The sequence below is a fragment of the Malus domestica genome, chromosome 10 (genome assembly GCF_042453785.1).
Source record: "Malus domestica chromosome 10, GDT2T_hap1".
NCBI lineage: Eukaryota > Viridiplantae > Streptophyta > Magnoliopsida > Rosales > Rosaceae > Malus > Malus domestica.
In genome coordinates, this window is record NC_091670.1 from 29,900,866 (window position 1) to 29,972,467 (window position 71,602).

The following is a 71,602-nucleotide window of genomic DNA, read 5'->3' on the forward strand; positions in this document are numbered from 1 at the left end:
GGGGTGTTGAGTATCATAGTTTATTGAAAAGCAATTGGAAATCGATTCATGTACAAGTGTGTCATGTGCGAAGAACGGACCTCTAACTAATCCATCCATCATCTCATTTCTTAAATTCGCTTTACAATCTGTCTAATTTTATAAGTTGTTTGTTCGTTTCGAATTCGTCAAAACCAAAATCCCCCTTTTACTTTGTTGTTTCAAAGTGTTAAATTTATATTTCGTTAGTGTTTTTGAGTGTTTTGATTCAAGTCAAAATCCAAATTTCGTCCAAAGTTGTGTTAGAGTCAAATCTGCCCAGTAAGTATTTTTTAGGCAATTTTGAGTGTTTTTTAAGTTGTTTTGCGTCTTTAGAATCTATTTTGAGTCATTTAAGTCTATTCAAATGTTTTTAACTTTGTTTTTATGTCTTTGAGTTAGTTTAGAGGTTTTAGCAAACCCTCATAATCTTCGGTTTAAGAACGATCCATACTTGCATTTATACTACAATTTGACAACAAAATGGTTTAATTTGAGTGCTTAACTTTCATCGCATCAAGATGCCTTCCTCCATTCCTCCTGCTTCGGGTCGAAGCAGCTGGGTTGAGAGAAGTCTCATGTTGGTCGCCATTTCAATGAGTAGCTCGTTCTTCAACAGGAATACCCATGTCGATGGCAAATGACCCTCCGTGTTGGGGGGCACCCAGTTGATGGTTGACTTCCACAGGGGTGATGAGCTCGTGTGTTTTAGTATATCTAGCGTCGTGGAGCATCTCGAAGATCTTTTCATACTACTTTTAGAGGATCTCATTCTTCATCGCTATCTTGTTGTTTTGAGGCTCCAACTCATCGTCTTTAGCCTGAAAAGCAAACTTCTTTTGTTCCTTCTTTTGTTGCTTCGCACCAGGTGCGATGGGGTGTCGTTTTGTGTGTTGTGGCTTCTTTCGCTCCCCATGTTGGAGAGGGATGCTTGGTCAAAAGAGAGTGTACGAATGGTGGAAACCAGCTTGACAAAGCTGAAGAGAGTGGGAATAAGTGTCGTTCCCACATACGGTGCCAAATGTTGATGCATAAAATCAGTAAGGACTTTGGTACAACAGAAAGTGTCAAGTTTGTGACATTAGCTAGATTGCTCCGGTCACTAGTGTAGGTAAGTATGTAAATGGGTAGAGACAGGGAAGCAAACACAAGATGTACGTGGTTCACCTAGATTGGCTATGTCCACGGAGTCGAGGAGTTCTCATTAAGAGTGAAGGGCTTACACAAATACATAGGTTCAATCTTTCCTTTTGTGAGTACTAGTGAATGATTTAGTACAAATGACATTATGGATTATTGTGGGAGAATGATCTCCTTTTATAGAAGAGAGTTTCTAGCTTTGTTCTAGCCTTGACATGTGTCATACTGTGATTGGCCTTTGATGTTGACACGTGTTGCCCTGTGATTAGCCTCTTGGTGTTGACACGTGTTGCGCTGTGATTGGCCTCCTGGTTAGAGGGAAACTTTTATGGGTCCTTGACGGTAAAACGTTGACCGGTGTTTGGTAGTTTTGGGATTGGTCAAGTATGGTACAAACACATTTTTTTTTTATCTCACGTCTTAGGGATTCATCTTAAGATTTCTAAGGTTTGATATTGGGATGGGTTTATAGATAAATTTAAGTTGTATTGTTAATTTCATCTTGTACTTAATGACAATTTTATAATAGAGTAAAAAAGACAATTCATATTTAAAGTTTAAGTTGGGTGTAAAGATAGGCTATATGGGTTCGAATAAAACTTCTCTTCTTGAAATTGATCTTCACCATCAAAATGATTCTTAAAATTGAAAATCAATCAATGTAGTCCCTGAAAATAGGTATCGCAAATTAATGTGGTTTTTCCGTCACAACTATGTTAAAAATTCTGTTAAGTGCTGATGTGGCTTATAAATGAGCCCTACAAGATTTACGGGTTTTTATTACAAATGGTCCCTGAAATTGACCTATACCATCAAGATGGTCCCTGAAATTGACCCACACTATCAAGATGGTCTCTGAAATTGAAAAATCGATCAATATAATCCTTGAAAATAGATTACGCAAATCAATATGATCATTCTGTCACAATTCTATAAAAAAATTTGTTATGTGCTGATGTGGGTTTAATAACTAATTAAAATAGTTGTCTAAATACCTTTTTGCACAATGAATTTTTTTTTTCTTATAGTAGGGTCTACTTCGAAGAGAGATCCATTTCATAAATTTTCAAAGGTACAAGGCTTAATCAAGGCCTAAGAGAGGGTGTGGAAATAGTTTTTAACCAACAATAGACCCACCTCGGGTATAACCCCATTATCTCAAGGCAAACCTCATTGTTCTTTGCATCACCAGACCATTAGGGAAACACTGAACAAGCTCTCTAAAATTAAGGTTGTGAGGATGTTGATCGCCTAAATGTTAACGGTGATGTCCCATAAGTCATTGCCAATCGGCCAAGCCTTCAGCAAGGGTGGTATCGATTCAGGTTCAATTCGGTGAAGAGTGTCGAAGTGTGTAAAGATGCGTATATTGAGTAGTGTATAAAGATGCGTATATTGAGTTTTTTTATTTTATTTATTTATAAGAATAGAGAACGAAGGATGTAGATAAATGTGGACTGAGATCGGAGGTGATTGCAGGACTATGTTTTTTGGTTGACAACTTTTTTATTAACTATTAAATTATTAAGCCTATTTGTATTTTTGTTTAAATTTAATTAGACTTGTATGACCTATTTATGTGTCACATCAGCATATACAGAATTTTTGGCCAAATTGTGACAGAAGGACTATATTGTTCAATTTTCAATTTTAGGGACCATTTTGATGTTGTGGGTCAATTCTAGGAACCATTTTGATGTCCCGGGTCAATTTCAGGAACCATTTGTAAGAAAAAAATGACTTATGGGGCCCATTTATGTGCCACATCAATACTTAACAAAATTATGACGGAAGACCATATTGATTTGCGACACCTATTTTCAGGAACTACATTGATTGATTTTCAATTTCAATGACCATCTTGATGGTGAAAGTCAATTTTAAAGACCATTTGTGATAAAAACCAAATAATAATAATAACAAATAAGATTAGGAAAGTTAAATAAAATTAAGAGTCTGTTTGATAACCTTTTTTTTACTTTTTATTTTTTATCATTTTTGTATCTGTGATATGAGAAAAGTGTGAAGAAGGGTGACGAGAATGTATTTAAACATGAGAAAAGCGGCCATAAAAAAAGTTTAGGGAGCAAATCAATAGTAAGGTACAGAGGGAAATAGGCAAAAAAACTATTATGATGATCCTAAATAAGGAAAGAGATCCTCGTCGGATCTCTTCCACCAAAGGCCATAGATTAAATGATCCGGTCCCTTGAAATTTGATCAAATGGCTAAAATTATAATAACTTTTAATGAGAACTTCTGTTTTGAACTGTTAGATCACATTTCAAGAGTCATGATCACTTGATTCGTCGGATTTGGTAGAAGAGATCCGGAGATGATCTCTTTCCCTAAATACAACTGAGGGCGTGTTTACAAATGGGAAATGAGATGTGGGAAATGGGAATTGCACACAATTCGAGGAATTCAAGTGTTACTACCACCAGTGGAATGAAAATCGGGGGGAAAATGGGGTGAGACCTAGCTCATTTATGGAATCAGACTCCGGTGTTACCGGAGTCAGATTCTCTAATAATACTTGGTATTTGGATTCCTTGAAGGGCAGTCCTCCAGGAATCAAAGTTTTGTTCCAAAATTACCCTAATTTATTTTCTTAATTTCAAAACAGCCTTACAAATTTCATCGCCAAATCCAACAAAGGTACCCATATCACTCTCTTCTCCAGTCTAACCAATTTTCCGAGGAGGAGCATTGGCTCCGGCCACACCCGAACCCCACTTCTCCTCGTCGCTTGCGTAATTTAAGAACGAGAGAGACATATAAGGATGCATGCGAATCTGCGAATTTGGGAGGTGGTGGGATGGTTGTGGGGGCTAGGGAAGAAGAGGATATGGATGGAAGGGAGGAGTGGAGGACCTGTGAATATGGGAGGTCGTGGGAAGGCTGTGGGGGTTGGGGAAAGACAGGATTGAAGAAAGGGAAGAGATGATGATGCTGGGACATCGAGAGGAAGGGGATAAGGTGCTGATTTTTTTATTTTTTATTTACAAAAATATTACCTTAAGAAAGCTTCATCAATTATTTTATGAATTAATATGATATGATATATAAATCAATTCCAATAACTTTATATGAAAAATAATTATTTAGAATAAGGGGTAGTTTGGTAATGATACTAGTTTTAATTCCGATTCAACTGAATAAGTAAACAAGTTTTATGGAATTGACACTAATTTTATTCCGATTCCAGATATTTTAGTAAACAACTTCAACATGAATCTGATTCTGATTCCAGCTTAATCCAATTAACCTCAATTCAATTCCTCCTTAATTCAATTACCCTTAATCTGATTATGAATTAGTAAACGCCCCTAAAGGTTATGGTGTGTGAGTACAATTCCCAAGTAACAGTATTTCCCTACTTCTATAAACTTTTTGTATCACAAAGTCCCTGTTTGTCCGATCCTATCCGTACCAAAGAACTTCAATATCTTTGAGAATAATTATCAGTACCTAGATTCGACCCCCACGCAAAACGGCTTCCTGTTCCATCGAGAAATCGATCGGTATGCCACCCCTTGGCCTGCAGTTCCAATACAAATGGACCAAATACGTCATTCATCTTCTCGTAAGCCTCTTCCAGTGCGCTCGGACTCGGCACACGAAAAGACTTCTCTATATCCGCAGTGTATCCAGCAACAAGCCACCCCCTCAATGCGTCTTCGCCGGTAGCATTTTGCTCCAATAACATGTCAACCCCTTTGTTTCCACGACTTAAAAGAAACTTCTCTTCAGGGAACATTCCTTTCAATTCACCAAGTTTTGAAGGCTTAATGACCTCGTGGAATGACCTTCCCACTCTCACATTTCCGGCATCCTTTATGAGTCGCCCAGGGAATAGGAGGTCTTCCCGATACCTCAGGTCAGCAGGGCTTGATACTTTTCCCGTCTTCAGAAAATCAGCCACAATCATTGCAGTCCTCTGTGGATTCAACGTGTTGATAGGAGTTGCCCGCATTTCTTCAATGACACAGTATACATGTACCATTGAAAGAAGAGGCCCAACAACCATCTGCAACAAGTTAAAGATCATTCGAATCTATTTCCTTCAAAAGGAATATTAGAAATTCACAACTACCGTACGAAATGAATTCAGAATAACACACTACGCAATATTCACTGCTGTCATAGCACACGAGTGATGCAAACCTGTTTTTACCTCAGTTTGTAAATGGACTTTTGGTGCAATTACGAACACAATAGAATTAATAGATGAGGCTGAATGGTAAAAATTGAGAGTTAGACAGTGAATCATATCCACTACCTTTCCTTGCATAGACGAACAGACAGTAGATGCTAATTGGATCCCTGCTCCCATTCCAATGACATTGAACACAGTTGAGATTGCCTCCCCTTTGGCAAACAGATCACTAAGATTGCCCTCTTTTGCAAAGGCTGAATAAATTGGTAATCTTGTTGCTCTCGCTGCAACAACTGCCATCCCCTGTTAACTTCAAAGGTAAAACTCTTAAAGAACAAGCAACAAAATTATATTTTAGGACTGGAGAAGGGACTCAAAACTTTACACGGATGTGGTATTAAATACAAAGAAAATAAATTTCAACGACAAGTTTACCTATTACTTTAAATAAAACATTAAATCAGAAAAAGGAAATAAAAAAAAACCTAATGTTTACCTTCAGTAAAAAAATTATAATAAAAATGAAAAAAGTGAGGAGAACTTGAGAAGAAATTAATATACACATGTATGCATCTCTATGAAAACTATACCTTTGCAAAATTGCCAAAACCTGCAACTTGAAGAAAAAGCTGTGGACACAAAGGAGAAAGAACTTCCAAGCCAGTGCCAAAGTCATAGAGCACATCAGCTGCAAGGCGAAAAGCTTAATCTAATTAAAAATCTTCTAAAAGCATTAAAGTCACTTCCCACCAAAAACATATAGTTAGATAAGAATTAAAGCTCCCAAACAGACCCAAAATTCTCCAACATTTAGGCTCGGAATCCATTCTTGCGCCCAGATTACTACATATAAGCTTTCCCATGTGCTGCATCCCATCCTTTAGAACCTGCATGTCAACAATATGGAATTGATAATATTCGAAATGAAAGCAATCAGAGTCGTGATTTGGTCGCAAGTGATCTTATACTCTTAAAAATTGAGAACTTACCCAACTTACAACAGTTGCTTGTGCAGGGGTTGGTCGCAAGCCTGCAGCAAATAGGAGTGACTGTAAAGGAGTAAGAATGCAGACATCTGTAGCTTATGTGATGAATCGTCACTCAAGAATTGTAGCAAATAAATAGATAGTATATACTATATAAGCATATATATAAAAGTAAGCACAAAAAGCAACATATAAAAGGTACAAGGTGCAATATCGACCAGAATTCATAGGGTTAAATTTCCATGCAAGAAATATAAATAATGATTTTAAATGCATTGAAGGTATCAGAAAAAAGACCTGAGTTGAAAGCACTGACAGGGCTGCACTGGTTAAGTGCTGCAGTGCCCGGAATTGGGTGTATCTGAGATATCCTTCATTTACACTGCACAGGTAAAAGGTACATGAGTAATTGAACCAATTTATGGGCCCTCAAAAGGAATAAACCAATACTTTACCTATATGGATATCCCGAGGGGAAAAATTTATTGACGAACGAGTCAGCGACCTTAAGGAACACTGGTCTCGAGTCATCAAGAATCTTCACCTGCAGAAAACTCAATGCAGTTAAAGTAGTTCAACAAAAGCAAGAACAAAATCAACCCGGCACGCAAAAAACACACCGGACCGCAGCTACTTCAACTCATCCTCTTTCCATTCCCCAAAACCCGAATTCCCACCGGGTCCCCAGTTCCCGTTTTTGCAATGGCTATGTATTTTATTTTGCCGAAAATTCTTAAGACATTGTTGAACCAAAAGCATCCTCATTTCATTTCCCAGAAAAAAAAAAAAAAAAAAAAAACTACACCTTAGTGTACAATTAACCTTTTCAAATCCCCTTCTTTGATTTCCACACCATTTTTATTTCAAAACAACTCTCTCTCACTCTCTACCCATACATTAAAATCAAACCCAGCAACCCGACACTCAGTGACCGGCTTGCACTGCCATTGGACCACAAAGTCCCCAACTTTTCACCAAATCAACAAGAACCCATAGCTCAAATCAGACCCAAATTGGGAATTTCAGTCAAGGGTGCATCAGCAGCTCAAACTACTGCTTACCCAGCAGAACCCAGAAGTGAATACGCAATTTAAACATGGGGAAGTAGATGAAGAACTTACAGAGAGTTGACCGCTGGGGTCAAACTCGCAGCGGTAGGAGACCGACTCGGAGGTTTCGATCCAGTACGCCGGAACCTCAGGAGGGGCTGGAGCTTTATCTGGCTCCTTCTTCCGCATCATTATCTTCTCCTATTGAATCACGAACGAAAACAAATGTAAGATAATATATATATATATATGTATGTATGTATGTATGTATATGTGTATGTATAGGTGTAGGGACATACCAACAATTTCATCGGAGGGGGAAGGTGGTGGAGTGAAATGGGTGACTGTACAAAGGGGATAAGAATTCCGGCGGCAGAATAGGGAGGGCCAAACCGCCCGGAAATAAATTCAAGGAACAAGTGAAACGACATCGTGCTATGTAATGACAATTTGAGGCCCACAAGCGAAAAGGACGTCATTCAATTACTCAAGTAAGTCTATCGTGAGGCACCATGTTGTAACTTGAAAATATACCGGCATTAATCATGTGTCATTACGTGTTTTAACTTGAAAATATACCAGCATTAATCACAAGTTAACGATACCAGTTGCATGTACGTCCGTACGCTCAGCTTCATTTAATTATTTTGTCAAATCACTTCAGTGAGATGTTAGTTTGTAGTGAGAAAATGACACATTGAGGTAAGAAGCCAAATTTTATGTGGAAACAAGCATTTTTTGCTTAATGAATCACAATTCTCTCGTATCTTTAACCACTTGAGCTACAAACCTTTTATTATTGCTTTCTCGTGTCCAATATTTATTTTAACGAATTTGATAGCAACCCAATTTCGCAAGTAAATACTTGATGGCACGATGCAACCTTGTGAGATGGAAAACAAATCAAACAACGTTGCAAGATTGACAACTATGTTTCTCATGAAAGTTGTTTCCCAACCGAAGTTTCACATTTGGTCGAGTAACAAGATCTATGCATAGATAACCAAATCTTAAATACTATCAGGACTCGGGAGTAATACTTACAGCCTGAGATAAGTTAATTACACAAGTGAAAAAGGGGGCTTTGCTCGCCTGAGGGGCATGGCTTTTGACAGTCGCAAGATTTCTTAAACGAAAAGCTCTCGGTCCCAGCTCTTGCTTGCGCAGACCTCATATGGAAAGGTAAAACCATAATTTCCCCATTTCACTATGACATCTCGGCATCATCTTCATAGTCGTAATCTTGTTCGCTTGGCCTGATTCTCTTCACGTCCCTCGGTGCAGGTCTTCCCTTCTTCGGTTTTCCTCTGTGACATAAATTATATATTTCAGACAGTGATGCCAGGAGATAGAGCCTCAAAGATAAATGGCGGCAATTGATAGAAACTGTTTTCCATCAAAGAAAAATAGTGGAGTGCTTACTGCCCATTTGCATATATACCGCCTTTGGACCGACCTGGACCAAAGTCTGACCTCCCATCTACAATAAACACAAGGGGACAAAACAATGAATAAGAATTGCGCAGGCTGTTGTTGTATATTTGGCAACATAAGCTTTACCATCTCGTGCAGCCGCAAGTTCCTCTGCCTGAGAAAAGGGAAGAGAACCTATGAACATCGGTTTCATGTTTCAAACAATTATTTATCAATGTAAACCTATACATGCAAATAAAAGTGGTTTGAAATTTTAAGTCCACATTCACTTGCATGAATGTACTGATAATGCGAAAATGACATTAAATTAGAACAATAAAAGATGACAACGACAGGTACGGCCACCCTAACAGGACTTCTAATGTCTGGAATACTTACTGCTGGTGATGTAACAGAAGATAATGAAAACATTCTATCTTCAGGCTGAAATTTCCTAGATCGCTTCAAGCTGCAGTCAAAAGGTATGAAGAATTCCTTTCCATTAATCTGTATACAGCAGACTCCAAAATCCAAATATGAAAGTTTTGTGCATATGATGCAGAAAATATCAGCACTGTGTGTTTGATTTAATATAACTTGCATGTGCCATGTGGAATCTTTTGTATGGAAAAATATATTATTCAGGGGAAATGTGCTGTATGAACATTCAATTCGGATGCCATCAGAGCAATGAGTAACGGCCAATCATCGCCCAGCTAAAGCATGTCTCCGACATAAAAAAGGCTTGCCCGAGTAATAATTCAAGAATATAATTTATTCAAAACCGCCAAATATCATATATAGAGATAATCATTCCATGAATATAGACTCAACCTGCGAAACCAAAGGTCATTTCATGAGTTTTTGTCTATAGTTAATGGGGATCACTAGATGAGCTAATACTACCGGTTTTAGTTAGCTGCAAAAGTGGTCAGTGAAAGAACCCTGCTAGCAAAGAAAAAGATTGCTTGGAGGAATAACACAACAGGTTAGATCAGAAAGGAAGAGAACCAGAGGGAAAATTGAATAATCAGAGCATTCGATCTAAGTAGCCAAAATACTAAAGAACCAGTTCTTCATGGGAAAAAGAGTAAATTGTTTAAGACTATCACGCAAACACAGAAGCCTCATGGGCAAGAGTTAACTAAGGAGGATAACCCTACAAAGGAGTAAAAAGAAAAAAAAATGAAGCCAAAGGATATCTTAGCTAGTTCTCACAGGTTAGTGTTCTTGGATGATGATAGAAACCCTTCAAAACCTTTTAGTACATTTCCACATTGAGTTGGATCCTGCAGATAACTAGTCTCCAAATCATACACCTGCATTGTAAGAAAACATTAGTTTCAGTAAAGAGGCGTATCAAATACGCAGCTCAGCTGCAACTACAACAAGACATGAAAAAACTTTTCCATCCCATAGCTTGTGCTGCATTTCAATTCTAAACGGTGGACCAAACCAAAACAACAAAGAAAACAATTACAACCAAATATCCGTGGCAACATAACCAAGAAAAACTTACCTATCACGGGCGTATACACTCTTTCTCTCTATCTCTCTCATTGTGTGCTTATGTACTCATTTTCATGTAAGTTTGTCTCCATCAAGACACGAAAGAAAAATGCTTTATTCTTTAAACATACTATACAAAACCAATTAATTTTTTCTCCACTAACTTGCATACATTTCCATTCATAGCTTCTGCTGCATTTCGGTTCTAAATTGCGGACCGAACCAAAATGAGAAAGAACGAATTTCCATAGAAACATCATTAAGACGAGAAACGCTTACCTATGGCGGGCTAACTTACATGTTACGTGATAAGAGAGATAGACACAAAAAAGGGTTATACACCCATTTCATGTAAGTTTTTCTCCATTATGATTAATAACACGAGAAAGAAAAAACACTCAATTCTTTTTTACATACATTTCTGATTTTCTATACATGACCAATTAAAATCATTTGTGTAACCAAAAAAAAAAAAAAGCACAAAAGAAAAAGGTCTTCCATTTCAGCTATATCCCCAGAAATGAACCTTAACTAAGAAACCCAGTAGCCAAAAAAAAATCACTCTCCAACCCTAAATGAAAGAACAACAAAAAATTTAATTAAATTATTTAAGAAATAAATAAAAATTGAACCTGTTTTTCAATGCCTCGGAGTTCATCTTGAAGCTTGGCTCTCCTACTCAGAAGAGAAGCGAGCATTACCGACGGATTATTGCTCGACGCCTTTTGCGCTGCTAAATATTTAACACGAATAAAAAGAAATCAATTTTTCATTGATAATAAAATTAAGATGGATTTTTTTTTCAATTATTTCGTGAAAGAACACAATCCCGACGCGTACCTTCTGAATCCATTTTCATCAGGCAATCGTTTAGCAGCTGCCCAGGAACCAAATTTCGCAAAACCCAAAAACCCCAAATTTTTAGGGCACAAAATTTCGATCCAGGAAAGCAGTCGATGTTTCGGGCTTGGGTTGCGGATGCTCCGGCTCTTTGTTGGTGGAGAGCTCGTGACAATCACGTGACCTTTTCACCTAAAATATCATTAAATATTAATACTAAGTGGCGTGGCATTTTCACATTTGAGTGCAATAGAAACATAGTCAAAATAAGATTACTTTTATTTTCTTTAATAATTTCTGATTACATCATATGTAATAATAAAATTAATAAATCTTCGAAATCCTCATAAAAAAAATCCGACAAAATTCGGATTCTGATAACGTATTTGTCTTGAAAGTAACGAAAGTAGAGTCTGTATGCTGTACGTGGCGAGTGGATAAAGATTAATTTATAGCGCGTCAGCGCGGACGGTGGTGGAGAGTGGTCCCTCCCCGAAGCTCTGGTCCCCGAAGTCAACGTCGGCCATTGCAATTTGCTTGCAAGCAAAGCGTTAGTCCCACGCAGCATCATCGCCATGTGTACGTATCTTTCATCACCAGAGAGCCTCACAGCAAAAGGGTAATACCAGAAAGCATAGGCACACTGCAGACTGCACTCCTCTCCTTTAGAATCCGAATCTTTCCACCTTTCTATTTTTCTTTCCATTTCCTTATCTTTTTCTAAACCTTAGAAAAAAGGAAGAGAATATTATATAGTTTGATAAGTTTGATTTTCCCTTTTGTGGTTTTGATTGGTATAGTTCGATTCGTTTCAGATTTCCCATTTCTTCATCTTTTCTTCTGCATGCCTCATTTGTTCAAATCTCTCTTTAGCTGCTAGCCTTCTCTGAAAAATCTGTTCTTTCTCGTTCTTGATCAAACTTTCTCTTGGGATATTTGAGATTTTCATGGCTGCAATGTCTTTCAGAGGGCTCAGTCGGGTACTCTCTCTCTCTATATACATGTGTGTGTTGGTTTTTGAAGCTTCTATATGGTTTGGTTTAAATCCCATGTTTCTGTAAAGATAATTCAGTCTGATGTAGCTCTGGATGAACCCAATAGATTGTATTTAGTATCCAGTTGGTTCTCGAGGAATTTTTTGCATACGTGAGTTGAGCTAGTTAATCAGTGCAGTGTTTCCCGCACCATATTCGGAATCCCTCCTTATATATTAGAGTAGTTTGAAATATCGCCGTGTGATCGTTGTATTAGACTTCCAAATTTTTCATGGTCCTGATGGCCAAACAGAGGGTAGATGTCTAGGCAAAGTAGTGGCTAAGTTTTCCTTTGTATTGGGTTAAATTATATAACAGAATTGGACTTTTTTTGTTGATTTTCCAGCCAAATGCTTCATGTGCCATGGGGGTTTCTGATGAGAGCAAGAACACTTTCATGGAGCTGCAGAGAAAGAAGGTTCACCGCTATGTGATATTCAAGGTTGAGGAGAAGAAGAGGGAGGTCGTAGTTGAAAAGATTGGTGGTCCGGCGGAGAGCTATGATGATTTTGTGGCAGCTTTGCCTGATAATGATTGTCGATATGCCGTATATGACTTTGATTTCGTAACTTCTGAGAACTGTCAAAAGAGCAAGATCTTCTTCATCGCATGGTTAGTTTTTCCCTTTTATCTCTTCACCATATGATTTATCACCATGGACTCACTGTTAGTCCTGTTAAACTATCATTATCAAATCCAGACGCAGATTAGGCTAGTTGGCCAGATCATTATGTCTCCTCCTTGCACTCGAGTTCGGAATCCCGCTCCCCATAGATTAGTCGCATTGTCGAGAAAAGAAAAACAATCACTACCAGGCTGTTTTTCTTTTGGTGATCCACACATGTATGAATTGAAAGGTCCGAATGATCACTCTACAATCAGTTGTTAGAATCAATAGGCCTTCAAATCGTTCATTTGAAAAAATTGAAACTCTTCTTCGTTAGATGATCATTATACTTATCAAAAATATAAATTCTTGATCAATGAAGGAACAATCACAAATTTCGATCCCAATTCCGAAGTAGCAATATTTCAATCCCGTGCAGTTATTTGCACGTACAAACTTTTTTTTACAACAAATCATCCATAAAGTTGCACTTGCACCCTTGATTTGGTATCCAGTGTTATGATCCTTTCATATAAACTCAGTGGTGCAGAATACCATTGACGCAATGCAAGTTTTGGTCCTAATAAACCAGAACTTTATGTACGCTTGGAAATTCAAATACTTGTTCTATCTTGTGCTAATTCATGATTATTTACATAATAATGCTCAGGTCCCCTTCGACCTCTCGAATCCGTGCGAAGATGCTCTACGCCACATCTAAAGACAGGTTTAGGAGGGAGCTGGACGGTATCCACTACGAGATTCAGGCTACTGACCCAACAGAGATGGATCTTGAGGTGCTCAGAGACCGTGCCCATTGAACCGTTTGTGCAGTACTAAAACACATCTTCCTCAGTCAATCAAAATTTCTAGGGTTCTGTAAGTTTGTTCTGCCGGCTTCACTATGTTAGAACCCGTTACCGGCACAAAACTGCATTACTGTTCCTTGAATAAACTGGCAGATCAGTTGGCTGGTACAAAAAGTATGGTTTGATGTTATCTTCTTGTTTCAGGATTTAATTACCTTGAGGTGATTAAAACCCGAAAATTGTTGCTATATACATTTGGTCACTTATGGATTTATGTTTGCGGAGCAAGAAATGCACCATGTTATTGATCTTTTGTTCTTGAACAAATTCATAACCCGAAATATATGCTTAATATGCTTAATAGGCAATGTAGACGGAAAGATCACCGAAGATCAACCAGGTACCTTAATACAAGGATAAACAACATAAAAATACAGAGATGAGCATCCGGTTTCTACTTTTATGTTTAAATAATTATATAAAGACCGAAACAGAGAAAAATGAAAACATATCCTAAAATATTGCTCCATTTTTAGATGAACATAATGCACCCACCATTGCCTCCAACTTTCCTGCTGCAGCAGATATGCCATTGCAAGTAGACCGCAGTGTCGCTGGGAAAATTTCAGCCGGCACCAGAAATGTATAGCCGGACAAATCATGTTTCATATATAATTTGAAAGATCGCATATTGTAATATATAGGATGGGATTAAAATAATGTGTAGAATTAATTTATAAAAATTAAAAAGAGGTAAATAAAATATGAAAAACATGCAGCTTCATCAAGAGGAAACAAAAACATGCATGCATAGAGCTGTAGCGTTTTTTCTAACCTGGATCTACTCTCTCTACCTATAAAGCGAGAGAGAGAGACTCCGACTCCGCGAGAGATCTAGGAGGGGGGGGGGGGTGGTAGGTAATAGGTAATGGTGTGGGGCAAGCCGGCCATGAGAAGTTATAAGGGAAGGGCGTTTCGCCGAGCAACCGGAATATTACAGTGGTACATTCTTCCCCTCCATTTTAGCTAGCTGTTGTTTCTCTGTGGACCCTTTTGTTCAACGAACTTAAGACATCTTTCAGCGGTATATTCCAAATGTCAGAGAGTTTCTAGTAGTAAATAGAAAGTAGCCAAAACCGAAAACAGAAGCAGATGAAGAGAGTTTCAGTGGTATATTCCCCTCCATTTATGCAGTTCAAATTTACGTCTTTAAATTGGATCGGTCCATTGGGGTAGTGAAGAGGTGAGAAATATTGAACGAGGTAGGGAGCCTTGAGGAGATGGCTACCATGGTTGAAGAGGCTAGGCATGCAGGGGTTTCAGAAATAGCAGAAGCAGATGAAGAGAGGGAAGAAGATTGGGTGTTTGCCATTGGGTCGAGTTTAGGGCATTAGCCGTTTAAGCTCTCGATAGCCGATACCATATAAGAAAAATAGACAGAAGAAGAATATGATGACTGAAGGACAAGATTACTCGATGGTCTTGCCTGTTGATATTGATACGTACAACATGTTGTTATACATGAAAAACGTATCCCGTCTGGCATTGTAAAAGCCAGGACATAAACTCAAGTGAATACAACAAAGTAGGAAATCGAAAATTAGGCTTTTTCCCTCTCCCCAAAATTAACAACAGGCTTACATTACAACATTATTTCCTGCACACTGCTTACAGATCCAACCTACACAACTGGAACTGTCCTGTTGTTATAGCCTGAGTGCTCCAACTCCACTGCCACGCTTTCGCTTTCTTCTTCGTTCTCACCCGACATCTCCTCCAACGACCTCCCATTTGATTCAGGCACCAAGAAAGTGAACAATATCCCCAAGAAGTTGACCACACCCAACGCAATGAGCGAGTTTTTAATCCCGATGCCTGCAGGGTACCCTGCATCTGCCTTGGCCTTATCTTGGTTCTGAGCCAAATACAAGAAACCGAATGCACCAACTATGGCGCCAAGCTTCCCGGATGCAGCTGAGATTCCATGACAAGTAGACCGGAACCTAGCTGGGAAGATCTCAGCCGGCACAACAAATGTTGTTGCATTAGGACCAAAGTTTGCAAAAAAGAAGGTCAATGAGTAGATCGCCACGAACCCAATTCGGTTGTCCTTGTGAGTCCAGTGATCATAGGGAATAGCCAGTGCAAACATGAACACTGTCATGAAGAAGAATCCCATCAACTGAATTGCAAATCTTCCAATCCTGTCAATGAGAGCTACCGTAAACCAGTAGCCCGGGACAGTACTGCACAATGCAATAAGAGTTTGCGCCCTTGCGATTCTGTAAACTTCTTCAATAGCATTCATAGTCTTTGCAGGAGGAATCCATCCGATCGCACTGAAAATATCCTTTTGGAACAGATTTTGGCTGTAGAATGCAATGTCAAGCAAGAACCAAGTGCTTGTTGTTCCAAGCAAGTGAAGTCCATGGCGGCGCATAAACTCCTTGGAGAACAAAGCAAATGTATTAGCACTTGGCTCAGCCTTCTGTGGTTCTGCTTCAATTTCAACCTGCAGAACCTTTGACATGTCGGATGCAGCCTGTTGCGCATTTTTTGCAACCAGGGCGGTGTAACGGGCAGTTTCAGGCATCTTCATGCGCCAGTAGTAAGTTATTGCAGCTGGAATTGCTCCTACCATCACAATAATCCTCCACAGATAGTCCGCTTGTGGAACGGTTGAGGCAAGTGCATTGACCTCATATGTTGGAGCATCAAACAACGCTTTAAACGAGGCCGCAGAGATGATAGCAAATATTCCACCAGCTAAAATTCCAAACCCCTGCATGGCAAAGACAGCAGCAATGAAAGCGCCTCGAGTCTTCTTGTTAGCATACTCAGACATGATTGTGGCAGAGAGAGGGTAGTCACCGCCAATACCAAACCCTAGCCAGAACCGGAAGAAACAAAGCGTTGACATAACGGATTTTGGGGTATGCCCAAATGAGAGACCTGAAGCAACAGAACATATGACCATAAGCATAAGAGTCATTCCATAAACTTTCTTCCTTCCCATCTTGTCACCAAGCCAGCCAAAGAAGAGCTGGCCTGCCAGGGTTCCACAAAACGCCACACCATTTACGGCAGCTGACACATTCGGAGGCAATATCCCAGGCTTCGCTGCGCCTTCAACGTGGTAGTATATGCGGCCGAGCAACTTGGTCACCAAAGATATGCAGAAGAGATCATATGCATCTGTGAAGAATCCCATTCCAGCAATGATAATTGCAGTGAAATGGTACCATTGTGTTTTTGCTACATCAAGCGCATTAAGCACCTGTAATTGCTCTCTAGCCATGGCTAAGCTAGCTTTTACAAATTCTCCTTCTCTTCTCTTTCTTTCTCACCCGCTTTTTTATCTGCACAACTTGAATAAGAGTGAGAACATGAAAAAAATACTTCTGCGGAAACGGCAAGTATAGCGTAAAATATTCGAACAATAATTTGAAGAGAATAACATAACAATTTATATTCGTTTGGCTTTCGCTACATCTAGTTTGAAGACGGCAAAAAGTTTTACTAATAACCATAATTAGTATTTAAACTCTCACAAACCTCAAATCGCAAATACATCTAAATCATGATTAACACAGATTTCTTATGAGTGATAATTATTCTGTCAAAATCTTCAACAAAGGGGGAAAATACAAAGGAAAATCTAACAATTGTTCAACAAGGGAGTTTGAAAATTGGACTCTCAACTCTGACAGGTGACAAGTAAGACTACAAGACCCGTTCGTTTTGGTCATATGTTGAAAATATATTCAACCACTTCACTTTATGATTTTTGACCTTCAGATATTTTTATTGTTGTTAATTTATGTCAATAATTGATCACGCGTCAGGCGGCTAGCGAACATTAACAAAAAAATAATACACTAAAGAAATTTTATTCGCCACCCAAAACAAAAAGTGCACCTTTTTATTTGAGCACGAAAAGTGGAATGATCTTCTGGAAACTAAAAACACGGGGTCCGTGATATTTTGTTTCACACGATGCCATACTAATTTAAATCGACGTAAGAGTTGTCAAACACAAATCTTTGAGGAACTACCCCACACAAGCAGACAAACAGATACCAATTTTTTATCTCTAAAAATAATTCAAACGCATAAATTATATTAAAATTTTCAACCTTTGTCTCCCTAACAATATCGAACCACAGAATTAAATTAAGTTTTTGAATCTTTGCTCTCCAAAGACACTGACTCGTTGACCTGTAAACCTTAAGCACTTTACATTACCCTTCAAACAGAGTGGCCGCTATTTTTCCAGGGATGTTGAACCAGATTTCTTGGGATTAAAATTATCAAAATAGTAATTTAATTGGCTTAAACTAATATTTACAGCTATTTACAGATGTAGATTATGAATTTGATTAATTAGTTTGGACGGTTACAAATCTTTGATAGTCTGAATTCAGAAGAAGATAATGGTAAATCCAAAACTCAGATTTAATACTACTGTTAACTTATTTTTCTAACTTAGTTGCATCTGATGCACAATGGGTTTCTAAAAATTCTCTCTTTCCTACATCTCTGCTAAGACCCCAAAAAAGAAAGAAAAATACAATGAAAGGGGGAGTTTTTAGAGTGAAAATCAGAAAAACTAAACTCTGATCTGGTACCGGGCAAGTCTGTGTTGTAATTTTGAGAGGGGATTTTGAACTCAAACACAAGGGGCGGGCAAACCGTCCTGATTAACTAACTGACCAAACTCACGTTTCTAAGGTTCTTAAATCAGAAGTGGGACAACCCACGTGGAAATTACAAAGGGGAAGAGAACCCATGAATGATATGTATAAAAAAGCTATAAATTGTATTTATTCCCAATGACAGAGAAGACCGTACTTTACACTTTGCACTGAGCTTGCAATTTGCACGCGTGATAGAGAATTATGCATGGAGAGATTAATGGGCTAATTACAAGAGCAACAACAATGGAAGAAAATATTAAGCACAAACAAAGAAGTTTAATCTCTAATTAGCTAAATTACTTAATTTAATTTGCAGACTAACCTGTTGGGATTTTTGTTTGTTGAGGGAGAGAGACAGAAAGGTAGAGAGAGATGAAGAAATCTGGTGGTGACAAAAGGAAAAGGAAGGATGTGAATATTTATAGGCAACGGCAGCAGCCAATGCGTTCACACGAAGAGTACGGTATGAACTTCTACGGCATATGGATGGTGTTATTCATACATTCATTTCTACCTCTCACACATTTTTTTTGAATTTTTTATCGTCGAATTTAATGAATTAAACAAGATCAAATAAAAGAAATTAACAAAAAATATAGAAATAAAAATAGATGTGTGAATAGCATCTTCATTTCCAGATTCTCCTTAGTCCAGTTTTATTTTTTAAGTCAACCGTCGCATCCTGTCTAAAGTCTCACCTTCTACGTCTTGCTTACGACTATTGATTTGGCACTTGTCATTTGGTTTCACAAGGACCGATTGTTTTGTTTATTCGTTTTTTTTTCTCATAGTAATACTTGCGAATTGAAATGCTAGGATCATTCGCCAAATGATATCTAGCCATTAATGTAAATAAATTATATTTATGATTTTTAACCGTTGATGCATTTTGTCTTATAAAAACAATGGGTCGTGTTCGGATTTTTCATTTATATTGGTTCTTGTAGGGTAATTAATTGTAGTGAGTCCTTTTGTTTGATTATGTAGCATATGGACCTAAGCCAAGGAAATGTTTTGGTTGTGTTGTATCTTATGCGGAGCTGTAAACTAGTTGAGTTAGAATAAATATTACTAAACTAAAGTTTGGATTGTTTAACTATTTTTAAGTTGGTGTCAAGCTTGGTTTGCTTCTAATACAAATCGAGCTTGAGCCAGCTTAAAATTTTCAAGCTTGATACCGAACACAAATTGTTTCAAGCTATTTACTACAAAAAATTGATCTGTTTTTATAACAAAAATTTGCAATTTACAATTTCAAACATGATCTTCCATTGCAAGCCAATTAACTTCTTGAACATAATCTAGTTTGAATTCTCTCTAGCAGAACATATCAATGTATAAGCTTGACTTGTTTTTTATCGAGTCAAACATAAATTTGACTTATCTCTTTCACGAGCAGAACACAAATCTCTATATGTGTACAAGTACAAGTTGTTTTCAAATTGATTTACACTCTTACATGTAGGTATCATAACATATCTCAATTGCATGCGAATTGCTCAGAAAATTGTTCCTTATTGTATATATCCAACAACGAATCACATTCCGTGGATTATAATAAAACAATCGACGACTCAACGCGCATGGAATGAATCAGTTGTCGAAGACTTTTGAACACCATGTCATTTTCATGAGTCCCGCCGTAAGAGGGAATAGACTGGAAAGCTTTCTTTTTAATACTTATTCCACTTTTAATATTATAGTATCTATTCCACCAAAAATAAAAAATATTCATAGTATTTGTTTTATTTAGGTCCATATAATCTGGCATAGAATGTTTTTGAGATTGAAAATAACAGAGATAAATATTATAAAGGTCAGAGACATTTTGCTAGTGGTAAATTGCCATGATGGTTAATGTTATTATTTTCATTTGCTATATCACAATTCATATTTTTTTTCGATTTTCAATTCACAGTTTGGTAGTATTCATTCATTTGTAAGTGAAAGGTGTTTGATTTGAATATCATGAATAGAGAGTTAGATACCAATTTATTCTCTTGTTGATTAATGAAAATGTATCAGTGTACAAAAATAAAATGGTAAAACTATTTGTAATAAATAAAAATAAAAATGAAAATAAAAATACAAATGAATTAGTGAGAGGGGAAGTTTCTGATCACATGCTAGGAGTCAAATATTGGTTCCAATTATTGTGAAATCTTTGTATTTTCTAAAGATATTCAACTTCTAGATTAGAGAAAATAAGAGCTCTACGTTTCTTATAAAAACCACTAGCATTGTCTCTTTCCAATATTTCAGTCCAAATTTCAACTTCTCCCTTGTTGGATAGAAAACGGCAAATTTCAACATCTCCAATCGTCAATCATAGTCCTCATCCTAGATATTAACAAGAAGATATTTGTGTTCATGGAAATCCTCAAGTATAGTTTTCTTTTGTTTTTCGTTCCGTAGATTGTTGAAAACTGATTGGAATAAACAAACCATATATAATCAATATTTTACTTAGGTGTTCTTTTATTTTTGGTACTTTGTTTTTGTACTTTGTAATAGATTGAATTCTAAGAAGTAAATCTGTTATTCGGTCGAATCATTTTGGAGTTTAATAATTTAAGGATCCAATCTATTCTGTTAAATTATCAAAATCAATGAGAATGAGACTCAATTTGTCTTCTTAGATGCACTAGATTAAATTTTAAACAGAATTTTTTTTGAACAAACGATATTATCTAAATTAAGAAGTGAATTGTTATTTTATTTTTTAATGAATATGGTTCATTATTTTCTCTACCATAACCATAGTTGTTGAAAAGTTATGAGCTGCCTAAATTGTTGCTTGTTTATATAACATGGAAAATAGAGTGAATCATTTTTGCAAACCACAACTTCTTGGTTGCCCATTGTGTAATATGTCATGCTTTGAAAATTGCCTTTAGACTTTTGAGTCCCTTATTGTGGCTGTCCACTATTATTTTTGCGATCAATGCGATTCATTTGATTTGATGTTGTCCATTGACTTCCCAAGTCTCCAATATCCTGATGGTCCTTGTTAGGGTTAGCCGGCTTTACTGCATTGACTTCAACGCTCATCCGCAAACATAATGCTCTCATGATCGCACCATCATGCATGATGGAACAATTTTTTTTTTCTTTTCGTTTCTTATAGGGCCGCTCAAGGAACTATATAAACCCCAAACTTCTTCCTTTGTATATGAACCCATATCTATAGGATAGTTTTAAATCACTAATCATTTTTTACTTCATACACATCCTTGTTAATTTAATTTGTTCATTGAATTTTTTTTTTCTATTCATTCGATCCGACTACCAAATTTGAAAGGAGCGTGTCAGAAGTAAAAATAGGTATTGTATAGCACCACCCTCTCAATAATCCTGTGTGTGTCTATATATATATATATATATATATTACTAACAATTTTACTAATCACGAATTTGATGTAAAGGAAACTCTTAATTTGAGTTGGACAATATTTGGCTTAGGTCATGACATAAGTCATTCTTCATTACATGATGATCTGACATTATTTTTTTATACGACGATCACGAGGATAACATAGCATAAACAGTTTCCAATCAAATAAATTTTTTTAGAAATGATAATAGAAAGGATGAAAGGTTCCAATTGTAAAGTTTGTACAATCCAATGAGTTTTAGATCTCTAAACTAACCTAGTATTTGGGACCAACTTTTTATGAAGAATGAATCTTATATTGATGGGAGGAATGGGCTACTCCCCATATTGCTCACGTGTGACAATTTTCAAGCCTATCATGTGGACAATACAAACAGTGTACGTGGAACATATGTGATCATTTGGTTTCACACGTAGGACAACATGCTTTGATACAATGAACAAAGTTGAGGTTCCACCATAAAACCAAGTGACAATAAAAAGAATAGCACAACTTACTTATAAATCTATGCAAAATATCTTTTCCCACCAATGTGTGATTCAACACTTTTCCTCTTCTACTCTAACACTTCTTCGCGGAAGCGCACAACACCCTTTGTACCAGAGTGTAGGAACGGTTAGAGAGCATAAACAACTCACACTCCTAGTATTCTTTTTTCTTTTCCTGTTTTTTGTTGGTTTGAACCATTAATAATTCCTCACTCGATTACCTGACTCCAAAGTTATATTATATGTGTGCGTTTAACCGTTGATTCGTCCAGTATTCTTTTGCTCCAAATAAATTAAAAAGAGGTTGGCCTTCTTTTGTGATTATTTTTCTCCCTTCGATAGCGAGTGAGTGACTATTTTATCGGAATTCCGAGCACATAGCTGTGGAAACACGTTTGATCCTAGGTAGTAATTTTTGCTTTTGAAGGTTCAAGGGTCAAAGGATTTAGGGTTTTTTTAGCTAAATTATTGAGATTAATATAACTCTTCATTTTGATCATTATTGACAATGAAAATTGATAAAAGTGATTCTTGAGTTTGTCTATCGTAAATTATTTTGATTCTTCCATGAAAAATTTGTCGGTATCCTCGTTAAATTGTTTTGTGAACGGCCACGTGACCACTTTTTAAGGGTATTTTTGTTAAACAATAAATGCAAATATAAAAAATTAACAGAGTATCAATAAACAAAAATATAAAACAGACAACTTGAAGATCGAGGCTTGCGTACCGCAATGTCCTTGAAACAGAATTTCGTCCCTACTCAGTGCTTGTAGTTCTACGGACGTCTGCTTCATTAGGATTCAACGATCTAAGTTAGAATTTCAGCACCAAAAAACTTAACTTCTGGCGAATTTCCTTGTGGTACTCTCAATAAGAATGCTATGGATTATAGAAGGAGATTTTTGTTTTTCTGTATTCTAAATGTCATGCAGACGGATGTATATATAGAGGGATTAAGCCTGTTCGCAACAGGTATGGAGAAGAGATGCATCTATTGGAAAGCATCTTCTCAGAAGGGGTGCTTTGTTCTGCGTTCTTTCTGAACTCTCAGACTTCATCTGAAAGGATGAGTCTTTTCATAAAAATTAATTTAATTAAATTCGAAATTAATTAAAAATAATTAATTAAAGAATTTAATTTTCAGAGTCCAAGAGGCCCAAGGCCCATCTTTTGATAATTAATTATATTTAATATATATATATATATAATTATATATTAATTACTAATTAATTAGTGCACCTCAAAGCCCAACCCCAATGGTGAGCCCAATTTTATTCTCAAAGGCCTATTATTCCAATTACTTTCTATAAAGGACAAAGCCTTATAAAGTGATAAAAGTTTTTGGGAATGGCCAATGTAGGACAAATAAATTTCCACTCAAACTCAAATTTCCAATACACTTAATAGGATATTGACAGATTTCTCACAAAATGACCAAAATGATTTACGGTGAACAAACTCATGAACTATTTCTATAGATTTTCATTGTTAGAAACCAAAATAAAGAGTAATTATGCTAATTTTAGGAACTATTTTAGCTAAAAAGTAAAAAATTTAGCAGCATATTGCTCTAATCAATTTAGGTAAGTTAATGTTTGCTTAAGAGTTTGCTGACTTAGAAACTGTGTGCAGGAAGAACATGGTGAATTCATAATGCTTTTTGAGTTGACGTGAGCACTAATGTGTGCGTCACTCTCATTGTGATACATGCTCGATCTACGTGATTGAAGACCTCTAGGGTTGTGATCAGTTTGGCAATTCGCATTTTACTAATTAGTGAGGTAGGTAGGTTAACCCAAAAGAAAAAACTGAAAAACACCTGCCAACCCCAAGAGACCACTCTAATTGGAGACGAAATCTTCTGGACTTAAAGTTTTTTGTGTCCTTTATGTTATCTATCTCATTTATTGACATTTGGCTATTTATTTAAGGTTCACTTAATAATATTAACTCTTCAACTTATATTTTCAATTAAAAAATTAAAATCTAAGGATAAATTAAGTTAAAAAGACAAGTGTCACTCATGTACATAGGTCACAGAAAGGCCACAACGAGTTTTAGCCCTTAGGTGCATAAGATTTGAAAGGTTTTAGCCTTCAGGTGCATAAGATTTGAACTCCTCTGGAGCTGGTCTTAAAAGCCAACCGGCTAGTTCATCCTTATCGGTTGTTAATGGTTAGATTTATTAATTGTATGATGATTTATAAAAAAAACTGTTAAACACCACATTATATAGTATAAAAAAATATGTTTCAAATAAATAATCTCCTGTCATCATCTTTTCTGTTAAATCTATGTATTTGCATCAACCCTTTTTTTTTCCTCAAAAAATAAATAATATTAAAGTTGAATTGAAATGTTTACATCAGACGCCAGAGTGTTAAACAGCCACTCCGGTTCAAACCCAACCCAAATATGTGAACTCCCCACACGCATGACATAAGAAGCCACTTGATGTGCGACCCTATTACAGGCACGAGGAGTAAATAGAAACTCTACTAACCACATTTGTTAGCGTAAAGCTTTAATATCCCAAAGAATACCTTCCAAAGCCGCGTCCGTAAGTAAATCCCCCTTAATCATATCCACCAAAACCTTCGAGTCCGTCTCTACCTGAACGATCTCAACACCCAACTCCACACAAGCCAACATAGCCATTATCACTGCTTCCGCTTCCGCCATCAAACTAGATCCACATAATAAATTTCCCATACCACCACCAGCTTGGAATATCCCCGCAAAGTCCCTAACAACCCACCCACAACCTCCCACACTTGTCTGGTTACACCAAGCCCCATCACAATTTACCTTCATAGTACGAAAAGGTGGTTTCAACCAACAAACCTGAACCTCCCTGGCAGGTCACTGCTTAGCCCTAGGCTGCTGTACTGTCTTCCCACCACTATCAGCAATCTCCCGCACCTGCTGACTAAGAAGCTCCAAAGCAGCACACGGGGGTATTAAGATCCCCTCAAACACAACACTATTTCTACACTTCCAAATCCTCCACAAACCACAACTAACCCACCTAATAAAATGTCCCGCATCCTGGAGGTCTCCAAATTTGTTACACAAGCTTTTCCAATACTCCAAAAAATCTCCACCCTCCATTGTTATAACATCTAACTGAAGCGGGGAACCAAACCAAAATACCCTCGCAAACGGACATCGAAAAAATAAATGTACCTGTGTTTCCACCTTTTCATTACATAATGGACATCCGATGTCTATCTGAATCCCCCGTCTTCTTAAATTATTACGTACGACAAGGATATTTCTACATCCCCTCCAAATAAAATGACAAAGCTTGGGGGGAACGCCCAACCGCCACAAATTTGCCTATGTTGAATCATTTTCGTCTTCCGTACTAGATTGCCATCCACCCTTGCACCCAAGTTCTCCATTTGTCTCCATTTGTTGAGCAACTAAATACCCAAATTTAACAGAGTATAGCCCATTACGAGTATAATGCCATATAAGGCGATCAAGACACCCATGTTGACTAAGAGGCATACAAAGAATAATACTAGCTTCCTTCGAAGGAAAACACCATTCAACTAGAGGCCTATCCCATCTCACATCAACAGTTATAAGATCAGACACCCTGCTAGGCATGTCAATATGCCTGGATAACGGCTTGAAAGTTCGTGGTGTAGGCAACCAAGGGTCGGCTAGAATACGAACATGTGTACCATCCCCCACCCTCCATCGACTACCCACCTTCAATATTTTCCTCCCCTGTAATAATCCCTTCCATCCCCACGATGTTCCTCGACCCACCGGAGCTTCAAGAAATGATGAAGATGGAAAATATTTAGCCTGCAAGACCTTAGTCAACATAGACTCCGGATTACATATCACTTGCCACCCAACTTTAGCAAGCATGGCTAAATTAAAAGCAATTATTTCTTTAAAGCTGAGACCTTCATCTGACTTTTTCTTCACAACCTTTCTCCAGGCCATCCAATGAACCCCTTTTTTTTTCTTCTAATCCCGCCACCAAAACCTAGCAATAACTTGCTCAACTTCCTTTGCCAACTGTATCGAGAGTTGAAAGCATGACATTGTATAAATAGGTAAAGTAGAAGCTACACTTTTAATTAATATCTCATTCCCAGCTACTGACATAAACTGCTCCGTCCACCCATTAATCCTCTCATCCAATCTATTCCGCACCTCCTCGAACACTTTTTTTTTCGAAGCCCCAAAGTCCGCTTGGATACCTAAATACCTCCCAAATCCTTCTTATTGTCGAATACCCAACTCCAATGATAGCTGATCCTTCAGGGTTTGAGAGCAACCCGCACTGAAGTACACAGAGCTCTTCTCCAGGTTAACAAACTAACTTGAACCTTCAGCATATAGGTGCAACAACCCCCTAACATTTTGAGCCTCAGTCTCTGTAGCCCAACAAAATAACACCAAATCATCCGCAAAAAATATATGCGAGATAGGCTCAGCAAAGTGATTGACAATGATACCCTTATACGATCAACCCGTTCCTCCTTATGAATTAAAGACGAAAAGCCCTCAGCACAAATAAGGAACAAAAATGGAGACAAGGGGTCACCTTGTCGCAATCCTCTAGTCGGTGTAACATAACCCGTAGCCTCCCCATTAAGTACAATACTATAGGACACTGTTTGCACACACTCCATCACCCACTTACAAAAAAATCCTCAAAGCCCAACTTATACAACATCGCGTTCAGAAATGGCCATTCGACTGTATCATAGGTCTTAGCCATATCCAATTTAAAGGCCATAAAATTCATACCCTTGTCATTGCCTTGTTGCATGGAGTGTAAAAGCTCATGAACCACCAAAATATTATCAGAAATTTGCCTTCCCGCCACAAATGCCGATTGATTCGGGCTAATCAACTTGGGAAGGATCTGCTTTTGCCGATTTATTAACACCTTCGAGATAATCTTATACACCACGTTACAAAGAGAAATCGGTCTAAATTGGGACATTTTTCTAGGATTATCCACTTTTGGAATCAACACAATATTAGTATGATTCACCTTTTTCAACATCCGTCCCGATTGAAAGAATGATTTAACCATACCCATGACCACTCATCCCACAATTTCCCAGTGATGATGAAAGAACCCAGCATTAAATCCATCAGGCCCCGATAACTTCGTTAGATGCATTTGGTAAATAGCTTGTTCAATTTTCTTATCCGTAACTCGCTCTATCAAACCCCTATTTTCCATAGGACCAATCTTACAAGGCACACAAGGCATTATCTTCAGTACATTTGCAGGTTGATCCGTAGTAAATAAGACCTGAAATACCCCACAACAATCTCACTTAGCCGCTGCACATCAGTACACCACGTGCTATCTTCCCCCTCCAGCCCACGAATAACATTCCTCCGTTTTCGCTTTAATGTTTGTGCATGGAAACATTTTTTATTTTTATCACCCTCATGTAACCATTGCACTCTTGATTTTGTCCTCCAATAGAGCTCTTCCATTCTTACCGCCTGTGTAAGCTCAACCTTTAATTGTCAAATTCGTTTTCCATCAAACACCGTCTTCTGATACTCATCTCGAATGATCTCCTTCAATCGACAAATTTCTTTTTGCTCATTACGACCCGTTTTCTTCCGCCACCCCACCAAACCATGTCGCACTTGGTGTAATTTAGCCACCAAATTATGGCCCGTTACATCCCCTTGCCACTGCCCCAACATGTTTAGACCACCTCAGCACATTGATCCTCCTGATTCCATCGAGGGTCATACATAAATCTCTTCTTCCTCTTGGGTTGGTCCACCTCAATGAACAACACAAGCATTGCATGATCCGATCCTTCAAGTACCCTATGCTTTACAACCGCCTGTTGATAACTTTGCATCCATTCACTTGTAGCAAAAGCATGATCAATCCGTTCTTGAATGAACCCCTCAGTACGCCTATTCCTCCAGGTATACAGGTACTCTTCGAAACCCAAGTCCAACAACCGCGTTTGTGTAACAAAATTCCTGAAGTTTCTCATACTAGCAGCTGTTCGAATATTGCCTCCCTCTTTCTCCGACTCACACAATAAATCATTAGTCTCCCATCACGATACATGGTTCCAAATACCCATTGATTTGGTTCATTAACACATCCAAATGGTGCGCTCTTTTACGGTCATCAGTGCTTGCATACACAACAACAAGCCTTCACCGACATTGCCTTATCCCATCCTCAACTAACACTTATACAAAGAAGTCACCATACTTAACCAATACCATATCCTTCGCATCTTTCCAAAATACACACATTCCTCCTGCAATTCTCCTAGGCTCGATTGCATGCATACATGCCATTCCAAGCCTTCGCTTTAAATAACGGTACCTTCTACTATGATTTTTTGTCTCCAATAACACCACCACCTCGGGGGAGTGGAGCCCATTTTGCTCCAACTGATCGTCAACTGTCAGGTCCCCCCCAATACCCTGACAGTTCCAGCATATAATTTTCATTGCGATCGCGGAAACTCCTCGTAGGTAGTCTCCGCTTGGTCCAGCTCAGACTTATGATGTTTTGTCACACGGTAGGACAGGTCAAATGGTTCCAGCCATTCATTATCACCCTCATGACCCCGTTTAACCTTACCACGGAACACAACTTTAATTATTGGAAGAAGGTTGAAAGGGTTTAAATCTTGAGACAATAAATCACCTGCCATCTCGCCATCCATCACAACCCTTATAGGACCTTCGTCATGATTACCTCCCTGGCTAACCATAATAGGAATATTAAGATCAAAATCATGGCCTGGTTGCACCACCTCACTATTGGCCCCAAACTCGACATCCTCATCTGGCGGATTATTTAACACTACCATCCCAGCACCATCAGCAATGACACCTCTCGGACCAATAAGACCTGCATCGAAAGCTTGCTCTCTTGTCCTTTGTTGCCTCTCTTGTTCCTCACTTTCTGCAGAGCCCTTATGTCTTCGCCAGTTTGACGAAGAAGACGCATTCGTCCTCCCATTCTGTCCTCTTTGCAGATCACCACGCTTCACAAAAGCATTCCCCCTCAAGTCAAACTCCGCATCTAATCCTTTAAATGCATATAAAGTTTCCAAAGCGTCATCCAAAACCCCTTCACCACCAATATTGCCATCCCCACACCGCCACGTAACATTCCCCATCTTACCACAGATAAGGCAATAGTTAGGCAAACCCAAATAGCGGAAGTCCACCCATATACTCTCATCGTCAGGGAATTCTACATTAGCACCCCTCATGAGTGGTTCACGGACATCGAAGGAAATCTTGACCCGCAAAAATCGTCCAATACAATCTCTCCCATCATCCTTATCCACCCTTAGCACCTTACCAACCAATCATCCAATAGTCAAAGCAACCGCCTCCGTCATACTGAAAGGAGGAACGTTATGCAGTTGCACCCACATAGATACCAAGTGTAAAGGTTCTGCCCTTTGATTATGACGAGCCCCATCGACAGCCAGCACCAGATCCTTTCGAAACAGCCATGGCTTCTCTGCCTCTAATACACGGCACATGTCCTGTGGACCAACAAATGTAGCCATGAACCGCGCCCCACCCAACGCCCTAATTGACACCTTTTCCCTTCCTCTCCATAGATTAGTAAACTGGTCAATGAAACCATTGTCATTAACCTCCTTCCTTGTAAACACTTGTGCAACCACACTATATTGGAAACCCAGCAAAACGCTCTCAACTTCCTTCTTGCCAATCTTAACCCCGCCCTTTTCCTTCTCAGATAAGGATAAACCCATACCAAACTTCAATGTAAGGCCTTCCATAGTCTGCATGCTTGACCGCTCCATTACTAACCCAAAATCCCAAAGTATTGCCCACAGATCATAAGAAATCCACACGACAGTGCCGTCACACGTTACGCTTTTGCTGCCGTCACACTCTGAAACCCTAATCCTAGCACCATGCTGCACACGCTAAAAAAAAAACCCCCCTTACGAGGACTGAACTCCAACCTGGCACCGTGTCTTTGTTTCATTTCATCTCTTTGTATTTGCATCAACCCTAATCCGTGGGTTTTTGTTCTTCACTTTCAAATCTTGTATTTGTCCACTAATTCTCAAAAAAAAAAAAAGATAAAAAAAGAAGGAATAAATAGACCCTAACGGTCAACTAATCACGCAACCAAACATACATGCTTTCACATGCACTACATGATAGGAGTGGAGAGTACACATTAAATAAACAGTCATAAACTTTAGAGGGCAATAATAGAGGAGGTTTTCGTCAAAAAAATTAAGGGGTGTGATATTCACATATCCCATTTTAATTCTCACACACCTTTTTAATTATCGGTCGTCGGATCGGATGAATTGAAGAAGATCAATGAACAGAAATTATCATGGGGTGTGTAAGAAGTAAAACGGGATGTGTGGATAGTACATCCCAAAATTAATACACAAAGATGAGTCAGGATTAGGCTAATCTTTTATATAGTATAACACTATATATAATAGGATATGAGGCTGTAACTAAAGTCAAAGCCCATATTAAATTGCTCATATAAAGATGACAATTGATTATCATATGGGCTCAGTGTTTATTTGCGGACGAAAACATGAAATCAAATAAATCTTAAAAAAAAAAAGAAGATAATATTTCAAGAAGCATGTAAAGTTTGGAGCAAATCTGCCAACTTAAAGCGTGCGTAAAACTGTTATCAACTTATCTCATAACATGAGAGAGTCAATGAACTTATTTGCCCTTTCATTAAACCAAAGAGTATAACAATAAAATAGAATAGAATTAAAGTCTAACAATCAGCCTACAAAGTCTGTTTTCTCTATACATATTTTTTTCGTAATCTGTTTTCCACGTATCTCTCTTTTTTCTTATAGATTTAATATCTGTCTAACACAAACGTAAATTTTTTTTTTTTAAACAAACAATATATATATGCATGTATGAGTATTGGAGCCCTCAATTTTGAAACTTAATTTACAAACTAATAATTATAAGCCAATAAGAAATGCATACATCGACATAATGGACCTATTCATTACGCAAAGTGTGCAAATTGCAAAGTGATAAGCAGCTTCAAGGAATGAGAATACTTCTTTTGCTTTTACCTTTTTTGGTTCATGAACCACTAGTTTTGAATCTTTTGATGATCGAGTTACATAGTCTTTTGAAATGAAAATTGAAAGGTCTTTTTTTTTTAAAAGAATACTATATTTTAGCGATTCATTTAAGTTACTTGAACATAATCTTTATTTTTGTTCTCCTTTTTCTTATAGAAAGATAAATTTGTGATTGCAAATTGTTTGGGATGTCTAGGGACTCAAAAACTCAAAAAGGATCACGCAGTGGTAAGGTTCCATCCTGCATCGCAATCAGTAGCATCTAAACCTAATTTTGACCTTGCTGGTAAGATGTGACCATGATGACTAAAAAAGTTGTGATTATGATGATCGTACTCCCAACTTTGGACACTATTTGGTACTTGATGTGGTCATATACAATAACAGATTTATAAAATTTTCCTTCACATATTAAGTTATTAATTGACAAGTGGAAAGTTTGAATGACAATTTGACGAATTATCATTTGGAGGCAGATTCTCTGCCCTCTCATTTCTCGTGCTCTCCTGTTTTGTGTGGTCACGATTAAGTCACGTTAACATTTTATATTTTTTTTATAGAAATAATAAGACAAAAAGGAATAGTAATATAAAATATTGACGTAACTTAACCATAACCATATAAGTAGAAAGACATGAGAGGGCACGGAAAGTGAAAGGGCTGATAATCTGCCTCCTTATCATTTAACCTATTGTGTCTGAACCGCTTTCAGGCATTTGTCAAACATCTTGTCTCCACAATAACTATGCTTAAGAAGAGGATATCCAAAAAGCATTGCAAAATCTTAATTAGCAATAATATTAGAAACACTAAATTTGTAAATAAAATATTAAAAATTAAATGACATAGAAGTTGATGATTGAATTTTTACTTAAGTGTTGAGAAATGTGCGTATTTCTACTGATGACACATTATTTAGTTTATAAATTTTGTCTACAAATTTAATATTCTTAGCATTAACTTTAGAAAAATAATTGGAGGCAGGGGCCATGGGCAGAGGCATCATGTCTATTGGTGTCAGCTGCCTCCACTTAACTCTTTTTGTGATGGAAAATTGCTCTAACTATAAATATAAATTCTGTATTTTTTCTACCCTCTCACATTTTCTAGTTATGTAACTTTTTACATTAGCTAATGGTTTACAATTTTAGTGTTCTAAATATCAGTTATTGAAAATCATGTTGTTGGACGATAAATTGATAACATTGTATATTATACTAGAAGAGTTGTTAATTGTATTTTTTAAAAATACATGGGAATATCTTTTATATATAAAGCTGGAGGCCAGTTTTGGTGTCACTCACTTCGACACAATATTTTGGACACAAATGCCCTCAAAACAAAAAAATTCAGAAGAAGTTCAAAATAATACATCAAATAATCCAGGGACATTTTCATCATATAAACAGTATTTTTTAAATAATTGTTATTTTATCATAAAAAATACCAAACAAGTCACTTTCTTTCCTGCGTGCAGATGAGCAGCTGCACTGCTGTTCTTATCCTCCTCTTACATTCTTCCACTCCAAAAACTTCATTTCATCGTAACTTTTTCATACGGTAACGAAGAAGCCTATAGATTCTTATCATAACTCTCTTCCATTTGATGTGATACCCACACCTCAAAATCAAATGTGTTCGAAGATTGGAGCCTAGAATAGTGACGGTTTTTTGGCGAAGTTTTGCTGATTCGGGCCAATGCCGTCGGAATTTGGTCTCGGCCCAAGAGAGAAAGTTGATCCTCTCCTGACAATCTTTCTACCTATCTCTTCAATTTTCTCTCCAGTTTTCTCTGTCATTAATCAAACATTCAAACCGCGTAAAGATTTCCGAAAAATAAAAGTTATTTCCCACCAAGAATAAAAAACCCAGAAAAACCCATTTGCCCAAAATCCAGAAAAACTGGGAACAATCACTGATCTGATGAAATCCCAATGAAGCAAACGTAGAATCCATCTCGATCTGGCCGTTAGTGGCAACGATATGAAGAGCAGAGTGGTGGTCGTAGACGGTGGAGTGGCGGAGGAGAGTTGGGTCTCTCTCTAACACAGCTTCCACGGTGTCCAGCTCCCCAAATTGTATGGCTCGGAACAGCCCATGTTCGTCACTCTCTCTGCAACTCAACCCCTAACCCATCTCTCTCTCTCTCTCTCTCTCTCCTCCTCTCTGTTTCTCTCTTATCAATGGAGTCAATGGGAGCACTTCATTTAGCAATATCTTTGAACCACCTTCACCTGAAGGCAGAAGGTGGTGGCCTCCATTGCTCGCCGAATGAAAGGTTTCACATTTATGTATTTCCAAGTGTAGAGAGGGAAAGAGAAGAGGGAGGAGAGAGAGAGCTTTGGAGTTTGGAGTTGCCCGGAGCGAGACTGGGGTGCTTACGAGTCAGTGTTCGGGTAGTCACTAGGATTGACTATGGGCAGCAGTAAGATATTTATGGGGAAGTTGGATTAGATTTCGAAACAGTACGATAGCCCAACCAGCCACACCCCAGTTGACTAAATCAATCGCAACCGTTGGGATTTTGACTCGATTCTTTTGGTCGTTGGATTGGTAATAATTAGGCTGCTAATTTTGAAATTATGGATGTTAATTTGATGTTAATTTTGATTTACTAGGACAATGATTTACCGTGTTTGAAGTTTGACTTTTGGCTTCCACAAAAATATTAGAAAAAAATTACCCCTCAACAAAAAAAATCCAAAAACAGTCCAATATAATATATCAAATAATATAGGGGTAATTTGGTAATTTGATCATCTTAAAATATAATATAAATATAAGTGGGAAGAGAGAAAAGGATAAAAAAATAGAAGGATGAGTGAAAGTTGATGGTGCTCACGTGAAGAGAAAAGAAAAATATAATAAAAAAATAAAAAAAAATTATGAATATTGTGTTCAAAACATCTTAAAAATGGAAGGATGAGTGAAAGTTGATGGTGCCCAAGTGAAGGGAAAAGAAAAATATAATAAAAAATAAGAAAAATTATGAATATTGTGTTCAAAACATCTGAAGAGGCTTGTAATGCAGCTTATAATAAATGTCTTTCACATGCATACAATAATGTAATTAAATAAGTTGTCTGATGATTTTTTAACAAACGATATTATCTACACTATGGAAAAAGGGGTAGGCTTAGCCTCATAATGTGCTAGTAATAATATGATTCAATAAGTTGTTTATTACATATTATTTTCTTTATAAAAAAGTTCTTTGATTAAATTAATTGTCAAATGATTGTTTTTTTTATTATAAAATAAACGATGTTATCTACACTAAGAGAGAGGGGGATGAACTTTGTTTCACAATGGGCTAGCAATAATGTGATTCAATCAATTGTTTATTAAATATTATTTTTTTCTATTCTTAATGTAAATTCTATAGAAACCAATTTTATTATATAAATTCAGCTGCTTTAATTGGTTTATGAGGGATTTCTTCTAGCATGATCTAAAATTATTCATTTACTTCAAATATTTGACTTTTCTTTTGTTAATTTACATATATAAATATATTTAAAACGTGTAAATTGCGTGTAGCACGCTGTAATTCAAAAAATGTATTCTGCACGCTCGTGAGCGCGTGCATGAATGCTAGTGGGATATTAAGAGAAGAAAAATCAAGGCTAAGACTTTAGGTGTGGAGATAAATACATATCTTAACCACTACGCGCGCATGAAGGCTAGTGGGATATTAAGGGAAGAAAAACCAAGGCTAAGACTTTAGGTGTGGAGATAAAGATCTTAACCACTGTACCTGAAATCCTTGTAATTATGAAATGGTTACTAGTACAAAAAGAAAATCAAGGGAAGACTGCAATAAAGCAGATGGATTATGCGATAGTTGTGCAGATGGATTATGTGATAGTTGTGAGTGCCACATTCATTTCATATGATCCTCACCTTCCCCACTAAGATATTTTTCATCCTTGTGCTATAGACTTCTTAAACAAATTTGGTATCCATGCATAGAAGTCATTGTTGAGGGCTATGGTTTAAAGTAGAGCCTCCTTCCTAAATCTTTCTTATCATCATTCTTCACCTTGAATCAAAACCCTACACGGTGAAAAAGTTTCCCACTTTCACCTTAAAAATTCCATTTCTCCAAATTGGAGTTGCCATTTCTTCTTTGAAAGTCTAATTTCTTTCAGTGTGTTGAGTGCCCACGCGCAGAGGATTTAGTGGGGAACATAATGAAAAGTGGTGAACCCAACACTGTCACGCCCAACACTGCCAATATTGTTATGATGCTTTCATCCATTCATCCTTATCGTTCGTTAATTTTGCCCTTTTAACCAACCCTAGCCAGTCGGCACTTGATATCGCTTGTGGTTCCTGGAAAGTGCCAGACCTGACTTATGTTTGGTAATATTAGGAATTTATATCAGTGATGCCATGGATTTTGCTCCTTGATTTATGTTTATTCCACCTGGGTTGGCTTCTGGCTTGAGAAAGGCAAATGCACTGAATTATGATCTTAAAAGTAGTAAAGTGCATCCACTACTTATTATATGTTCAGCCGTCTAATGATAATTCCGTCTAAGAAAAAGATTCTGCCAGAGATTTGTGCAGAAAATTATATTTGGCTAGAGTAATCCTTTCATTGATACCTGAATTCAATATATACAATTACATTCTTTGTACACCAAGAATTTCTTCTACAAGTCAGGAGTACAATTGCAATTATAATTTAATTCTAACTAATTTATCATATTTGTTTAACACTTCCTTTCAAGTTGGAGAATGGATGCAACTTGTGTAGCATAGTTGAAAACTTCTTATTTCCGAGTGGCTTCATAAACAAGTCTGCTAGTAGCTATGTTGTACGAACATGTCTAGTAGCTATCGTGCCATCAACCCTATCACGTATAAAATGACATTCAATCTCAATATGGTAAGTTCGCTCATGGAAAACAGGATGGCCACTAAACAATGCCGCTTGATTATCATAAAATGAAGGAGATGAATCAATTAAAAAGGAATGCACAAATCCTCCAATAGAAAATGTAACTAAATTACCTCACAACAAGCACCAACCACAACCCTATATTCTGCTTCACCATAAGAGAGAGAGAGAGAGAGAGAGAGAGAGAGAGAGAGAGAGAGAGAGAGAGTTTAAGGTCTTTTTATTCGTCATGTAATCAAGGAATTTCACTCAAAACACATAGTAGCCAGTAATTGAGCAACGAGTAATAGGACAACCTGCCTATTAGAATCACAATAAGTTGTTAACTGCATTTGATTGTCAGAACGAAATAATAAGTCTTGACCTGGAGTGGACTTTAAGTAACAAACAACACGAAGTGCGACATCCATACGAGGGATCCGTTGCTCATGCATGAAACGGCTTAGAACATGTAAAGGGTAGATAATATATGGATGGATTGTTGTGAGATAAACTAACCTTCCTACTAGAAGCCGATACGTTTCTGGATATTGAGAAGTTCCCCTTTATCGCATAGTTTTGTATCTTCCATAGGAAGCAACATGCCGTGCTCCTAGAAAACCATAACCTTGACAATACTCAGAAAACACTTCAAATCACCTAGATCCTGCCACTTTTGAATAAAGAGACCTCAATACTCAGAAAACACTTCAAATAACCTAGATCCTTAATTTGAAAACGGTTACAGAGAAAAGATTTTAAGGAATCAATAGCAGCCATGCCATTGCCTGTAATCACAATATATCCATATATAAATGAGCAAGGCCTTGAAGGAAAAACGAAAATGTTACTTTTGGATGAAGGATAATAAATAAAATCAAAACAAGATAAGATTGTAAGAATAGTCAACTTTGAATTGTTTAAATCCAACAAAAAGAACGGCATCATAAAATTTGGCAAACCATTGTCGAGAAGCTTGCTTGAGACCATAACGTGATTTGTTGAGGTGACACATAAGGTTCATCCTTGTCACCGAAGACTAGAAGGAGGAGACATAGAGAAGGCGAGCACGTAGGCGATCGATGCTATATGCAGCGGTGGGAACACATTCACCCCAAATTTGAGAAGAAGATGAGATTGAAAACAAAGGGCTTGAGTAGTTTTGAGAAGGTGCCTATGTTTGCGCTCAACAACATTGTGGAGCCAAAAATAATCATAAGGCGACACGTGGATCTTTGAATAAAAAAGGACAAGAATACCCATGAGGCACATTGGGATTTCTACGCGCGAGTAGCGGAGAATCATCTTTCAACAAAATAAAAAATGCTCCAAAAGAGGCAACCAATTCAAAGTCCATCTCATCAAATCCCGTTTTGCAAGGTAACCTACAAAATAATGTTAATTGGTTAATTAATGGATTAATTACCCAATTAATCCATTAAACATCAATTAAATTACCCAATTAATCACAAAATATATCCCATTCACCCTAAAAATAGGTAGTGGCCGGCAACCTCACATTCTTCTTAGTCTTTTTTACTTTTCCTCATTTTACTACCCCATTTATACAAATAAATAATTTTATAACCTCTCATTTACTTCTTTCATACTTAATTAGCCAATAAATTGGCTAATTAAGCCAAAATCATAACCACAAAAACCATCAAGGCCGGCCACACCAAGGGGAAAAATGGGTAAGCTTAATCCTATAAATAGGCACCTATTCTCACCAAAAAGTCATTCCAACACTTTGGCAAAAATCCCAAAATTCCCTAAACACTCTTACTCTTTAAAACGTTTCTCTACAGTAGTTAAAAAGTAATGAGCTCCGATAAGAGAAGGGTTAAGATTTGGACCCCAAATAGAAAAGGGAAAGTTCTTGAGGTAGAACTTAAATTGAAAGGTTGTTGAGTTTGTTTCGCCAATGGACAAATATCACAAACATGACTAGAATCCAAAGAACAATTAAGAAAACTAGGAGCTAAGACTTGCAGGCAGGCAGAAGAAGGGTGTTTTAGATGGTGGTGCCAAAGAGAGGATGAAATGGTGATGATGTTGCAGAGAGGTCGACTGGTTCGGATGGAAGATGCAAGGGTCACAAGGTAGTAAAAGTCACCACGTCGCTTTCTCACACCAATCATCGCCTTCGAAACTAAGTCCTGCAAAACACACTAAGAAGAAAAATAAAATAGAACTTTAACGAAAAGTTCTCGGTACTGTTCACTTTAACGAAAAACCATATTTTTACATTAAAAAGTCAATCCTGGTACTATTCACTTTACCCTTTATTTTGTCCTTATCGTTAAAACTCAAAGTTTTCAAACCTTTTTCATCAGTTTTCCTAAAAAAAATGGTCACAGAATAGTAGAGCCCATCTGTAAGCTTACCAACCGTTCAAAGATTAACTTTAAAATTAAGAACACATAAAACCATTTTTCAAATCAATGGAGTAATTGAAATGAAAAGTACCTGTCATCTTGATTGAAGCCTTAGCTCCACTCAGCAAAGACACAGGCGGCAAACTAGAGGTAGATGTATTCATTAAACAAGAAGGAGAAGAGGTGATATGGTTCGTGGCTCCGCTGTTAATGATCTATTGACCATGAAACGAATCAATCGTTAACAACAAAATCATCGGTGGAAATGACATGGGCTTGAGCAGAAGAGAATGGAGCAGTTGGTTCATCTATGACAGCTAGAATGTAACTGTATTGAGCATCAAACAGATTCCACATAGCGACATAAATCCTGAAGGCTGGGAGAGCCCTGCGCATTATGTGCATATGGAAAAGAACTAGTGTGAGCATGCTGGCTGATGTTAGGCCGTGAGTTAGCAGAGGGGTTGTGAGCGAAACCGGTGGAGGAAGGTGAACAATGAAGATGCCTTCGCGGTTGGCCATGAAGAGGATGACCAACGCGATAACCCTTACGAGTGTGAAAATCATAGTAACAATAGGTGCATTGAAGAAGAGGTCAATCCAAAGAAGACCAAGAGGAACTATGAATAACCGTGGTAGCAGGAGCGTCAGCATGATGCACGGAGTTGACGGTATTCTATTTTTCATCATTCTTTTCCAGTATATTATACATTATGTACACTTTAGTTTTAGTTTAGGATGTACACTTTGGTCTTGACCCGAGGTTTTCTATCTTTTGATTTATATTTATATGTACACTTTCTATCTTCCGGTTACAAATCTTGTAGATCTAGTAGTGGGAATTCAAATTTGCTTGAATTTATGGTTGAAGTATGTGTTTGGCATTGAAAATAGAATTGAAAAAATATATATAATTTTGGTTAAAACCATAAACCAGTATGAACCAAACTAGAAAGTATGAACCAAACTGTAAGATTTTAAGAATACTTTTAAGCAGAACCGCACCGAATAGAACCGTTAATATTTTTCAATTCCAGTTTCGATTTGAGAGTGGAATAGAGCCGAATCGGACTGTGCCCATCCCTAATAGCACCAAAGTTGATATCGAAGATCAAATAATATTGTACTATTGTGACCGTAGCATCAGAGGGAGGCAAAATGATATATAATGATGTAGAATTGCTAACGCAGTAGATCAAAGAACAATATAACATGTGCAAAATGGTAGCAAGTTCATAGCATTGTAAATTTTGGCTCTGTTCGGGTGAAGATTTCTTCGGAGAGGGCTCATCGGCTCTCAGCACAGCTCCCCAAGGGATTGGCACTTTGGATGTGTAGTCGGGCTTTTGCTTGCTGATGTGCTGCAAGAAGAGGATATAGTTAGTTTTGAAAGGTGTCTTTGTCGGGCCTTAGGTGTAGGCCTTGAGGCTCGCAATCAAAACTAACCAAGTGTTAGGCGTGCCATTGCTATCTCAGTATAACAGATGTAGAACAAGATTGTATTTAGTCGATTACTTGCGCCCCAAGCTACTCGGACTTCTTATTATCAAAGGATTGTCGTGGATGAGTTAAGTCCACATTAAGTTCTTTTTCTTGCCTTGCGAGCAAGGACTTTCATTTCATAATCTTGTGTGTTCGAATGGAGGGAGTCTAGATCCCCTTAAGTCATTTACTTGGCTCTTGATTGATTTTAATGATAGCATGTCCATTAAACTAATTAGATCTGGTTGCAAATGGAACTTTTATAATGGGAAAACAAATGGAAATGACTTGAATACATACTGGAAAAGACATTAAGCAATAGATATATTAACTTATAAAACAAACAAAGAGCTTTAAGCAAGATTTCACCTTGTCGGGCAAGGTTGAACTTCTTGCAATCACTTCTATTTCGAGTTTACAGGGTTTATATGCTAAAAAGAGATGAATGGTAAGCAAGTTTACACAAGGGAAATGATATTACACCACTAGGGGTGATAGCAGAGTTTCTAACCTAGACAAAAGATGGGTTTTGTAGGGAATGATCCTGAAAAGGATTGAGATCTGGGTTGATTATAGCTTTTAGATGCAAATATGGCTTGAAAGCAGAGTTTGTATGTTTGTTTGTTTGATTGGTTGATTGTCCTTGTTTCTGGGGCCTCTTTCTCTTTTTATAGGCATATTAGCCCGACTGCAATAGCTTTACTCTTGCCTGAAAGCGCTTGGAGGGTAGTGAGTCATCAGTTTTTTACTTGTATTGCCTCTGAAAAGTGCTTTTTGGCTGATTGTGAGTTAGTCCCCATCACTTGACTTTTAAATCATAGGCACATGGCCTATGCATTAATGAGAAGGCGCCAATTTGTCTTTGGGCTTGATGCTGAGCTTCGGGCAAGTCTTTTTTTAATTGGTATCATTGGGCTTCAACACACTTGTAGCCCAATCTCTTCGGCAAAGCACCCTAGCAATTTCAAGCCTTTAAATTCTTAGAATTTCCCAGAATTTTCAAAACCTTCATAATTTCGAGAAAATCCTTTTTTGCTTTCTCAGTCTCCTTCAACTCTACTCAATGGCACCTAAAGCTGCACGAATCCAATCTCCTTGTGAGATTGGCGAGGGAATTTCTATCATGCGCCGTCTTCTCAATGGCCTTCATTGCCCTCGGGTAAGCCTGCACACTGAACTATTCTTTGAGGAGGGAGGAGTGCATTCATTGACCTGCATGGACTTCTCAAGTCCTAATTGCTATTGAAAATAATATGCCTAATGAGAAATGGTTTACTCCTAACCCATTTCAGGCTAAGTTGGGCATTTCATCCTCCAAATGGTCGAACCATCGTCGTGGCTTTCCTTTAATGAAGGATGAATGATGGGTGCAATGGATCAGCGGCTTCAGCCAACTTTTAAGAAAAAGTGGATGAACAACGGAATTTATGAGCTGATAATGTTGTCCAAATCGATTGTGATTGCTAAGCCTGAGCTGCTGATAACTGCACTTATTTTTTGGAACTCAGGCACCAACATGTTTGATTTTAGGATAGGCCTCATGTCCCCAACCATCCTAGACATGGCTCAGGTTTTCTGGCTAAGGCCCTCGGGCAGAATCGTGGACATTACCCACGATTGGGCTCCTTCTGCTTGCCTGACTGCTGAGAGCTCGAGCAGCCTTCCCCCTTTCTTCATTTAGATTATAACTTTGCAACCTTCAAGAGTTATAGAACTTCATTCACGAGTTTTATCCTGTTTGTCAAGAAGGAATTTGGCCTATCTTCCTCGAAAGCTAATAAAGATCAGGAGCACATGTATTTTCTCCTCTATTGGCTCAACAAACATGTCTTCCCCAAAATCTAAATGAGTGAAAGTGGAATGGATTTCCTTAGTAGAGGCCCTTCATAATTTTGACAATGTAGCCACGGGTCCATTTCTTCTTGCTCATCTCTATTATCTCCTGTACGAAATTACAAAGGGTGAACCATTTGAAACCAACCTTAATGGTCTAACTTGGATGATCTAGCTTTGGCTCCAATGGTATTTTCCCGAACTTCGGGCTCCCAACCTAGAATTCCTAGAAGGAGTAGCCCCTGCCCTAATTTTAGCTGAAGCTTCTCTAACCAATCACTCTACCTTTACTTGTCTATATTTCTTTAGAGTCTGCATGACTTGGGCAGATTTGGAATGGGGTACTTCAGTCCAAAGGAGATACCCTTGGTTTTCTGACGAGACCTTCCATGATGCTTTTGGAGAAGATGCTAGTCCCTTTTGTAGAGAGAGATTTATCAGCTGTATCCAATCGAGGGATCTGGCTTGAGGTTTGAGGAGTGACAGCTACGAGCGCAGGTTAGAAGTTTATCATCCAAACTTCTGTAGCAGGCAACTAGGCTTTAGGCAAGCTATTCTAGTTCTTTTTTTTTACTCTATTCAATGTGGCACCTCATACCGTCTTCGCTCCCTTACCTTAAGTCACTTTTCAAGTTGCCTGACGCAGTCTTGAGGTTATGAGCAAGGTCGCCCGAAAGCCTTTGGCTCTGAACTTCGAATGCACTTCAAACTTCTCATCTTGGTAGGAAGTAAAATGTACTAAGAAATATGGAGGAGATCTGCACGAAGTTCATGACCGTCTCTTCAAGCAACTATCCATTAAGTCCCATCCAAACCAATTGAGATTGAAGATTGGAATGAAATGATTCATCAGAAGAATCAACTCATTTTGATACGTATTTCTTTACCCATTTAACTTGAAATTTTCATGAACTTGCATTCTCTAATCATTTCCTTGGTTTCTTTGTACTTGCAGCCTAAGGTAACCTTGCTGAGGTGGTTATCGGGCAAGATGAGGAAGCTGCAGACGCCTTCATCCTCCAAGAAGCTGCAGCTGAAGTAAGAAGACAAAGTGCTAAAGAGAGCAGAGATGTATCCGAGTCACTTGGAGATTTTGATGGTGAGCCAGAACCTGTAGTTAAGTCTCGACCTAAACGTTGGACTCGGGCAACGGTGGTAGAGACCTGAGAGTTTGAGCCCGAAGCACGGTCGGTTCCAATAAAGAAAATGATGAGGGCACAAACTTCCAAAGCCTCTAAGTCTTCTACTTCAGTAGCTGAGGCTAGCGTGGGCAGGATGAAATAGAAAGCCTTTAGTAAGTAATCCTTACTTCATTTCTACGTTATTCTCCACAATTTCGTGATGAGAATTGACAACTCCATTTTCTTTGACTCTAGGGCCCCAAGCGACCAAAAAGCCCATTATCGCTTCAAGGGATGACCCACTATGGGCTGAGATGTATCAATAAGCCAAAAATCTGCAAGGTTCCACCCTTGATGCACTTGAGGTATAACTCACATCTTAAGTTTATCTTTTCTACTCTCTTTTTTATTACTTGCTTGATTTCTGAAATAAGCCCTAAGGAAAGAAAAGATCTCTCCACTTGAGGCCTCTTAGCCTCCAGCCCGAATGGTACAAACTTCCCATTCGCGGGCTGAGTCTTTAAAGGTATATCTCTTTTGAGTTGTATTTATACTAATCTCAGAGTTTTAACACTTGTTTTTTTTTCTTTTATAGGTTAAGGTTGGGGAAACTGTGTTGGTAGTAACTCCAACCTCCCAATTTAATCCAAAGACAAAGGAAATGCTTCATTTTGTAGACAAGAATACTAACTTGGTGAGTATTTGTTATTTTAGCACTTTTATTCCTGAAGCCTCCCTCTTTTTATACTTTTTTTTCTTTTTACTCTTCTCAATCTTCCCATGCACCAACCTTTCATAAATCAGCAACATCTGCATTTGGGGAGCCTGTAGTTCCTGAGATCCCTATGGTTTTAGAGGTGACTAGCCTGCGGGCTTCTTGGGCAAAGTCTCCTGATGTAGTCATTGTTTTCTCAACCTCAGGCATATCATTATTTAAACTTTTGCTTTTTGTTTTCTGCCAACTTATCCTTTTGACACTTGTCTTCTTTGATGTCTACAGGCCTCTGGTGAAGGCTCGGGTATTATTCCTCCCTCTTCAATAAGCAATGATGGTCATTCTCCGCAACTAAAAGAAATAACTCCTCTTCCATCTCCTTCCTTGGTTCTGAGCTCAACTCAGGTGCATTGACCTTTCTTGTCTCACTTTCCTCTATTCTGAATTATAAATTCTTTTCTTAACTTTTCTCCCTTGGTTGCAACAAGGTTATGGGGAAGGTTCGGGCAAGTCTCCACCGCGCCTGGTGCGCAAAACAGAACTTCCCCGACCTCCTCTAACTTCAGAGGTAATAGGGACTTCTATCCCTAGGCCCAAAAAGAAGACAAAGACCATTACTGCTTCTATCTCTCAAGCTCATTTTTCTGTTAAAACCTTCTTCCTTGTTACACCCTTTGAAATAGCTGGAGCACAACCTTCTTCTCATGTACCAGTTCTTTCAACAGTATCTCTACCCGAGCTTTTTAAGGAATTCGGGCAACTTAAGACAAAGCTGAGATCTTCAAGGCATCCATATGAGTTTTCAAGCCTTCAAGATCAACGCCGAGTCTTCCAAGAATGGTCTAGGAGGGATTTATCAGCATCCTTCAGCCTCAAGGCTTTCCATGATATAGAGAAAGCCGTGACTGACCTGTTTAAGGTCGATCAACTATCAAGAGTTTAGTACGAGTCATTCCTTTCATAGGCTATTAGAAATCAGCAGAGTCGGGCTGAGAGGCAAACCAATTGAGCAAGGTGTTTCAAGAAGAAACAATCCAGTACTTTAACTTAAATTCAGCAGTTAAAGGATGAAGGTTCAGTAACAGAGGAGAAGATCAAGGTGGTGTCTTCTGATATGCTGAAGTTAGAGGAGCAAATTACTGTGTTGAAGGCCAAACAGGCGACTCTCCTCGATAAACTTCGGCAAAAAATTAAAGAAGTGAAGAAAGCAAATATGGAATTGGAAGATGCTGAGTCTCAATTTATCAATAGCAGCATGGTTTTAGCCGAGCCTACCAGAATTTTCACACTTATGCAGACTTATTACTCCAGAATCATTTCTTCGGGTGAAGATGTACATCTGTTAGGCTAGGATCAAATGTAATTCTTTCCCATGAAATAAAATATATTTCTTTCATCTTGACTTACTTCATTTCTTGCACTATATTTAAGTTCTTATTGCCTCATCTGATTTTACCTCTTTTTGAAATCATTAACTTTCTTTAATATAATGATCTCTAACACCCAAACAGTTGGATGACATTTCTTAAAGACTTAACACTAGCTGGATATGGTCTTGCAAGTTTTTTCCCAGATTGGTCAAGTAATATTTTTCCTTTCTTGCTTTTTCTCTTTTCCATACACTAACAGTCTTTTTATTAAGGACCTAACTGTAATCACTTGGTCATTACTCCTTTGTTTTGACATTACTGGTGTCGGGAAGTTAGGACAATATGGGGTCAATCCCATTCTTCTCTAGTGATGAACAAACCTTGCTCCAAAAGCTTTTGGGTCGTCATCTTAGTCGGGTGGCCGTTCTCATCAGCTCTTAAGTATTGGAGAATCCCAATGCTATGATTATAAAAGTTGGCTTCTACCATATTGGCAGTAGGAAGAAATGGTCGTGACTCGGCGTCCACCATCTCCCAAAACCCTAGTACTATAGCTCATTCCTCGTGGTAAATTGCCACTTGTTAATACAAGGTGGAAGACACTGAGAGACTCTGATGAATCCAATCTCGGCCCAGTAAAGCTTCATATGTGGAAGTACTATCCACAACGAAGAAAGCTAGCATAATTTGCTTGGAACCTAAGTCAACCTCTAAGGGCAATATCCCATGAGTTTTAGTGATGGCTCTAGAAAAACTGGAAACTGTTAAGTCCGTGGGGATGAGATCCTCTTCACTTCTACATGCCCTCTTCATCTGCTTGAAAGGCAACACATTGACCGCGGCTCATTTATCAATCAAAACCCTCTTGAATGGTACTCTCTCCAGATGAGCAGTTACATAAATGGGCTTGAGATGGTTGGCTAGGGTCATACTTGGGCTACTGGAGACCATTTTATCGGTGTACACTCTTTCGGGCTCATTCCTTATAGGCTCGAGCAAACTTGCTCTGCCCGGCTTCTCTTTTCCCGTTTCTTCAACACTAACATATGCCATCATAGGTTATGTTGCTAAGTAGTCACCATCTATTGTGGCATGTTGATTAGGCTTAGCACAAAACATGGTGGATAAAACATATGTCATGTTTATGTGGAAGTTGCTAGGTCCAGATAAGTCCTCATTCTTGCCCCCATTGTTGCCCATGAACTTATCCAACCATGCATGTGCTTCCGGGGGCAGCATTAGTTTGGACAACGCTTCCTCTTAAGTTATGCCAAAGTTTGACACCTGTCGTGGAACTTCATAAAGAGTATCAACCAACAATGGTGTTGGCAACCCCCTCTCAGGTGAGATAGTTCCAAAGCATATTGGTTTTGGGCTCCATATTGGGGTTGGCATCATCACCATATCCTCTTGAGCTCTCCTCAAAATTTTGTATTTCCCAGGATAGGAGTTCTGCGGCACATGGTCTCCTTCCTATGCAGTCTTCATATTAGATCTCTCCACCTCTTTCTTGGTTCTCTAATGAAGTTGATTTCTTCCCCCATCAGGTATTTCCTCAAACTTTACATTCTCAGAGGTTTCTAAGGCAATAGGGACTTTCAATGAGTTCATGTGGGCTTTATGTTGCCTCTGAACTCTCCTGATCATGGAGGTTCCCATTTCTTTAATGGGTTTCCTATCATTTCCAACCACATATCATTTCCGCACGAGTCGGGCAAGATTTTTCTTCGTGACTGGATTCGCTATCCTTTCCTTTCTTCTGACATCTCCACCTACATAGTTCAGTTAGGGTGGCCTCACATCCACCCACCTTGGCACCATGGCTTCTCTGTCCTCTACGTCTTCAGAAGCTTCGTCATTCCTGAACACTTCTGACAAGCCCTTTGGTTGAGAGTTTCTTCCCAACCGTTGGAAAACATTCCTAGAGGTCTCTCTTTCAGCTACCCACATGACATTTTTACGGGCTTCTTGCTATTCTCTTTCTCTTCTCTTGATCAAATTCTGATCGATAATGGCTCATGACACTAAGACTTCCAAATCACACTCGTATTGGCACTTGCTACACAATAGTACTCATTTGATTATGGCTGCTTTGGGCTTCTCGAGCAACTTGATGGCTCCCTCAGTCGGCTTATCAACTTACCTCCATTCTGCTTTCACTTCCCAAGTAGCTTTTTCTTTCCCCTTTTCAGCCCATATTAAGTTGATCATGTTTATTAGGGCTTTTGGGAAAGGGTCAATGTCAATCATCATATTGGCATGTGGTTTCTCCAATAACAACTTTATAAGGTCCTGTATCCAATCCTTAAACTGGACACAGTTGGTTATAGAGTGATTGAAAGTGTAATGCAGCTTGCAATATTTCTTTCCTCTAAGTTCTTCAGGCTTGGGCAACTTTTTGGTATTGTCGGGCACAACCCGAACCAACTTCTCATAGATCTATGCGGCCTTGGTTAAGTCAAAGGAATAACTCTGGTATTTGGGGGGCTTCATGGGTACAAATGCACCATCATTCATGACCACTTTCTGGTCCTTGACCGGCTGGACTAACCCCTTCACTATTAAAGGCTTGAAGGGGTAGTCATTTCCACCGCGCACATGTCCATTCTCTCTTCTTCATGGCCATTATTCTCTTCTGGCTCTCCTTCAAACTCCACTTGATAGATTGCAGCTTTACTTTTGTAGAAAAGAGGCACCTTAGATGAGTGCTTTACTTGTTGCTCCTTCAGTAATAGCTTCTCGTACTTGGTAGCAACAATCATCAACTCCTGTAGCTCATTGAATTATGCATCATAGAACTTCTTTCTTAAAGGTAATCTCAATGCCTTCTAAGCGATGTATATGAGTTGTGCATGATTTATAGAGAATTGGCACCTCATCCTTGTCCTCCTAAACCTCATCATGAAGTATTCAGGGGACCCATGTTCATACTGCTTTACTTCAACCAGATCGTTGATGGTCATCTCGGGCTCGACCCTGTAAAATTGCTCATGGAAGAGCATCTCCATTTGCTCGCAGTTGGCAATAGAATTAGGAGGCAACAAAGAGTACTACTGAGATGCTAAGCCCACTAAAGAGTTTCCAAACAACCTCAATTTGTAGTTGAGATTGTCTTCAAATGCCACACAGTGATTAGAGAACTTGAAAATGTGATCTCTAGAAGACACATTGCCATCTTCTTCGCTGAATGTTGGGAATGCGGGTATCTTGAAGTTGACTGGAAATGGGTTCTGCTTGTCAACGTACTCAAGATAGGGCTTTTGATAGGTAATCCTAAACAGAGGGCGAGCTTGTGGCTGAGCATTCCGGGCCACCATCATTCTCAACTCGGCTAATTCATCCCTGAGCTGTTGGTGTGCTGTATTATCAGGCAGAGTATGAGGAAGTTTTTATTCCAGGCTACGATCATTGCCTGAAAAAGTTTATTTTCTTGGTTTGGGCTTCCTCCACTTGACATCCCTTCCCTTACTGGCTAATGGTGATGGCCTATAAGGATGAGACTTGTCTGCCTTGGTAGGCTCGCCTTTTCCACTAGATTCCTCGATCAACTGGGGTATCCCATACTTCATTCTTTTCTGCCCACTTTGCTCCCTACTATTAAGTGAAAATAGTGGGGGGTCGGGCAACTTTGCTTCTAAGATTTCCTCCAACACTGGTTGATCAATTCCAGATCCCTCATTGTTTTTATCTTTACCATTCTTTCCTTGGAGTAAAGGAAAGAATAGAATAACTGACTTTTCCTTAGGGCTTGTTCCCCTCACGTAACCATTTTTTGGAGTAAAGTACTACATATCTAGTCTTTTTTGCAAACTCCCTGTTAAATAATAGAGTATGCTCACTTCTCCCCTGGTTTCCAGGGAAATCTTCTCCATACTTCTTAACACTTGCACCATGGTGGCTTGCAAGTCTTCATTGGTTACCATTCCCCCCGACTTCTCAGATGAGGTCGAGCTTCTCAGAACAGCTGGTCTTTGTGAGGAAGGAACATTCTCTGGGCAATCTGTCATGTTTGATCTTGGTAGACACTGGGGTAGCCTGTACCCTGTGTTCCACCTGAAGGTTTTCTTTTTCCTTTTTCTTCTTGGCATACAAGACTAATATGGTCCCACCGAGTGTGCCAAAACTATGTTCGGGCGAAGATTTCTCTAGAGAGGGCTCCTTGGCTCTCAGCACAGCTCTCCAAAAGACTGGCACTTTGGATGTGTAGTCGGGCTCTTGCTTGCTGATGTGCTGCAAGAAGAGGATATAGTTAGTTTTGAAAGGTGCTTTTGTTGGGCCTTAGGTGTAGGCCTTAAGGCTTGCAATCAAAACTAACCAAGTGCTAGGCATGCCAGTGCTATCTCAGTATAACAGATGTAGAACAAGATTAGTCGATTACTTGCCCCCCAAGTTACTCGGACTTCTTGTTATCAAAGGATTGTCGTGGATGGGTCAAGTCCACATTAAGTTCTTTTTCTTGCCTTGCGAACAAGGACTTTCAGTTCATAGTCTTGTGTGTTCGAATGGAGGGAGTCCAGATCCTCTTAAGTCATTTACTTGGTTCTTGATTGATTTTAATGATAGCATGTCCATTAAACTAATGAGATCCGAATGCAAATTGAACTCTTATAATGGGAAAGCAGATAGAAATGACTTGAATACATACTGGAAAAGACATTAAGTAATAGATCTATTAACTTATAAAACAAACAAAGAACTTTGAGCAAGATTTCACCTTGTCGGGCAAGGTTGAACTTCTTGCAATCACTTCTATTTCGAGTTTACAAGGTTTATATGCTAAAAAGGGATGGATGGTAAACAAATTCACACAAGGGAATCAATATTATGCCACTAGGGGTGATAGTAGAGCTTTTAAACTAGACAAAAGATGGGTTTTGTAGGGAATGATCCTGAAAAGGATTGAGATCTAGGTTGATTACAGCTTTTAGATGCAAATCTGGCTTGAGAGCATAGTTTGTATATTTGTTTGTTTGATTGGTTGAGTATCCTTGTCTCTGGGGCCTTTTCCTCCTTTTATTGGCAGATTAGCCTGACTGCAGTAACTTTACTCTTACTCGAAAGCACTTGGAGGGTAGTGAGTCATCAGCTTTTTACTTGTATTGCCACTGAAAAGTACTTTTTGGCTGATTGTGAGTTAGTCCCCATCACTTGACTTTTAAATCATAGACACATGGCTTATGCATCAATGAGAAGGCGCCAATTTGTCTCTGGGCTTGATGCTGAGTTTTGGGTAAGTCTTCTTTTAATTGGTATCATTGGGCTTCCACACACTTGCAGCTCAATGTTCAAATATTAACCCAAACAAGCTCTACGAGCCTTTTAAGCCAAATTCCTTCATTTACTAGAGTTGAGGTACGGTATAAGTAAAAGCTTATTATGAGGTTGTTAAATTTTATATTTGTTTATAAACTTTCAGATTTTCTCACGCTTCAGGAGTGGATTATAATATTTAAGGTTATCGTTTAATTTATTTACTTTATTTGTGACACTACGTCATATAAATCATATGAGGAACTCTAGTCAAATCCAGATTAACATCAATCCATTATTAGTTTTGCTACAACAAACTTTGGTGCTTATGAATGGAGGAAAATGCAAGCGATTGTTGTAAAATCGACTGTGGGTGCAGTGGAATAAATGAAACAAGACACAAAATTTACAAGGTTCCTCTACAGTCAGTATGACTGGAGTACGTCCTCGGGGCAGCAGTGGTGCTTTCATTATAATTTGAAATAATAGGAGTACAAAGATAACTCTCTTTATATCTCCCCCTCATCTTCCTCATCTTCCTCTTTTTTCCTCTTCTTTCCTCTCTCTCTCTCTTCCTCTTCCGTAAGTCACTCACCTCTTCTTCTCTTCTTCAAATATATAAACAAAAGAAAGCACTATTCACTTTACAACTTTTCCACAAATGAATAGTGAAAATACTGTGCATAAATAGTAACAAACTATTCATGTGGACCATCCACATAATATTTACAACACTCCCCCTTGGATGGCCACAAGTCTTCGATTGACTCGTTAAAATCTTGATCTGTCTTGGATGCTCCCCCTGATGAGTATCTCCCCCTGATTTCAAATCATTTAGGTTGATCGTTGATCGTTCTGCTTTAGTCTCTTAGTAAGAAGAGTTGCTGAAAGAGTTGCTTTACTTGTTGTTAACTTTCCACAGGCTTTTTCTTGAACTGGGTTGTAGGACTTTCTGCTAGACTAGCATCCAAAGGTCTGAATTTACTCCTTTTATCTGGAGCGGAATTTGATTCAAGAGTAGTGAACACTTGATATTGAATCGGACTTGTGATTTTTTCAAGGACCTTCGATGCTTGATCTTGAATGAAATTGGACCATGAGGAGCTTCATGTGGCAAGTGATCTTCAGTTTTGTTAGGGATGAATCAGCACGCGTTTGTTGCGTTTGTCTCCACATGCTTCAATGTATCATTTTCACTTTCCTTACTTGCTCCCCTTGCTTAAGTAGTATTTTCCCTGCTTTTCCCCCATGCATGTGTGGCATCTTCTCCGGCAGTATTTGCCCTCTGATGCCGGAGTGGAGTGATGTGAGAATTTCTTGACACACAAATTAAACCCTCTTTGTGACAATTGTAGTATAGATGTAAGTAGGGTATCGTTCTAGGCCGGGGATTAAGAGGGATTGCTAATCTATTCTAAATTAATTTAAAAATATTAAATAAGACTCAAGGACACAAAACTAGGCTAAAAACTCTAATAACTTGAAACACACTTAGAATGACTCAAAATAATGGAAACACTCAATTTAGACACTAGGAACTGAAATGGACGGAAATTGAATTAAAAGACTAACAATAATGAAAACTAAATAAATAATATAATTTAATAATGGAGGGGTGTTTGGTTTCGACGAGAAATTAAACTTAAATAAATTACAGAATTGACAAAAACATGAAATTAAGGTGAAAGGATAGGTGATGGATTAGCTAGAGGGTTCTTCTCCACACATGACACATATGCAACCTAAATTGATTTTCAGTTGTTCTTTCAATAAGTTGTGAATCTCAACACTTCAGATTAACCGTGAACAGCACTTTTTTAATCTTCTAGTTTTCCTTAAGTTATTGAATTGGACGGGAAAACGCATACAACAATTCAAAACATTCTTCAAAAGTCCTCTACGTGAAAAACACAATAGAGATACAATCAAAGATCATTAGACTTTGTGAAAACTATAAGCATTGACGAGGCTTTCGTAACTATGAAAAGCATGATACTCTTGCCTAGAATTCACTTAACACGATTGTGGATAACAACCTTCACTACTTGTGAATATAAGTTCATAACGATTAGGTGAAATTCACTTATATTCTAGCATCAAATTCATGCATGTAAATTAAGTATGCATCCTTAATCGACATACAAAAATAAGTTATCAATCAAGCAGTTAAGCAAATTAAATCACAACTCAGAAATCACAACTGAAGGTAATCAATTCATATTACAAATATATTCATGGCTTTGAATTAACCTCTAGCCAAAATAAATTAGTTACACATTATTAACAAATTAAACCAAACGTAAATCATGAGTTTGAAAGATTTAACCGAGAGAAATGGAGTGAAGCCTCTAATTTTCTTCTCACTGTGCCCGTGCCTTCTGACCTGCGCTGCAAGGCTCTGACCTGCCAAGGCAGCTCTCTGCTTCCCTGTTTTTCTCGCTGCCTAAGGCAGCTCTCTGTTCGCCTGACCTCGCTGTCAGTCTCCCTCACTAGCTTTTCAAATGGCGCTGCCTTTCAAGGCAGCTTGGCTGCTTCTTTCCGTCCCTCTCTCTCTCTCCCTCTCATCCTTCTGTTTCTTCTTTTTTTTATATTCTGCGCACTCCTCTCATCTTCTCCTCCTTTTCACGCTGCAAAGCAGCTTTCTCTATATTCTTCTCTTATTTCTCAAGGCTGCAAGACAGCCTTTTCTTTCCTTAGCTGTCCCGCCTGCTTTCATGCCTGGCGCTCCGCAAGTCTCTCCTTGGATTCGCTGTCTTTCCTTTTTTTCTTGGATCCCCTTTCTTTATTTTATTCCTCTTGCTGTCCTTGGATTCTTCCTTGACAAAATAATACAAAACTAATTTGTATCATAAACTCTAAATTAGTAGCAGTTGGGAATTAAGAACAAATTCAAGTAACAAATCCAAAACCAATATTCTATGAAACAATCAATTCAATGCATATAAAATAAACCAAAATAAACCAAAATAAAACCCAATCCAAAAATAAAACCAATATTCTTTCTGTTTATTATTTAAAACTCATTTGTGCTATTTTTATTTTCTTTGCATAACAAAACTTATAAACATAAAAATAACGTAAATAGCTCAAAAATATAAGGAACTAACTAAGAAAAGACGAGTGAATTCGAAGTAAAAATATATATAAATATGATCCGATCATGGAGTGCAACCCTTGCATTTGGATGGTTCATCACTTCTTGGTGACTGGAGACCCAGCTCCAACCGTTGAAGATGACTACTCGAGAGCAACACTAGGTAAGCAATCAGGAAAGGTTCCAGGCAGTCGGTTCCTTACCGGGAGTTTGAGTGGAGGTTCCGACATATTGCTTTCTTTATCTTTGTCTTCGCAGGCAAGAACAAGGACAAAGGAAAGGACAGAGAGATTGCATGATATGAGATAATCTTGCTCTGGTCCCTGAAGATATGTGATAATCTTGCTCTGATGTGACATGTTTGAAGAGGTATTCTCGGAGAGGAAGAAAACTGAGTATTTCGAGATGCTATGTTGAAGATGCATTCTCGGAGATGAGGAAGAGTTAGGTATTCTTGCAGTGTTGCGGGTCTGCCTTGTTATGGAGAACAGAGGTCGACATATATAGAGATTTCTCAATAGCAAGTGGTGGTGCTGTGCTTTTACTCTTGTCAGCAACTGTGGTGTAAATAGAACAGTAAGATTTACGCGTTTTCAACTTTGTCAGAGATCTTTGATAAAGTTGCACGCGATATCTGAAAAGCTGAGATTACATCTGAAAAATGCCAACGAATTTTATTCAGGAAAATTTGGCTTTTGAAATTCGGAGAGCGGTGCCTCATCGATCATTGAACAAGTGGCTCTGCTGCCTCTTCTTTTATAGAGACATCAATTGTGTTCAAGAGTATGCTCAGAAAGTTGCTGGTTGTAGAAATTTCCCCTATCTTGCACCTTTGAAATTTTATTTGACCTCTGTTTTTCCTTCATCATTTCTGAAAAATGACTTGCCCATCTAACATTTGCTTAGATTTGAGTCTTAGGAGTGATACAGACGAGCAGCGTCAGGATAATATATGGCGCCCGTCCTTCTTATCTTCTAATGGTCCTCTTACGGTTGGGGACTCTGTGATGAAGAATAACATAACCGCTACTGTGGTAGCTAGGAATCTTCTCACTCCAAGGGATAACAAGATCCTTTCAGAACGGTCTGAAGAGTCGGCCGTTCAAGACTCCTTGGCTCTCAGTGTTCAGTGTGCTGGTTCTGTGTCCAATATGGGCCAACGCCTACTTGCTCAAACTTGCCAAGTTGAATCATTGATGGCGGAGGTGGCAAGTCTTAAACAAGAGATCAGATGGCTCAAGCACGAGAATAAGGTGTTACACGTGCTTGCAAATAGTTACTCTACGAGCATGAAAAGAAAGCTCGTCCAACTGCAGGAATCCGAAAGTCGGATTCAAAGTGATCACCAGAGGTTTGTTGTTAGATTCCGAAAGCAACTGATGCTTTCCTCTTCTGGTGTTTTGCTAAGTACTGGGGTGCCACATGATCAATCTCCAGTGCCTCCCCCTTCTGGGGTACTTCCGAGTACTGAGGCTTCACATGAGCAACCTTTGTGAAGGCTCCATCCTGTTTGTTTGTTTTAACTCATGTATATGTACATATCTGTAATTTCTTGGAGATATTAATAAATAAACTTTATTTCATTCAATGTATTGTGCCAAATACAATAAAGCATATACTTCACTAAGATGTGGTACTTCTGGACCAAATATTAATTTATCTTTACCCTCACGAAGATAAATGATTATTCTTAGTGTCTTCATCATATGAGTATTCAACTCATAATCTTCAATCCATATGGTTCTTTTAATATCATAAATATCATGGATAAGATTCGTGTTGGTAAATTGTTCGATCTGCAGCTCGAGACAATAATTCCTTCAACACTTTATAATTTTTCTAGACTCTTCAGGAGTCCCAATTTAATATTATCAACTCTTCAAGAGTTCTAATTTAATGTCATTGACTCTTGCAAGAGATTTTAGTATGTTGCAACAATATCATAATGATAGTACTCACTAAGGCAATTTATATCATCCATTGGTATTGAGTACATATTTTATGTTTTACCCTTCAGAGGCTTACTTCAAGCAATTTGAATCCTTCAAGGGTTTTCTACACTTCATGATACATTTTCCTTTGGAATTTATACAGAGCAATTTGCTCTCATGTATACTTGAGGGATTTACTTATGCAGATATAATGTGGGCGACTCACAACCCTTCGTATATAATTCTCCATTCATATGAACTCGTTTACAACCTTGTGTCATATCATGTAAGTGTATTACATTGTATTACAAATGCCCATATGTAACCTCCTTGGTTCAACGTCTTTTGGCTATTTGTATTGTATTCAAATATATATAGGTTCATTTGCCCACGTTCTTACAAAATTGTAATGGAATTGCCTTTCTCCATTTTGGCCAATAATTTTTCTTTTGTCGACAAACAAAAGAACGTGACTCAATATTAAAACAGCTCATTGATGAATTTAGTAGCTACTTGTAAAAACCAAAATTACCATTGGTTATCATCAATCCGTGATCCCATATTCTCATGTGCATGCGCATGCATAAAAGCTTTTCATTTCTTTGGATATCCATTGCCTTTTCAAGGGCATGACGCTATCTCTTCCAGGATAGTCATAATTTAGAGAATGTGGATCATAACCTCCTCTTGAGCGTTATAGAGCTTGGATTTTAATCTCCACTTCTGGGAGTTGAGTCATTGGAACCTATATGTCTATTATGCTCTATGTATGAGACATCAATATTCCTATGTCTGTGGATTGTCCTATCTGGGACGTGTATCCATGCGGCGACTGTCATGCTTCTGGCATGCAACAGTTATGCTTCGGGAATGCAATAGTTCAGTAGTGCCATATTATTCTTCTTTCGAATAACTGAACCTTTTGAGTCTAAAAATCTACCACGCTTCAGGCGTGCAACAGATAAATCATTTACTGTCTCATTATTTTATCCAACAGAGACATCAATTCTTGTAGGCACATTTGCAGTAAGTATATATGATTTCATCACTTTCGTTGCATCATTCATTTATTCATATTTCATTTTCTCATTGATTGCTTCGTGAATCAAAATAAGACAAATTCTCTTCGTTCTTATAGAACGGTCTTTTCTCATCATTCTTTTGGAATGATATTTTCTCATCGTTCTTCTGGAACGATATCATTTTCTCCCCCTAATGGCAGGAAAATTGTCTTATCAAAATGACAGTCCGCAAACCAAGTGGTAAATATATCCCCAGTCAAGGGTTCTAAATATTGAATGATAGATGATGTTCAACATCAATGCCCATTTCAGTACGTTGTGGCAGTGCAATAGGCACATAGATAACACAACCAAAAACTCGTAAATGTATAATGTTTGGCTAGTTCCCAAACACGAGTTGTACTGAGCAATATTGATGGTTGGAAACTGGTCTCATCCGAACTTAATAATGCGTCATGTAAAATGACATGTCCCCATGTAGAAAACTGGTAATTTCATTTTCATGAGCAAAGCGCGGGTAATCAATTTCATCCGCTTAATAAATGCTTCTGCTAAACCATTTTAAGTATGGACATAAGGAACTTCTGGTCCTTATTAAATACTCTATGGACTGAGACTTTTATGACCTTTATTATAATTAAGTTGAGGCACTGTGACACTTCAAACTTAAGGTACTTATCAAGAAACTTCATGTCCGATCTTGAGGATCTAGGGACTTCATGTTTGATCTTTTTGCATGATGGAACTTCGGGTCCTATCATTTTATGTGATGAGGATCAAGAAACTGCAGGTTCTGATCTAATCAAGGAACTCTGGGTCCTTGTTATACTCATCGTAACAAAAGATAAGTGCAATAAATAAATTAAAACAATAGGCGGTAATTCCAGCCATAGTAAATAAATTGAACAATAAATAAATTAAAGCTTGTGACAAGGGCTTTAATTCAGCACCATTCACATAAATCAAAACTTAAAGCAGTAGGCGGTAAAACCGTCCATGATAAATAAATTGCTTTAAAGTAAATAGAACTTGTGACATGGGCTTTAAACCAACACCATGCACATAAATATCAAAGCTTTAAAGCAAAAAGTAATAATTCTACCCACTGTAAATAAATTGCTTTAAATAAATAGAACTTGTGAAAGTGTTTTAAGCCAACACCATTCACATAAATAAATATATACATAATTTCTTCTTTCTTTTCAGATGGTGTAACACCATCCAAAAACCTTTACCTTTATTATTATTTTTTCTTATTCATTCACATGCTACAACATTCCAACAACTTTTGTTTTTATTTCTTTTATTTTACATGGTGCAACGCACCTTTCTAAATCATTGGCCCCATTTCCCCTTTTCTTTGTCTGTCTCTACCAGTCTCGAAACCCAGTACCAGCTGGGTTGTTGTGGGGGTTAGACAAAACCAATTCAATCCAAAAAGGCTACCAGAGACTGGCGTTGTTCTTGCATGGCCCAAAGAACATAGCATTGCAAAGCAAGAACCTCTCCATAGAGACATAGATGACAGTGAGGTTGACGAAGGCACAAGAGAGGGAGGCCTGTGTGGAGTCAGTCATGCCATCACCATCTCAGACAACTGAGGATTCATGGAGGTCCTCGAGATCCATTGAGAACGACACGATCTGGGTTTCCAAGTCTAATGAGATTCTTCTGGATCTCTGGAAACCAGTTGTCAGGTACGAGTTTTCTTATCTCGTGACGACTTCAGGTCGTTGGAAATTTCAATTCGCACCGGAATTCGGTGGGGCGCTTCTGGCGCAGTAGGAGAAACGAAAAATGGACATACCTTTACTTGTTTTGCTGCACCTTTGTTTGTCTGTAAGATCTCTCCATCTTTCTTGTCCACGAGAGAAAAAATAGATTGCAGATCTAGCAGGGATAAGGATTAGCACATCAATAGTTAGAGTGATAAAAGAAAAAGTGATAAAAGAAAGGTTGATGGATTTTTGGGACAAAAGGATCTTCCCTGTTTGTCGTGTCTGGCTTGCCGTCTCTACTCTGTGTTTATCCGAATTTATGGCGTTATGCTTTCCACTGACATGAGAGCTTCTCGTGCTGATAACGTGTTGTAAAATCGACTGTGGGTGCAGTGGAATAAATGAAACAAGACACAAAATTTACGAGGTTCCTCTACAGTCAGTATGACTGGAGTACGTCCTCGGGGCAGCAGTGGTGCTTGTTGGAAATGTGCCCTAAAGCCAATCATGTGATGATACTTTACGGACATTTCACATGTTAAACTAATCTAGTTTTACATATAAAGGGCAAAGATTATTGTTTGAGCCGTCTCATATAAATGTTATATGCTTAAACGATAAAGTCCAAGGAATATGTGATTGGGAGAATGTAATCTAATGAAGTTAGATTCATGAGACCATTCTTTCGTAGACACATCCTAAACGTTCCTGATCATAGGATTGCCAATTGGGCATTGACAGTCCGTTAAGATCAGTACGTACTATGTCTTCTCTCAGGGAGAGTGATCAGTCTCGAATCATTGGTGTGTGTGACATCAAGACAAGTACGGTAGGTGCTCAATAGAGAATGAGTTCACTGAACGCGATCAACGAAGAGTTCTCATATTCCATGTCATATGAGAACTCATGGTTGGGATAATGCAAAGTAGTCCTTTGACCTGAGGCATCATAGTTGTCTTGTGGTTAAGTCCTTGATCTTTGATTATGTCAAAGTCACTCCATCAGGAGAGTGTCCACGGCATCGTTGGGGTCAAGCCACTTATCTATGGAGACAAGTGAATGCGCAACAAGGGATCTCTAACCTTCAAACCGTTTGAGGGAGAATACTCTCTGATATGATTTGAATCTCTGGCCAGAGTATGAATGAGATTAGGGAATGCATTCCGAATCACATTCAAGGTAATCATATAAGCACAAGACACACATTGGATAGTAGACATGAGAAAATAAACTATCAAACCAAACAATGTGGTCAAGAGTATTAGATTAGAGAAAGACCGTATTGCATTTGTAATCCCGAACTGAATAGGTTCTCTAACCTCTTCTGATTAGCTTGGGTAACCATGATATGCTGCTAGGTGTCACTCATGGTTTGTGGAAGCCCTAAACGTGTATAATCACTAAAGGGAGAATTGAAAATAGTTTCAATTCACAATCGATGTAAAATGGTTTTAATCGCCCACTACCTCGCTAAAAGGAACCTAATGGATCGCACACCATAAAATGTAGAGATTGGAGATTAAACGGAAATGAGTAAGAATGATTAAATGGTTTAATCATTTATTTATGGCAAGGATTAATTAATATGTTAATTAATCAAACGAATAAGTTCGTTAAAGACTTCGGGATAGTTTTGGACCTTAAGGCCCAATGGGCTTCGAATGTCAAGCCCATTAACTTAAGTTGTATGACAATTTAATGAATAAAGATTCATTGAAGCCCAAAAGCCCAAAACTCCCTAAATGGCCGGCCATAGTGTGATGAATTAGGGTTTTGGTTCTTTAGGTCACTTAGTGACTATATAAAGGACTTTATAGCCAAATATTCATTAAGGATTAAAAGGGTTTATTTTGGGGGAAAATTGGTGAGAATTGTCTCTCCATTTTCTCTCTAAAGAGGCCAACACCTTGGAGGGTACATCTAGCAATCCTACTACTCCAAGGTCACTCATTTCTTCTACAATCTAACCTTGGTGAAGAGACTTAGAGGTTCTCAATTTTGGGAACTTAGAGAACCTATTCTTCCATCCAAATCCATGGATCTAAGAAGCAAGGAATGAAGGCCCCTATCTCTTTGGGTGATTAGCCTTTGCTTATGCAAAGAGGAATCTACAAAGGTATTAATTTCAACTCACTTTGTTTTGAGTTGATTATTGGTTCACCAATCTACTAGGCTTTGAATTTCTTGGTTAATATTTTGTTTTTAAGTGCATGCTAGCATGATTCCGCCTTTAATTGTTAATTGCATGCTATATGATGTTGCTTAAATGAACATGTTTTCCCAAAAGATTTCCTTCAGTGCTTTCATTATAATTTGAAATAATAGGAGTACAAAGATAACTCTCTTTATATCTCCCCCTCATCTTCCTCTTCTTCCTCTTCTTTCCTCTTCTTTCCTCTCTCTCTCTCTTCCTCTTCCGTAAGTCACTCACCTCTTCTTCTCTTCTTCAAATATATAAACAAAAGAAAGCACTATTCACTTTACAACTTTTCCACAAATGAATAGTGAAAATACTGTGCATAAATAGTAACAAACTATTCATGTGGACCATCCACATAATATTTACAACAGCGATAAGGTTATTGGCGGGACTCTTAAGGCTGTTGGCGCGACTCTTGGTGGGGCTATTGGCAATGATCTTGCACGGTTAACATAAAGAAGATTTGGCAATGATCTAATATAAAGAAGATTTTGCTACTTAATATTATGGTCTGGTGATATTTTTCTTTACTTGTAAGTGAGAGGTCTTAGATTTGATTCTCGTCAAAGGCGAATTTAAACCACATTATTACTAGCTCATTATGAGTCTAAGCCCACATTCTCCCTCTTAATGTAAATAATATCGTTTGTTAAAAAAAAAATTATAAAGAAGATTTTCCACCTGATCTGTAGAAGTGGTTCTAGTGCGTTATTTGTATAACAATATTAGGAAATCAGGATGGGCCTTAATTGCATGAGTTTCGTAGTCCAAACAAAACATCCTAATTAATTATGCACTAAGCTAGGGCATCGTCCTGGCTGACTTATTCAGTTGTTTGCTTCATATTTGAAACTGGGCTTTCTTTTTTTTATTGATAGGGATGTTGGTCAAGCGCACCTTCCCACACAGAGCATTAGATAGTCAAGAGTGTACCCAAAAATCCCAATAACCCAATTAGCACATAAGATGAAATATGAAGATGAAAGAAAGTTCATCGGCCCATAACATGGAATTCGTGTATAAACAACTTGATGTGTGTTTAAAGATCATTTTGCATACAAATTTTCTCTATGTACACAGATTCTCCATATCATGGAGAAAAACTTGGTTATTTCATCACATACAAAATCTCTTTTTACCATGTGATGTTCAAGATAAACACAAAAATTGCAATGATTTCATGTAAGCTTTTCTCCTACTATTTGTGACTGGAAGAAATAGCGATTAGTTTTGGACAGATAGACATTTTAAAATTTTTTTTTTTGTAATTAGAATAATGGAGGGAATGCTAAGTCTCTTTGCTAATGTGGTTTGTGATATGTACTTGGGAAATGATAAACACACCCTTTAAGTCTTCCATACACTTTTGTTTAAACATATCGATTGTTTTCGTTTGATTTTTTCAATTTGATGGCCAGAAATAAAAGGGATTCGTTAATTTTGATATTGGTTGAATAGTTCCATTTAATGGTTACAAAGGGGTTTTCCATAATACAGAGAGTAAATACGATCTTAAATTAAAGCATATACAAATTGTTTCTGGTTTACATGTTTGAACAGAAATGAAGATGAGTCAATGTAGTTGGCTCTCCATGATATAAGGCACCATAATAGAGAATCAACTGATTTTATTTTCCTTAACGCTCCTCCTCAAGTTGGAAGTATGTCAGTGATTCCCAACTTTCCAAGTAAAGTCGTGAATTGCCCAGAGCTCAATGATTTTGTGAAAATGTCGCTTGACTGTTGTGATGTGGATATGTGATTCGTCATGATCATTCTGTTTTGAATCTTGTCTCGTACAAAATAATAATCAATCTCTATATGCTTTGTTTGCTCATGAAAGACTGAATTTGAAGTAATGTGCAAAGCCGCTTGATTATCACAATATAACTTGTTGGGATGGGAATATTTGACGCCCAAGTCCTGCCAAAATATATTCCAACCAAGTAGTTTCACTAGTACTGTAAACATTAGTATATCTTTTGCTGGTATAACCTTGCACTGATGGCAAGCACAAATGACATCTTTCGGTGGGAAGCAAATATGACATCTATAACTTTTTGACATGATTATATAGATTACATGTTGAATTAGAGGACCTCAACCTATTTTTTTTCCTTTTATAGAAACATTTCGAACTAAAAGACAGCATGTGTTCGAATTTTATGAATTTTTTTCCTTCTTGTACATACTATTTCTTTACCAAGTACCAATAACCACTCACTACAAAGTTTTCTCCTTGGATTGGGACGTTGTCTTTCCTATTTGCTGCTTGGCCCATTATGTGCCAGGAGGATCCTAGTCGGATCTTCCAATGTACAATAAATAGATGTAATTGGAATATTCCCGAAATCCTCACAAAAAAAATCCGGCGAGGATCGTCTCTCCATTACGTGTTCGAGTTTGAAAAGAAATAGTGGGGAGTGGGACATGGTCAAGTATTTCGAATGCAAAGCATCAAAACTAGAAAACACAAATTGTCGAGTGTTGAGGATAACGATCGACACCTAAAAGTAGGGTTCTTTTAAAATTCTTTACTTCTTTGGTTTGGTGGTGTTACCATGAAATTTTAATATTGAAGGCAGAAACAAATTCATATATAAACATGGTGGAGAATAATACATCACTCAGGTGTCACATGCAAATCATAACTGCTAAATTTAAGAAAAAATATCAAGATAAGCTGTCAGCTGTGACCTCTAAGAACAATGATGAAGTGACTTTTTGGATTCTGGAGGCCAGTAGATATGATCATTCACACCCTTGCTTCCTAATCCATTAACTTAGAAAAGGGACAAAATTAATATATTTTGGGGCCACTATGTATATGTTTGTAATTTTAAAGAATATATAGGTTTTCATGTAATATTATAGACTGCAATAATTGAGAGAGAAAAATATTTTTGATCCACATGTGTACATTCCATCTCTTTCAACTTTACAAAGAAGTGGGAATTAATTGATAGAATTCACAGAGGCCCTGGATCTAAGCTGCACCATGACCCCTCAACTCGTCCTCAACTAGAACCTTTGATCCGTAGGTCAAACTAACGAGGAAAAAAAGAGAAGGTCAAAGATGAAGGAAAGAAAAGTTAACTTAATATTTAATTAAACAAAACATAAAAATAGATATCTGAAAGATGAACATTATGATTTATCTTTTACTGCGGACTCCAGTTATTACTTCCACATGAGCTTATGTCCAAAAGTTCTTCCAAATACTCAACGCCCAAATCCTCTAATACCATCACATTTTGTGGGAAAACCTCCTGTACTTTTCTTTGATCCGTACGTTGGCTAACTGGTTTATTACTCTTTTTGTGCATCGACTTTCTTTTCATGGAGTGCCTCCTCTTGAGTGCAATAACAGGCGAGCACGCTTCATCGTGTCTATACTTAATTTCTTGAAGAGACTCTTGGACAACTTGTGCTGGAAAATTAAGCACAGCCAAAGAACCTCTCAGTGCAAATGCAGCTTGGTCATAAGCTAAAGCAGCTGCCTCTGCACTATCGAACGTGCCGAGCCAAACCCTAATCCCATGCCTTGTGGAGTCTCTTATTTCTGCTGCATATTTTCCCCAAGGCCTTCTCCTCACCCCTCTATAAGCCTTTTCTTTTGTGGAATTTTCTTCTAGGGTTTGGTTGTTGGCTGAAGTCACCTCCTCTTCTTTAACCCCACTGAAGCTATTCGCCTCGTTCTGTGCAACTAATGTCTGTTTTGCGCCTTTGGCCACCACATCGTAGAGCAACATGTCTTGGGAGTCGTCGATGTTGAATGGTGGAAAATTCATCAACTGATGGCTATTGAAAGGAAGTAGTAGTGATTCATCACCCCATGAAAAGGAGTGTAATGAACCAAAGGAGGAATCTGATGAGAAGTCTGGACTTGAAAATTGGAAGAAAGCAGACTCCATTTCCATGTGGGTTGGTATTGAATGGGTGTTTAAATTTGTGATTTTTTCTTCTTCTTTTCCTTGAGGTGTGGTTGTTTCTTTGTTATGGTACCAAAAAGGCCCTATATATACTAGAAGAAAAACAAGAAGGTTTTTTGAATTTTGGACTAAAAGACAAGGCAGATATTAGAATAATATAAATGATTAGATTAAGCAATGAAAGGTACTAGTTACGGTCAAGGAGGATGTTTTAGGATTGTCCACAAAAATCCAGTGAAGCTCAATGTTCTTTGTTTATAACAAGGACCATGCTTTTAGGCACGTGGGTCAAATAAGGCCCGGCGGCGGGGTCTGACCTAAATTAACAAATTACAGTTAATTTATATAATATAAAACTGTGATGTTGCCGTGGCATCTTGGTAATCCGCAATTGTTTGCAATTGGTTCCGTTTTACATAACGAATTGAATAAACAGTTTGTCTCACATCTAAGGAATTTAGTGTGGAGTGGTGCAGCTGGCCGGCGGTGGTCAGTTACCACCTAGCTGGCTAAACAAACAACAAACATTATCAAGGTTAAGGAAAGAGAAATGTTAAAAGACACTCTTACAAAGAGAGTCTCTGTTATTTCATATTTTTGGCATACTGTTTTATAATGTTGATATGAAAACTTTGTTAAAAACATGAGGCGACGGAGAGTTTATATAAAGTTTTACTTTTAAGCTCCTTAATTAGCATTTCTCGTAAAGAAATTATTAATCATGTATCACCTAAAAAAAAAAAAATAAGAAAATGATATTTATGATTTTTTCCACTTGCATAACACAAATATTTATGCTTTTAAAATGATTAAAAGCGTTTTTAGATTTGGTTCCAAAAACACTTAAAGTGCTTTATGCAAGAAGCAAAAGTTATGTGTTTTTTCCAGGAAGCACTTTTAATGATTTTCCAGAATTTACTTACATTTTTACTAAGGATTGGTTCCAAAAACATTTTTACCAAAAGCGCTTTTAGTCATTTTAAAAGCACATTCAAACGAACTCTAAAAGTGTTATAGTAAATCATCTATTACCCAAAAAATAAGGAAATGATATTTATGATTTCTTCTACTTACATAACTCAAATAATTAAGTGTTTTCTCTGTATGTAGAATCTTGAATACTTCTTGCCCCCCCTATCATTTGAATCTAAGCCATATTTCGCTCCTCCTGTCGGCTCTAAAACCGTGGTTGTAGATTGTTTTTTTTTTTTGGAAATCGGTTGTAGATTGTTTTGGTGGAAAAAGTATTGCTTGAAGCCACATATAAAAAGAGAATTTTTTTTATAGATGAACTAAATAAATTATACAACTACTCTCCGGAAAAAAAAAATTATATAACTACTAGATTGGGGTTTTGTGTGAACAAGAAATCAAAATATGCATACATATAAGATCCTTTGACATCATTTACTATTTAAAAAGCTTCATGAGGAAACATTGATGGTATTTTTTATTATCAGATTTTGTCTTTTCTCAACACTTAAGTTTAAATACTAAGTTTATAAAAAATTGATGTTTTATGGCAGTGACAGCAAATAATTATGTATATGCATTCTTGTGCTGCTTGACCTCCAGTGTACTTCTTTCTCTTAACAACTAACAATTTAACTCACTAATGCTATCATTTGTTAAAAAATAATAATATAAGTTTGTAACTATTTTCTCCAAATATGCATAAAGGTGAGGAAATATTTTTGTATTGTTTTATTTGTTATGTGGTTTGGTAACACTTGTTATAATGTTATCAGGGTATGCTATTTATACATCATTTTTTTACTTCTCACACACTCTTATTAATTATAGTTTATTGATCTTTTTCAATTCATTCGATGACCGAAATCAAAAGCGTGTAAGAAGTAAAAATATGTGAGTGGATAGCACCACCCTATTATTATCTCTCTCTCTCTCATGATTCACAATATGGTTTTTGAGTTACAAGCAAGTCCCTCCAAGTTATTAAGTAGTCCCTCCAAGTTCTTAAGTTGGCTTATTTTATTCAGTTTTTGATACAAATAAAGCTTCAAATTTTATCAAAATAGAGAAGAAATCAAGTGTTGAGGGATTTTTCAGACGTACAATACATGAAACATCAACCGATCCAGGTTATTCACGAAAACTTCTTCCCATAAGAGTGCCTCTAAACAATATATATATATATATATATATATATATATATATATAAAACCTTTAAGGGAAGGATCCCTAATTTTCTTTTATAAAAATGGGGATTAGTAGTGGGGTGGGAGTGCCTCTAAACAATAAATAAATAAATATATATATATATATATATATATATATATATAAAACCTTTAAGGGAAGGATCCCTAATTTTCTTTTATAAAAATGTGGATTAGTAGTGGGGTCTACACCACATCGAACTTTAATGATCTGAACCATCTATTTTTCAAGTTGTACCTCATAGATCATCAACCTACCCACTCGCTTGACTTTCTTACCTCTCCGAGAAAGGAGGTACTCGATTGTTTTGGGAACGTGAGTGGGGAGGACACTTTAGGAGAAGTGACCCGATGTATGTTGGGGGAACAACTCTATCTACCTGAAGCTAAACATAGAGCTTCCTATATTAACCAAATCGGAAATGTTTAGAACATCTAATTGGGTTCAAAGAAATTAACAATACTTTGTTATATAAAAAACAATGAAATTTTATCTTGATAATTAAACAGGCAAATGGTTTTGGATTGAAATGAATTTTTGTAAGGATGATCTATGAATCGATATTTATAAAATAGACTGTTCGGATTGTTGAGATTCATTGTGGAGTGGACCCCACACGTAATCCCCATTTTAAAAAAAATATGAGGATCCCTTTGCATACAGGTGTGTGTGTGTGGGGATTCTTTTAACTAAGAGTGTCGCCTAACCAATATTGTAATTTGTACATAAAAAAAAATAAAAAAATAAAGTTAGCCACCATGAAGAAAGGACAGGGAAACTGCATGTTTCAAATTTCATTTATAACTCAAAATTTTAGCTACGTTCCTTGGAATTCGATTCATTTTGCCTCTTATAATTCAAAAGTCATTATTTTACTCTTTAAAACTCAAAATTCGTTTCACTTTACCATGTTTCCTTTCCTTCATTGTCAAATTCGCTCCATTTTAATCTCACATTGTCTCCTGTAATTCATTTTTTATCTCACTTTACCCCCATAAAACTAAAAAATTGTCAATTTAATCCATGAAACTCAAAATTCGCTCCACATTACTTTAATATGTTAATTCCATTCAAAAGCCATCAAATATCCTAACATGGATTAAAAAATGCATATGTGAAAAAAAAAGCAAGATTCAAAGCATTCTAAGTTTGTTTTGAACTTCTCCCTCTCTTTCTCTAAGATTAATTTTGCTATCAATAGAACTGGAACAAATTTCATTATGTGAATTTACTTTGGGTGCAACAGGCTAATCAATTTCTTCTTTATTTTTCTTTTCAGATCTCTGCAACTCAAGCACAGCAACCCACAAAAATTTCAATCCTTAACTTTTTCTTTTAAACTTACTATTTTCTTACTATTAAATGTTAGTGTATAGAGGAGATTTATAATCAAACACATCTACATTATGCATTAACTTTCAACAATTCATTGTGGAGGTTTATAAAACGATGATTTTGAGTTTCAGGGTGCAAAGTGGAATCAAAATCAAGTTTTAGAGGCAAATTGAGATCATAATCGAGTTCATAAGCTTATGATATTACATTTTTACTCATCCATGTTGGCAACTTTAACGACGATTTGACAGAAGAAATAAAAAGATAATAAAGTGGGACAAATTTAAAATTTCAATAATAACTTTTAAATTACAAAGTATAAAATAAAATGAAAATCAAATTTTAAATAGCGTAACTAAAATAAGCCCATATTGTAAGATATCTGAATGAAAAAGTGAAACCTCTCTTACGCATGAAATTATCATTTCAATAGTGCTGGTAATTAAAGTTTTTGACCAATAATGCCTAAATATTACCGACGCTTTAAAATTCTATTCTTTAATTTCTTACAGAACTTGGAGCGCTGTACATGCCAAATTTGTGGGCCTGTGGTTTTGTACTTTGTGCACTCTTATAACTTGGCGCGTTTACTAATTCATAATCAAATTGAAAGGAATTGGATTGAGGGGGAATTTGATTGAGAATGAATTGAAATGAGGTGGAATCAAAATTTGATTCCTGTTGAAATTGTTTACTAAAACTGTCAGGAATCGGAATAGGAATGATGTTGAATCCATATAAATTGTTTACTAATTCATTTCAATCGGAATGAAAACTAGGTTGATTACTATATTGCCCTTACATAAATAAATTATTTTCATACTAATTAATTAAATTAAATTCTTAATTAAATTTATATAATAAAATTCATCTATATAAGCATGTATAAATAGGTTTTATTTATTTATTAAAAGATGGCAAGAATGATGTTGAGTTCATATAATTTGTTTACTAATTCACTTCAATCGGAATGATAACTAAGTTGATGACTAAATTAACCTTACATAAATAAATTATTTTCATACTAATTAATTAAATTAAATTCTTAATTAAATTTATATAATAAAATTATCTATATAAAAATATATAAATAGGTTTTATTTATTTATTAAAAATGACATAATGAGTGTCAAATGAAGGGCAATGTTAGAATAATAAGAAACAAGTGAGGGCATTATTGGAATAAAATATGCATTCCCGATTCCCTTGCCCTCAGGGAATTCAAATGCCTCACAAAACTAGGGAATTTGGTTCCTCCAATTTCAGGAATTGGATTCCTTGTTTCGTGTGGGCTCCACCACTTTTTTGATTCCTTAATATTTAGTAAACATCGGAATACTCCATAATCGGAATTCAATTCCTTTTCTTTATTCTGATTACCCTTACGTAAACATGCCTAGTATACTAGAACATGGCAGCCTAGTATAAATATTTTAGTTAAATCATAGGATGTGAATTTATTTTTATGTTAAACAAAATTTAGGGCTGATTTGGTATTACTGTGCTTTGAAACAAAACTGCTTTTACTGTGTTGTGAGAATAAACAGCTCTGAAATAAAGCAGTAGAGTGTTTAGTAAACTTTTTTGTAAACGTGCTTTCAGCAAAAAAAGCAGTGTTAAAGTGTTTGGTAAATTTTTATGTAAAATAACTGTGACTATATAAAATAACTAAAAAAGATATGATGTTGAATATTATATAATAATTTTTTTTTATCTTTTCTTTTATTATGACATTTATAAGATTTATATAAACTATTTATAAACAAAGAAAGTACTTTTACCTTTTTTTATTAAGATATTTATAATTTTTTTATTATATTCTTTTTTGTAAGACTGTTTCTTTTTTATCTTGTCCCTATTGCTCACCGGAACTCTTCTCTTCTTCCTCCACTCCCTTTCCACCCTACTCCGCCTTCAAATCCACCTTCTGCAACTTACCAGCTCCATCATTCGTCTTCAAATCCACCTTTAGCCACTCACCAGCTCCATCTTCCTCTACCTTTTCTATTGAATCCAGCTTCTGCACCTCATCAGGCTTTCCATCGTTCTCCCCCTCATCTTTCAAATCTAGTTTCTGAAGCTTGTGGAGGATTGCATGATCGAGATCAGACGGTGTGGGATCGAAATTGGGAGAAGAAGGCAGAAACCCCTGGTCGGAATAAGTGTGGTTGGTGCTGGGGGTTTCGAGATTCGGGGGAACAAGGTAGAAACCGAAACTGTGAAAAAAAAGCTAAAGTTGAATGTTTACCAAACACAAAAAAACTCCTAATTTTTTTTGATATCCATTTTTTTTTCAGAAGCACCTCAGTACCAAACCAGGGCTTACAATGAGACATATTATTTTTTCTATTCACTTTTATTATAGCGCGTGTTTGTACCATACTTGATCAATCCCGAAACTACTAAACATCGGTCAATGTTATCCGTCAAGGACCCAGAAGAATTTCCTTCCAACCAGGAGGCCAATCACAGCGCGACACGTGTCTACATCAGAAGCCAATCATAGCGCGATATGTGTCAACATCAGAAGCCAATCACAACATGACACGTGTCAATGTCAGAATGAAACTAGAAACTCTCTTCTATAAATAGAGATCATTCTCTCACAATATTTCATAATGTCATTTGTACTAAATCATTCACTAGTACTCACAAAAGGAGAGCTTGAACCTATGTACTTGTGTAAACCTTTCACAATTAATGAGAACTCTACTCCGTGGACGTAGCCAATCTGGGTGAACCACATACATCTTGTGTTTGCTACTCTGTCTTTATCTATTTACATACTTGTCCACACTAGTGACCGGAGCAATCTAGCGAAGGTCACAAACTTAACACTTTCTGTTGTACCGAAGTCCTCACTGATTTTGTGCATCAACAGCGCGTAAAGTAATATACTAGGTAATTTACGTTTCGTGTATAGATAAAAATTCCTCATCATGTGCAAGATCTTTTTCTCTATAATAGCTAAATATAGATAGTTGTTGTAAACTTTCCTAGTTTAAGTGTGATTGTGTAATCCTAGATTAGATTTGATTCTAATTATCCTTTCCTATTACAACTTGTATTCCTTGAGGATGAAGGAATTTTTTCTCTCCTTTTTACTACTATAAATAAAGGTACTCATTCCCTTACAATTCTACAAACATATCTCTCTCAATCTCTCTACCCTTGCCGCCGACCCCTCTTAACCTTGTTAGATAAAATAGGGTACAACACGTTATCAGCACACTCCTACCGCTGCGCTTAGGAATTTGACGAGGAGATTTTTTGCATCAAACCAGTTCATCCATATCATCACGCAATCATGTTCTTTCAAAACAACGGTTTTTATCTTGATATTTTTGTAGCCCTGATATCATGAACATTCACCATAATGCATGACTCAACTTTACGTTTTTTGAATTGTAGATTGTACATAAATTGTGTATGCATTATATTCATAATTGTTGAATTATGTGAATTTGATATTTTCCATGAATTGCATCAAATATATGTACATGCATTAAAAATTATTGAATTGCATATGCATCACATTGAATTATATATGAATTGAATTGAAAAGAAAAAAGAAAAAAAGAAAAATTGAAATCAGGAAACAATGGGGTTCTTCGAACCCTCGACCTTAGATTATGCAAGCAGCCAGCAGCCTGCGATGGCTTAGCAAGCCAAGTCCAATATCGAAACCCAGGCCGCAAGCTTGAACCGAAAACGTTGCGTTTGAAGCACCTTGTCTTGACCCACGGCTTAAAGCCCAGGTTCTCCCCGTCGATTTTTCGGACAAAACACGACTGAAAGTCATGTAAATTGGAAAAACCCCATCATTTTCACCAGTGATCTCTTGAAATTCCAGAAGAATTTCATGGGATTTTCATTCGAAATCAGTTGAATTCCTTCGGTT

General features: G+C 37.4%; 6 protein-coding genes and 1 long non-coding RNA gene across 9 annotated transcripts; 1 reads left to right on the top strand and 6 right to left on the bottom strand.

Annotated features, from left to right (window-relative positions):
• Window positions 1–4,329: 4,329 nt before the first annotated feature.
• On the bottom strand, window positions 4,330–7,910 carry LOC103445636 (protein root UVB sensitive 2, chloroplastic). The gene is made up of 9 exons (XM_029109978.2): window positions 7,652–7,910; window positions 7,425–7,553; window positions 6,759–6,847; window positions 6,601–6,685; window positions 6,307–6,366; window positions 6,111–6,204; window positions 5,908–6,005; window positions 5,441–5,620; window positions 4,330–5,188 (listed from the first exon to the last, which is right to left on the bottom strand). The coding sequence occupies exons 1-9, from the start codon at window positions 7,829–7,831 to the stop codon at window positions 4,601–4,603; spliced, it is 1,503 nt and encodes a 500-aa protein (XP_028965811.1). The 5' UTR covers window positions 7,832–7,910; the 3' UTR covers window positions 4,330–4,600.
• Window positions 7,911–8,244: 334 nt separating this feature from the next.
• On the bottom strand, window positions 8,245–11,540 carry LOC103445635 (uncharacterized). 2 transcript variants are annotated; one of them, XM_029109981.2, is made up of 7 exons: window positions 11,115–11,540; window positions 10,907–11,004; window positions 9,984–10,084; window positions 9,165–9,234; window positions 8,913–8,940; window positions 8,775–8,832; window positions 8,245–8,659 (listed from the first exon to the last, which is right to left on the bottom strand). In XM_029109981.2, the coding sequence occupies exons 1-7, from the start codon at window positions 11,131–11,133 to the stop codon at window positions 8,560–8,562; spliced, it is 474 nt and encodes a 157-aa protein (XP_028965814.1). In that variant the 5' UTR covers window positions 11,134–11,540; the 3' UTR covers window positions 8,245–8,559. The 2 variants fall into 2 exon arrangements, with proteins under 2 accessions (XP_028965814.1, XP_028965813.1); XM_029109980.2 differs by having other exon boundaries at window positions 10,907–11,007; window positions 11,115–11,536.
• Window positions 11,474–13,872, top strand: LOC103445634 (actin-depolymerizing factor). The gene is made up of 3 exons (XM_008384647.2): window positions 11,474–12,094; window positions 12,495–12,760; window positions 13,426–13,872. The coding sequence occupies exons 1-3, from the start codon at window positions 12,062–12,064 to the stop codon at window positions 13,574–13,576; spliced, it is 450 nt and encodes a 149-aa protein (XP_008382869.1). The 5' UTR covers window positions 11,474–12,061; the 3' UTR covers window positions 13,577–13,872.
• Window positions 13,873–15,017: 1,145 nt separating this feature from the next.
• Window positions 15,018–18,710, bottom strand: LOC103412247 (inorganic phosphate transporter 1-4). Of its 2 annotated transcripts, none has more exons than XM_008350840.4 (2): window positions 18,584–18,710; window positions 15,018–16,923 (listed from the first exon to the last, which is right to left on the bottom strand). In XM_008350840.4, the coding sequence occupies exon 2, from the start codon at window positions 16,860–16,862 to the stop codon at window positions 15,246–15,248; it is 1,617 nt and encodes a 538-aa protein (XP_008349062.3). In that variant the 5' UTR covers window positions 16,863–16,923; window positions 18,584–18,710; the 3' UTR covers window positions 15,018–15,245. The 2 variants fall into 2 exon arrangements, with proteins under 2 accessions (XP_008349062.3, XP_070663193.1); XM_070807092.1 differs by having other exon boundaries at window positions 15,018–16,931; window positions 18,584–18,703.
• Window positions 18,711–24,658: 5,948 nt separating this feature from the next.
• On the bottom strand, window positions 24,659–25,258 carry LOC139188668 (uncharacterized). The gene is made up of 2 exons (XM_070806328.1): window positions 25,037–25,258; window positions 24,659–24,955 (listed from the first exon to the last, which is right to left on the bottom strand). Exons 1-2 carry the CDS (start codon window positions 25,256–25,258, stop codon window positions 24,659–24,661), a joined length of 519 nt encoding a protein of 172 aa, XP_070662429.1.
• Window positions 25,259–35,872: 10,614 nt separating this feature from the next.
• LOC139189053 (uncharacterized) lies at window positions 35,873–37,250 on the bottom strand. Its single transcript, XR_011572534.1, has 3 exons — window positions 37,105–37,250; window positions 36,662–36,815; window positions 35,873–36,116 (listed from the first exon to the last, which is right to left on the bottom strand). It is a non-coding gene; the product is annotated as an uncharacterized lncRNA (long non-coding RNA).
• A 25,843-nt stretch (window positions 37,251–63,093) lies between these two features.
• Window positions 63,094–64,235, bottom strand: LOC103412248 (ethylene-response factor C3). Its single transcript, XM_008350841.4, has one exon. The coding sequence runs from the start codon at window positions 64,174–64,176 to the stop codon at window positions 63,418–63,420; it is 759 nt and encodes a 252-aa protein (XP_008349063.1). The 5' UTR covers window positions 64,177–64,235; the 3' UTR covers window positions 63,094–63,417.
• Window positions 64,236–71,602: the final 7,367 nt, after the last annotated feature.

Coding starts and splice junctions, on each gene's coding strand:
- LOC103445635 (XM_029109980.2), bottom strand. Junction 10,085..10,906: donor TCCGAGGCATTGAAAAACAG/GTTCAATTTTTA, acceptor CTTACAATGCAG/GTGTATGATTTGGAGACTAG. Junction 8,660..8,774: donor GGTATATATGCAAATGGGCA/GTAAGCACTCCA, acceptor TTTATGTCACAG/AGGAAAACCGAAGAAGGGAA.
- LOC139188668 (XM_070806328.1), bottom strand. CDS start 25,258: ATGGAGGGTGGAGATTTTTTGGAGTATTGGAAAAGCTTGTGTAACAAA. Junction 24,956..25,036: donor CTGATAGTGGTGGGAAGACA/GTACAGCAGCCT, acceptor CGTACTATGAAG/GTAAATTGTGATGGGGCTTG.
- LOC103445636 (XM_029109978.2), bottom strand. CDS start 7,831: ATGACGTCCTTTTCGCTTGTGGGCCTCAAATTGTCATTACATAGCACG. Junction 6,686..6,758: donor CCCTCGGGATATCCATATAG/GTAAAGTATTGG, acceptor TTACCTGTGCAG/TGTAAATGAAGGATATCTCA. Junction 5,621..5,907: donor GTTTTGGCAATTTTGCAAAG/GTATAGTTTTCA, acceptor TGAAGTTAACAG/GGGATGGCAGTTGTTGCAGC.
- LOC103445634 (XM_008384647.2), top strand. CDS start 12,062: ATGGCTGCAATGTCTTTCAGAGGGCTCAGTCGG. Junction 12,095..12,494: donor CTTTCAGAGGGCTCAGTCGG/GTACTCTCTCTC, acceptor TTGATTTTCCAG/CCAAATGCTTCATGTGCCAT. Junction 12,761..13,425: donor AAGATCTTCTTCATCGCATG/GTTAGTTTTTCC, acceptor AATAATGCTCAG/GTCCCCTTCGACCTCTCGAA.
- LOC103412247 (XM_008350840.4), bottom strand. CDS start 16,862: ATGGCTAGAGAGCAATTACAGGTGCTTAATGCGCTTGATGTAGCAAAA.
- LOC103412248 (XM_008350841.4), bottom strand. CDS start 64,176: ATGGAAATGGAGTCTGCTTTCTTCCAATTTTCAAGTCCAGACTTCTCA.